Source organism: Cavia porcellus, unplaced genomic scaffold (assembly GCF_034190915.1).
Source record: "Cavia porcellus strain 051 isolate PalLab524CR breed Dunkin Hartley unplaced genomic scaffold, mCavPor4.1 scaffold_5, whole genome shotgun sequence".
In the NCBI taxonomy this organism is placed as follows: Eukaryota; Metazoa; Chordata; class Mammalia; order Rodentia; family Caviidae; genus Cavia; species Cavia porcellus.
The window spans coordinates 31871132-31943220 of record NW_026947488.1 but is presented as its reverse complement, the minus strand read 5'-3'; the positions used below and the strand labels follow the sequence as shown (position 1 = coordinate 31943220).

The following is a 72089-nucleotide window of genomic DNA, read 5'->3' as shown; positions in this document are numbered from 1 at the left end:
ATCATTGGTTAAATCTATTTCCCTATGAACCCTGACTACAGCATAGACATATCAACTAGACAAAAAAGTGAGCAAATAAATATTGGAACTAAACCATGCCTGTGAATAAATGGACTTAGTAGGTGTCAAAGAGTGCTTCACCTGACAACATTAGAATATTCATTCTTCTCAGCAACACATGGGACATTCTCCAAAATAGACCACAGATTACCCATAAAACTTGTTTAAGTAAATGCAGAGGAACTAAAATTACCCCATGCATATTGTCTGACCATAGTGCAATGAAAATAGAAATCAACAGCAAAAGAAATCACAAAACTACACAATCACATGGAAATTAAAAAATACCTTCCTAAGCCACAGATTAAATTAAAGCATAAATTAAACAGTATCTACAATAATGCTGAAATAACAAAGAGGACTTATGAAATGCATTGAAAGCAATCATAAGAAAGAAATCTAGTAAGCACCTGAATGGCAAGAGCAAGGTTGTGAGTTTTATCCCTGGTACAACAATAATAACAAAAAGGAAATTTATAGCAGTGAATTCTCACATCAAAAAAGGACAAGTTCAAATAAACAAGAACAACAAAAAAATAGAACAGTGAAAACATGAAGCTTGTAGAAGCAAAGAAATTATACCAGTAACCAATGATTATCCATCATGCCACTTGCCATGAGCACAGTTAAAATTCTTATGTGTGTACTCAAACTTTCAGCAGTGGTGTGTTGGATACTATCTGACCAATATGTTACTGAATTTTTCATTAAACTTCATTTAATCTACAAACATCTTTATATACTAGAATGGAGGGCCACACATCTACATTTGTTTATGAATAATATAGGTGTGTGTGTGTGTGTGTGTGTGTGTGCATGTAAGTCAGGAAGGAGGGAGGACTTCTTTGGTGACAAGGAAAATGAAACCTCTGTCCAACATCCATTTCAAAAAGACAGAAAAGATTTAGAGGAAATAAGGTAAGAGCATTCTAAATTCTCATTCTCCATCTGTCTCTGTATCTGTCTGTCTGTCTATCTGTGTATGTGTATCTGGCTGTGTGTCTGTCTCTCTCCACTCTCCATTTATATTTACTCATATAGATAATTACATGCACACACATGCCTATGTTATTCATAAACAAATTTAGTTGTGTGGCCTTCTATTCTAGTAGTATGTTCAGCAGGAGTAACTTGCTCATCTACTACAGAGTGGATGAGAAAGATATGGCATTTTTACACAATGAAAAGCTACTGAGCTATCAAGAAAGATAACCTTGAGGTTTTGTAGGTAAATTGATAAAACTTGAGATCATACTCATGGTTGAAATGGTTCAGAGTTACACGTGTGAATATCATGTTTTCCCCTAGTATAAACAAACTAAAGAAGTTAGAGTGATCCAAAATGCACAATACATGTGCACGTGCAAGGAGAGGAGATATCTACAGGGGGATGACAGTGGCCATTTTTAGTCTATTATCATGTTTTGAAACCCTGTGCTGTTTTCATTGTTCTGTTTAGCTTGATTTTGTTCTGTTTGATTTTATTATATTTGATGGCATAAGCAACTATTACAAAGATAATAAAATATAGTGTGATAGCCATTATTGACTTTGTATTATCTCATTTTGAAATCCTGTATTGCTTTCATTGTTTTGTTTGGATTGTTTTATTCTGTTATGTTTTGTTTGATTTTATTATGTCTGATGATATTGGCAGTTATTGTGAAGCTAACAGGAGGCATTATGGTAGTCATTATTGATTTCCTTTCATCTTGTTTTAAAGTCCTCTGTCATGTTCATTGTTTTGTTTTGATTGACTCTATTTTGTTTTATATCACTTGATTTTATTCTCTTCAAAATAAAAAGAAATAGAAAAACCCAAATGGTCTGAGTATATTACAAGGGACAATGACTAGAGACTTGACTGAAGAATTCAACAGACTGAATTTGGTGCTCACATAAATTGAGAATTTAGTTAACAAAAGAGAAACAATGATGAAAGAAAAAAATAAATTTTTTGCTCTGGAAGACAGCAGGTCAGAAAGCAGCAAAATAAAGAGCTTCTCTGAGAGAAACAGCTCAGGTGATAGAATAAAACATCCTAGAAAAGACCAGATGGAAGGACCTAGATCCTCTCTACCCAAGAAGAAACTAAAGGGGAAAAAAAGACAGAAAAAAGAAAAGCAAATTGTGGACAGAAAACTGTAATCAGACACATTCTCACCAGAGCCAATCCCATTGTGTATGAAAAGCCACTTGAATCTGAAGATGTGTGGTTGCAGTGAAGTTGGGGTTTGGCAAACCTGAGGGCCTGGGTTTGGAGGACATGGTGCAGAGGGGAGTAGTGGAATGGAGAGTAGCACTTGGCTTGGAGATTTGTACCAGCTCATAGTGAGTGTGGGGAAATCAGTCCTCCTGTGGGAGTGGGCAACTTGCCAGGTGACATTTTGGAGTCAGGCAGGATAAACCCAGAACCAGAACTGCAGCAGCTTCAGTCAGCTACTCCTAGTGCAGAGTAGATTGGTGAGAATTTCTTGGACTGAGTCCCTCTCCTGTGCAATATCCAATAGCCAAGAACAAGGTCTCCCTGAAGTTATACCTAACTGGCCCCTTCTGTGCTGTATACACTAATGTGGTGAAGACTCTTAGTGCTTGATTAGCTCAGAAGGGAGGGGCCAGCCAGCCCCCCCACTCTGCTTGTACTTTGATCCTCATCAGCAGACTGGGGCAGGCAGCAATCTCTAGCCAGCATGCTTCAGAGTCATCATAACATATAAGAACTGCTGGGGACCCTATTATCCACTTGTCTGGAAGAAACCAAAAACATGGCAAGAGGAAGGAACAAAAGGAAGTCTCCAACCCCCAACCCAAGCAATATTGGCCCAGGAGAGGTAAATACAGAAGAGATTGGAGGTTGCACACCTGTGGAGCCTGAAAAAGTAGCATACGACATAAAGAAATATCTTTATGACATTATAAAATTACTAAAAACAAAAATTCTAATACAATTAAAGGAAGGTATTAAAAAATAGTGAAAGAAATGCTAAGTATCTCTCAAGAAGACACAGATGGAAGAATGGAGGGGCATAGAAAAAGGAGAGAAATCTTTGATGAAGAATATAAAAAAGTCTAGAATACATGAAACAGATTCAAAGAGACTACCAGGAAATTAAAAGCTGACAAAACAGCTTGAATGAAACTAAAGATAGACTATCAAACCTTAGACAGGTTTGCAACATGTGATTGCAAAAGGAAAGATCTCTTAAAAATAACAACTGGGAAGTAACAATACAAAGGCTAGAAGATGACGAGGATCTATAACTTAAGAATAAAATATGTGAGTGAAGAAGCAGGTGTAAACACAAATGAAATACAAAAAACTATTCACAGAAATAATTAAGGAAAATTTCCCAAGCATAGGAAAATAAATGATATCCAGAGATATGAGGCATACAGAACTTCAGCCAGCTATAACCACAATGGCTCTACACCCAGACATATAATAATCAAGATCCCAGAAATCCAACACCAGAACAGAATATTAAAAGATGTAAGAGAAAAGAAATAGACCATCTATAAAGGGAAAACCCATCAGAATCATGACAGATTTCTCAACACAAACCATCAAATCAAGAAGAGCTTGGAGTGAAGTATTCCAAACCTTAAAAAAAAATAGCCTCCAACCCAGATTGATGCATCCTGCAAAACTATCTCTTAAAATTAATGGAGAAACAAGATGTTTCCATGACAAAGAGGAACTGGGGGAGTTTGTGACCACCAATCCAACCTTACAAAAAATACTGAAAGACGAGAGAGAGAGAGAGAGAGAGAGAGAGAGAGAGAGAGAGAGAAACACAATGGTTTTGAACTTTGGGGCTTCCTGCTGCACTAGACCAGCTCGGTGGGTCTTGAGCTGGCCTATGCCAGCCTCCTTGTTTCCTGCTGTGCTTGGTGGACTCTGGAGTTCTGCGCCTGCTGGCAACATTGATTCCAGAGGCTAGCCGGCCTGGGGTGAGTGTCCCTCCACCATCCCCAGAGCCCAGTAAGTTTAGGATCCTTGCTGGGTCCATCCAGGGAACTTCACGGCTTCCTGCTGCACTGAACCAGCTCGGCAGATCTTCAGCTGGCCTGCAATGGCCTCCCCGCTTCCTGTCATGCTTGGGGGACTCTGGAGTTCTGGACTTGCTGGCGTCATCAGTTCCAGAGGCTGAGTGGTCTAGGGTGAGTGTCTCAGCACCATCCTCCGAGCCCAGCAAATTTAGGATCCTTGCTCAGCCCCAGCCAGGGAACTTAGTAGCTTTCTTCTGATTGGACCAGCTCGACAGGTCTTGAGCTGGCCTGCGCCAGCCTCCCTGCTTCCTGCCATGCTTGGTGGAGTCTGGAGTTCTGGGCTTGCCAGCCCTATAGGTTCCAGAGGCTCAGCGGCCTGGGGTGAGTGTGAGTGTCCCTGCAGCATCCCCAGAGCTGAGCAAGTTTAGGATACTCACTTGGCCGTGGCCAGGGAACTTCCTGGCTTCCTGCTGCACTGGACTAGCTCAGTGGGTCTTGAGCCAGCCGGATCAACTTCTCCACTTCCTGCTGAGGTTGGAGGGCTCTGGGGATTTGGACCTGCCTGCGCCCTAAATTCTGGAGACTGGGCTGCCTGAGGTGAGTGTCCCTGCACCATCCTGAACCTGGGTGTTTGGGATAATTTCTACCACCAACCAAGGAACTTCACAGCTTTATGTCAAACTCAACCTGCCCCGCACAGCTTGGGCCTGCCTGTTACACCCCCAAGTGACCCTCTCTCAATCTGGGGAACTGGGGGTCAGAGTCCCAGGAGCTGAGGGTGTAGAAGAGGATTTTCAACAGGCCCTGAGGAAGACTTGGAATAACACTTGAAACAAAGAAATATAGGAAAATGACAAAATGAAAGACCAAAAGACAGTATCAAACCTCCAGCCCATCCCAAGAAATGTTAGGAGCTATGTACACACAAGAAAATATATGCCATACACCCGAAACACCTGACATAATAGCAAATGAATAAAGAAACAACTCCAGGAAGCTTTAAAGGAATTCAAACTAGAAATAATCTCCCAGGTAAAAGAAGAAATGATAAAAGAAATGAAAGAGATGCTAAATGTATCTAAAGAAGACACAGTTAAAAAATTGGAGGAACTAAACAAAAAGGTAGAATCCCTAGATGAGCAATATAAGAAACAAACAGAATACATAAAGCAGATGCAAAGAGATATACAGGAAAACAAAAATTCAATTAAAAGTTGTAAAAACCACTTCAGTGAAAGTGAAGATAGAATTTCAGACCTCAAAGACAAGATTGCAGCTAGTAAACAGGAAAGGAAAGATCTTTTAAAAATAAGGAATCAGGAAATAACAATTCAACAGCTGCAAGGGGATGCAAAGAAAAACAATGTATGCTCACAGAACATATTTAAATAAATGCAAAAGAGTTGAAATCATCTCTTGCAAGTTATTGGATCATAGTGCTTTGGAATTAGAAATTAATGATTCTTTTATACTGGAAAAATCCCACAAACACTTGAAAACTGAATAACAAACTTTTGAGTACTCAGTGGGTAACAGGGGAAATTAAAGAAGAAATTAAACAATACCTACAAGCAAATGAAAATACAAATACAACTTACCAGAATCTGTGGGATGCAATCAAAGCTGTCCTCAGAGGAAAATTTATTGCACTGAGTTCCCACATCAGGAAAACAGAACGAATACAAATAAACAACCTGATGTTACACATCAAACAGCTAGAAAAAGAAGAGCAAGTCAAGCCCGAAGCCAAAAGAAGAGAGGAAATTATAAAAATCATGCAGAAATCAACACAATAGAGACTAAGAAAACAATCCAAAGAATCAACAAATCAAAGAGTTGTTTCTTTGAAAGAATAAATAAAATTGATAAGCCCCTACCAAACCTTAATAAAAAAGGGAAGTAAAAGCTCACATTCATGCAATAAGAAATGAAAAAGGTGAAATCATTACAGACTCTATAGAAATTCAGAAGATGATCAACACCAATTTGGAAAACCTCTACTCTCAAAGGTTTGATAACACAGATGAAATAGACAGATTCCTAGAAACATACAAAATACCAAAGGTAGATCAAGAGGATGTAAAACTGCTGAATAACCCAATCTCTATTAATGAAATTGAAAATGTAATTAAGTCCTTACCTAAAAGAAGAGCCCAGGCCCAGACAGATTCACTACAGAGTTCTACAAGAAATACAAAGAAGACCTAAAGCCAACACTCCTCAAACTATTCAGTGAAGTTGAAAGGGAAGCAATCCTTCCTAAACCATTCCTAGAAGCAAATATTACTGTAGTACCAAAACTTGAGAAAGACCCAACTAAAAAAGAGAACTATAGACCAATCTCCCTAATGAACACAGATGCAAAAATCCTCAATAAAATATTGGCAAATAGGATGCAGCAAATCATCAAGAAGTTCATACACCCCGACCACGTGGGATTCATCCCAGGCATGCAGGGATGGTTCAACATACATAAATAAATAAATGTAATCCACCATATCAATAAATCCAAAAGTAAGAATCACATGATCCTTTCTAGAGATGCAGGAAAAGCTTTTGATAAGGTTCAACATTCATTCATGATAAGAACTCTACAGAAAACTGGAATAGATGGTCTTTACCTCAATATAATAAAGGCCATCTACAACAAACCAACAGCCAGTATCATACTAAATGGCCCAAAATTGAAGACCTTTACTTTAAAATCAGGCACAAGACAAGGATGTCCTTTATTACCACTTCTATGTAATATAGTACTGGAAATACTAGCCAGAGCAATTAGACAAGAGAGAGAAATAAAAGGGGTAAAGTGTCGGTGTCGCTCCCGGCCTGCAGGAAGAACACGCGACAGATTCTGACGGTGTGCAATCTTGCCTTTATTTGTCTCCGCGTGGGCCCCGCGAGGCCTCCGCTCTGCCACCAGCCCTTTCTCGCTGGTGGACTTTCTCTATCTCTCTCTGTGCTTCTTCCTCGTGGCGGGAGAGGCATTCACTTTTATAGGGTAACAGTGGCCAATCAGTTCAAAGCGCGCGATGCGGGCTGACTGGCTAACATCAGTTGTTGCTAGGCAGATTATCTTACAGAGCGGGTTGTTTAAGTCGCCAGGGCAATCAGGGGGCAGGAAGCAGGCGCCAACTTGGCTCACTCGATGGGAGGGGTAATCTAGCTCAGGCTTTGCTCTTACTTACAGGCCTTACGTCCGCCAAGTAAGGCGACCGGTGTCGGCCGCGGCTCCCAACATCTCCCCCTATTTTATTTACTTTGAATGAATGTATGCATCGCAGCCCGCCCTGGATCGAGTGCAGAGGCTTATGCCCTGTGTTGAGGCCCACCGTAGGCCCTTGGCTTGGACCCTGGTCGGCCGTCCCCGGGTCCACCAAGGCCTTGAGACCCTCGTCCTTTTTCCAGGGCCAGGAGTGAACTGGACGGAACCTGGATGCACATAGGCATGCACTCATGCCCCTCCGTGTGATCCCCTCGGAGAGACATCTAGATCTGGGCAGATTCTAGTAATCCAGCGGCTTTCGTGCAGTATGGGGTAGAGCCTGGCTTAGGTCGAGTCGTGCTGGGGAGGCACGCTCTTACCCGTCATTGACTCACCTACCCTGCTGTGTAGTGTCAATAGGGAAGGAGTGCGGAAGACCCGCCACATCTAGACCCGGTCGTAGGCCAGTCGAGCGAGCCATGCGTAAGCCTGGGGGTCATTGTGCCCATCACGGGCTGCTGCCAGGGCTGCATGGGCAACCAGGCGGACCTGACGACGTGCCGCCGCAAGGCGTCCATTAATGAACGATGTGACCCATCGGAGCAAGCATGGTCCTACAAGTAAGAGCAGAAGCAAGGAGCACAGGGGACCTAACAATGGTAAAATATAGGGGAGCAAGCCATTCCAGGCTCTCCAAAAGGGATTGTCTTGTAGTTCTTTTCTTCTCTTTTCTAGGTCTTCTTGCAGTTTCTTTAATCGGTCTCGAACGATTCCGGACTTGTTGGCATAAAAGCAGCATCTTTCCTGTAAGGCAATACAGATACCTCCCCTCTCTACAGTGAGTAGATCTAGGCCCCTTCTATTCTGCAGAACAACCTCTGCAAGGGAATCAATTTGATCTTGTATCTCCTGAAGGGTTCTCTCAACTATAGACATGTCTTCTATCAATTGCTTGGATAACTGAGTATATTTGGTTAATGAAACTCCTAGGCCCGCAGTCCCGGCGGCCAGGGCTCCAGTTATCCCCAGACCAGCCAAGAGAGGTAAAATCAGCACATCTCTCTTATGTCTTTTTATAAAGGTGTCCACAGCTGGGATGGGCATGGGTTGGTCCCCAGGGACAATACCAATGTCAGGCAACAAGTAAGCTAGGCCACATAGGCCGGTCCAATTACTGGGCAGGTAGGTATAAGCATGACCATTGCCGCAAGCAAATACTTTGCCAAAGGGGGCACATAGCGGCGAGCTACTACTTACATTGGTTATGGACTCACACGAGGCGACTGCCAGCGCTCCAACAACAATATCATAACTATTATTTTGTGGGTACTTTTGGAAACAGGATGCATTAAACTGTCCCATAAACTGGACCCGAAACGGAGGCCCATGTGAGCAATTATAGGGTGTGCTATAATTGTAAGGTTCACTTTCATAGTCTCTAAACGGCATGGCCAGCGGCCATGATTCTCCCATTATCATACACAGCCAACAATCGGAGGCCAGCCCTGGGTCAGTAAGATTGAGTGCTTTGTGGGTAGCCTCTAATATGGATTCAGTAGCGGGGTCAAGGTTAATGCCTCGGGATTTTGGGCATAGGAGTGGATGGTAATTGACTTCAGGGAACGGATTTAATTGTTCCCATCGCTCGATGACCTGTTCCTGCCGGTACTGGTCTTGGACCCCTCCACCGTCAGAGATGTGAACGGGAGCGGTCATAGACCAACAGACCGTTTCTCCAACCTCTCCATTACAACCTGACTGCATGAATGGAGAACTGCCTACAGCAGCGGGAATATGGTTAGGGGCAACAGGGCTTTTAGTTGTAGTTAGCGTTGCCATCCAATAGGTTGTACTCTTGAGTTTGCATTGTTTTGTCTCTGTATAGCATGTAACATGCATGGATTCCTCAAACTTAGTGCAGGGACATGTGGCGAGATCACCAGGCCCTGAGGGACTCACCTTAGGCTTAAGTATGCACTGATAGGATGGTTGACTAAATCCTCCTGCAGTGGAGGGGTACACAACTGAGAATGCTGTTTTATCCCCACAATCGGTCCCTGGTCCTTTTTTGGCGCTAGGTGGTATACTGCTTACCGTGCCACCTCCGCAATCGCACGGACTGCCAAGAAGGCTCGTGCGAAGATCTATTCCAGAAGCGGGGCCCCCCAGCCCCGCATGTACCATACTTATCCTGAGGAGTGCTAGGACAACGCCCCCAACGAAAAAAAGCAGCCTTTTTCGGGTTCATCTGGCTGTCAGGCCTGCTGCTGGTCTCCGGCAGGACAGGATTAGTCTTCAGTCGAAGGGCTTGTCACACGCGTCAGTCTTTCTGGGACCCACAATGGTTCTCGTCCCGGTTCCTGCGGGAAAACACAAACCGCACCTCGGTTCCAGCTGACTACCGGATCCGGGCCCATCCATTGTCCTGTCAGGACATCTTTCCATTTTACCCATCCCTTATTGCTAGGAGATGGATTACAATGCTCCATAGCTGGGGGGTGGTTGTTATTGTTCAGGTTTAAAAAATTGTATGTGAATAGTGCCATGGATAGCCGTGCCTTTGGGGGCAGGCCCTGGCCTACTCCCCCTTTTTGTTTATATAAGATTTCTTTGAGGCTTTTGTGAGCTCTTTCAATAATTCCTTGGCCTTGAGGATTATATGGGATCCCATGTTTTAAGTGTACTTCCATAGTCTTACAGAACTCATTGAAGGCTTTTCCTGTATAGGCTGGTCCGTTATCTGTCTTTAATATTTTGGGCTTGCCCCACGCGGCCCAAGCCGCTAAGCAGTGATTGATCACATTAGATACCTTTTCACCTGTCTCTGCAGTTGCGAATATAATATGAGAACAGGTGTCCGTGGAGACATGGACATACTTAAGAGATCCAAATTCTGTTATGTGTGTGACATCCATTTGCCAAATATCGCCAGGGATCAACCCTCTGGGGTTAACCCCCATTGATATGGCAGGCGTGTGTGTGGCGCATGAGCCGCACAGTCGCACGATGTCCCGCGCGTCAGCCCTGGAGATGCGGTACTGGTTGGCTAGCGTCCTGGCATTGACATGGAATTTGTCATGGAACTGACGGGCTTGCTCTATTGGAGATAACATATTGAAAATCCATAACGGGCGAGTGGCCGCGTCAGCAGCCGCATTGCCCTGTACCATGGGCCCTGGTAGGTGTGTATGTGCTCTTATGTGAGTGATGTATATTTTGTTGTGTCTATTTATGAGCAATGTCTGGATAGACAAAAACAAGTTAGTTACTTTAGAAGTTGGTTTAATTGGGCCTGCAGTCTCAAGGACCTGCATGGCGTTGACAACATATTTTGAATCAGAAACAATATTAAGGGCCCCTGGGAACTTCTCGAGGACGGTTTGTACAATTTGTAACTCCACCACCTGTGGTTGATCTGGTTCAAACTGTATGTTAACTGGAGGCATGCCTGAGACCACATAGGCCCCTATCCCGGTTTTTGACCCATCAGTATAGACTGTTGTTGCAGGAGTAAGGGGTGCAGGGGCGGTGATTTTTGGAAATATCACCGGATGTTGAGTAATAAACTGTAGTATAGGGTCCTTAGGGAACTGATTGTCTATCTCCCCAAGAAATACACATCTCAGGATGGCCCAAGTATCTATGCAAGCAGTCAGAATTTTTATTTGAGAAGCGGTATAAGGCACCTGAATAGCGTGAGGCGTGGAGCCAAAATGCTGGATGGCTCTACTATGTGCCTCCAGAGCCAGAGAAGCAACTGCTTCCGGGTAATGTTCAATGATCTTGGCAGGTGAAACTTTAGGGTCACCCACAGAAGTGGTCCTTTCTGCCAAATCACTGCCGTGGGCTGGGAACTGGTCTGCAACAAGCAGACCTCAAAAGGCTGTTCTGGGTCAATTCTCTGTAATGTAGCTTTGCTTAGGGCCTCTTCTATCTTTTTTTAGAGCAACTCTGGCCTCTGGGGTGAACTTTCTAGGGGAGGCAATATCCGGATCCCCTCTTAGGAGATCAAACAGGGGCTTTAAGTCCGAATTAGGGATGTGCAAGTAAGGTCTGATCCAATTTATATCTCCCAGTAACTTTTGCATGTCATTTAGGGTTGTAAGATTATCTGTTCTGATAGTTACCTTCTGTGGAGAAATCGATGTAGGGGAGACTTTGGTACCCAAGTAAGTCACTATGTCTCCTCCTTGAATCTTGTCAGGGGCAATATGTAGATTAGCCTTTCTCAGGGCCTCGACCAACTGGCCGAGCATATTATTCAGCATGTCTGGGTCCCTGCCGCTGAGCAAAAGGTCGTCCATGTAATGCACACATCTTATCTTGGGAAAGGATTTCCGTAGGGGGGCCAGTAGGGAATCAAGGTAAATCTGACACATAGTGGGACTGTTGGCCATACCTTGGGGCAGCGTTATCCACTCGTATCTGAGATCAGGGCTTTCTTGGTTAATGGTGGGTAAGGTAAAGGCGAACCTATGGGTGTCCTCTGGATGCAGGGGGATTGAGAAGAAACAGTCTCTAAGATCTATAACATAAATTGGCCAAGACTGAGGGATGGCTGAGAGAGCTGGCAGCCCCCTCTGGACCGCCCCCAGGGGCTGCATCTGCGCGTTGACCGCCCTTAAATCATGGAGCAGCCTCCACTTGCCTGATTTCTTTCTAATAACAAAAACAGGGGTATTCCAAGGGGAGGTTGATGGCTTTATGTGCCCTGCCTGAAGCTGGGTTTTGACTATCTCGGTTAACGCTAAAAGCTTCTCCTTGGGTAGGGGCCACTGAGGTACCCAAACTGGACTCAGGGACTTCCAAGTGATCTTAATTGGAGTAGGCAGGAGAACTTCCTCAGCGGCCCCTAGGAAAAACCCAGCCCGTGTCTACCTTCCCTTTTCTCTACAGGTACGGGAGATGTCCAGCCCTGCAGGGCAGAGCCCAGGCCCTTGCCGGGAACATATCCCTGATTTTTAAGCATACCCTTGGCTTGAGGAGAGCAGGTGGATGTAAGAGTGACATCCATCTGAGTGAGGATGTCTCTTCCCCACAAAGATACCGGCAGCTGTAGAACAAAAGGTTGAAAATGTCCTTGGTGACCCTCCTCATCACACCAAGGCAGGGTCACGGCACTAACCTGGGGGGCAGCCACCATCCCCAACCCTTGGAGTGTGTTGTCAGCTGTATTGGTGGGCCAGCTAGAAGGCCAGTCCCTCTTGGAGACAATGGAGCGGTCTGCCCCTGTATCCAGGAGTCCTGTTATATTTCTACCATTAACCCTGAGCGAGAGCATGGGTCTTTTATCAAGAGTCATATGAAGTCCTTCAAAAATTTCTCCAGAGGAGCCAAAACCCTGATCCCCTCTAACCCGTTGTCTAGACTGGAATCTCTCATGGAGACTGGGGAGCAATAAAAGTTGTGCTATCTTATCCCCCTCATTAATCACCATGGTCCCTACATGAGATTGGACCATAATCTTAATGTTTCCTGTGTAGTCTGAGTCTATAACCCCAGGGAGCACGGTAAGGCCCCGGAGGGCTGTGGAGGACCGTCCAATCACTAAACCAACTGACTTTTCAGGTGGCGGTCCCTTGAAGGTGGTCCCGACCACCTGAACGCCCATATCGGGCGTTAATAGGAGTCTGGAGGCGACACAGAGGTCCACGCCTGCTGACCCAGGGGTAGCCCTTGTGGAGGGCTGCCACTTTGTGTTGTCCTGTCTAGGGGGCGGGGGCCCGTCCGTAAGGAGGGCTCCCTCTGGCTGTTTTTTGGCTCCTGAATCCCCCTGCCACTAATGCGGTTTCCCTGGGCATCAAAAACTGATCTGCAATCTTTCGCTTTGTGTGTTCCCTTCCTGCATCGTTCGCACACGCCTATTGGCCCTTCCCGTGTATTAACACTGTGCGGACAGTCTCTCCTAATATGCCCTGGTTCCCCGCAGCCAAAACATCCTTTGGGCTTACGATCTCGCTTAGGTCCGGAAGCACCCTTAGCTTGTGCTGTCGCGGCTACAAAGGCCGCCGCAAGCTTTGCTGCAGTCATCTGCCCTCCAATCTCCCTACAAATCCTAATCCAAGCACTGAGATCCTTGTTTTTATGCGGGGCAAGAGCTGCTTTGCACTCCGTTGTGCATTGTTCAAAAATGAGTTGTTTGATCAGGGGCTTTGCCACTTCTTGGTCTGAAAAAACTTTATCAGCCGCGTCCTGCATCCTAGCCACGAAATCAACAAATGGCTCTGTGGCACCCTGTACTATCTTTGAAAGGCATAATGAGGCCGCCCCCGCACCGTTCACCTGTTTCCATGCGCGGAGCCCAATATTAGAGATTTGGTCATACACCTCATTGGGGAACTGAGTTTGGTCATCCCTATATTGACCTGAGCCCTGGAGCATATCTTCGTTCCACCTTGCATGCCCCCTGTTAACATTCTTTTCTGCTTGCTCAATGGCAAACTCGGCATACCAGGCTCGCCAATCAAGATAACTACCCGAAGGAAGGCACGCCTTGGCCAGCTGCATCCAGTCACCCGGTGTAAGAGGCTGAGAGGCAAGATTCTCTAGCATAGCTATGGTATAAGGAGCTGTGGGCCCGAAGGTCATGACAGCGCTTTTTAATTCTCTGATCTGCTTTATTTCAAACGGTTCCCAAACATTGCGCCCTTTGCCTGGGGCCATTTGCACAGGGTATACTCCATAAGGACCGTAATCTAGTCCTTGCATCGGTGGATCCCCTCCGAACCATCGTTCACCCTTCCATAACTGCCCATGAAAATACCGTCCGCCCGGCGGCGCGACGTCATAGGACGGCGGTCGCGACAGAGTGGAACGGGGCGTCACTTCCTGTGCCGGCTGAGAGAAGGGAGGGTTCCCTGTAGCGGCCTCTCGGCGGGGAGCCGCTTCTGGAAAAGAGCTCCAGGGTGGAGCGGATGGCTCTCTATCTCCTCCCCGCCAGAGAGCGCTCGGGGGCCCTTTCTCCTCTCTCTGCTTTTCCCGGGCGGCGCACACACACAATTCGCGGCGCAACTCGGCATAGGGGTTTTTGGCCTCTCGGCTTCCTGCCCCACCTTCTGGTTCCTCCTCGCTATCTAAGTCGGAGGACTCCAGAGCTTGGGTGTCCTCTATCTTTCCCTGGATTTTTTCCCCCTGGACAGATCCCTCCCGAGAGCATTCCGACTTTGCCTGCTCAAAAGCCTTGCGTGCGTCTATGATTTCCGCGTCTCTAACTGCCGACGGGAACCCCTTCCCCTCCCCTTCAAGGCACGCATGTATCATTTCCCACAGGGGGCGAATAGCCGGCGAAATATCCCCTTCCAATTCCGCCGAGGTGAGGTCCCCGCCTAACTTCTCCCATGACGGCAGGTTTAAATGCCCCGTGGGTAAAAACCAGGGAGCCACCCTATCTACCTCTGCTATGAATAGTTCCAGTGTTTTTTGACCTACCCTGAGGTCTCTAGCTTTTAAAAGCTTTCTAAGGGCCTTTACCAAGGGCCGCGCCTCCGCGCTCGGTAAATTACCCATCTCTAACCTCTAAGGGCTGTAACTCACCGCGTGTGACTTAGAGAACCCGTCACCTATGCGTGAGCCTGAGGGGAGTCTAAAAGCCCTGTAGGTGCGCGCCACCCAGAGCCCAGGCTTATCCCCAACTCACCTGTCCGGCAGCACCACGCTGGAGCGTTGCACACCACCGCCGTGTCTCGGGGTTGATCAGTCCCCATACGGGCCACCAAATGTCGGTGTCGCTCCCGGCCTGCAGGAAGAACACGCGACAGATTCTGACGGTGTGCAATCTTGCCTTTATTTGTCTCCGCATGGGCCCCGCGAGGCCTCCGCTCTGCCACCAGCCCTTTCTCGCCGGTGGACTTTCTCTATCTCTCTCTGTGCTTCTTCCTCGTGGCGGGAGAGGCATTCACTTTTATAGGGTAACAGTGGCCAATCAGTTCAAAGCGCGTGATGCGGGCTGACTGGCTAACATCAGTTGTTGCTAGGCAGATTATCTTACAGAGCGGGTTGTTTAAGTCGCCAGGGCAATCAGGGGGCAGGAAGCAGGCGCCAACTTGGCTCACTCGATGGGAGGGGTAATCTAGCTCAGGCTTTGCTCTTACTTACAGGCCTTACGTCCGCCAAGTAAGGCGACCGGTGTCGGCCGCGGCTCCCAACAGTAAAGATAGGAAAAGAAGAATTTAAAGTATCACTGTTTGCAGATGACATGATGCTCTACATAGAAGACCCCCAAAACTCCATTTAAAGACTCCTAGATATAATAAATAAATTCAGTAATATAGCTGGATACAAAATCAATACTCAGAAATCAATAGCAGTCCTCTACACTAACAACAAAACCACAGAGAGAGAAATAGGAGAAGCCACACTCTTCACACTACCAACCAAAAAGTTGAAATATTTAGGAATTACTCTTACAAAAGAAGTGAAAGACCTATACAGGGAAAATTATAATATACTGAAAAATGAAATTGAAGATGATCTCAGAAAATGGAAAGACATCCCTTGCTCATGGATAGGAAGAATAAATAATTTCATTGAAGAGTTTGAGGAGTGTTTGCATTAGGTCATCTTTGTATTTCTTGTAGAATTCTGCAGTGAATCTGTTTGGGTCTGGTCTGTTCTTTGTAGGTAAAGATTTTATTACATTCAGTAGTTTTACATCTTCATGACCTAGCTTTGGTACTTCGTATGCTTCTAGGAATCTGTCTATTTCCTCTGTGTTATCAAACCTTTGAGAGTAGAGGTTTTCGAAATAGGTGTTGATGATCTTCTGTATTTCTATAGGGTCTGTAGTAATTTCGCCTCTTTCACTCCTTATTGCATGAATATGAGCTTTTTCTTCTCTTTTTAAAATAAGGTTGGCTAGGAGCTTGTCAATTTTATTTATTCTTTCAAAGAACCAGCTCTTTGATTCATTGATTTTTTTGGTCTCTATTGCATTGATTTCTGCTTTGATTTTTATAATTTCTTCTCTTCTTTTGGCTTTGGGCTTGACTTGCTCTTCTTTTTATAGATGTTTGAGGTGTAACATCAGGTTATTTATTTGTATTCATTCTGTTTTCCTGATGTGGGAACTCAGTGCAATAAATTTTCCTCTGAGGACAGCTTTCATTGCATCCCACAGACTGTGGTAATTTGTATTTGTGTTTTCATTTGTTTGTAGGTATTGTTTAATTTCTTCTTTAATTTCCTCTGTGACCCACTGATTATTCAAGAGTGTGTTATTCAGTTTCCATGTGTTTGTGGGATTTTTGCAGTATCTTTGGTCATTAATTTCTAATTTCACAGCGCTATGGTCCGATAGCATGCAAGGGATTATTTCAACCCTTTTGCATTTATTTAAATATGTTCTGTGAATTAATATATGGTCTATTTTAGAGAATGATCCATGTACTGCTGAGAAGAATGTGTAGTCTGTTGTTGTTGGGTGATATACTCTGTATATATCTATTAAGTCCATTTGTTCACAGGTGCGATTCAGTTCTTTTATTTCTTTGTTGATTTTCTGTCTGGTTGATCTGTCCCTTGGTGTCAATGGTGTATTAAGATCTCCTGCTAGAATTGTGTTACTGCTAATTTGGTTTTTCGTTTCTGTTAGTACTTGTTTTATATAAGTGGGTGCTCTGGAGTTTGGTGCATATATGTTTAAGATAGTTATCTCTTCCTCTTGAAGTTTTCTCTTAACCAGTATGTAGTGTCCTTCTTTATCCCTTCTGATCATTATTGGTTTGAAATTCAGGTTATCTGCAAACACAATAGCTATCCCCACTTTTTTTGGAGTTCCTGTTGCATGAAATATTGTTTTCCATCCTTTGACTTTGAGTCTGTGAGTATCCTTATGGGTTAGATGGGTTTCTTGTAGACAGCATATGGTTGGATTTTGTTTCTTGATCCATTCTGCCAGTCTGTTTCTTTTAATTGGTGCATTGAGACCTTTTACATTAATGGTTATAACTGCTATATATTGGTTTGTTGTTGATATGTTATCTTTTTGCTGTTGCATCTTTATCTTTCTGCTCTGTTTAATTGTCTGCTTTGTTTAGTGGTTTTTTCCTAAATGTATCTATGCTGTCTTTCAGTATTCTTTGCAGGGTTGGCTTGGTGATCATGAAGTTTTTCAGCTGTTCTTTGTCCTAGAAGTATCTTATTTCTCCATTGATTTTGTTTTGCAGGGTACATCAGCCCAGGTTGAAAATCATTTTGCTTTAGGATCTGGAATACTTCACTCCATGCTCTTCTTGACTTTATTGTTTGTGCTGAGAAGTCTGCTGTGATAGGTTTTCCTTTATAGGTGATCTCTTATAGGTCTCTTTATAGGTGATCTCTTTATAGGTTCCTCTGATAGGTTTTCCTTTATAGGTGATCTGTCTTTTCTCTCTGACAGCTTTTAATATTCTATTTTTTTGTTCAATTTCTGGGATGTTCCTTATTATATGTCTGGGTGTAGATTTATTTTGGTTATGGCTCTTTGGAGTTTTGTATGCTTCATTGATCTTGATATCAGTTTCTCATCTCGTGTTTGGGAAATTTTCAGCTATTACTTCTCTAAATATCCTCTTGACATCCTTTATGGTGTCCGCTTGCTTTTCATTTATCCCTATCAACCTTATGTTGTTCCACTTTGCGTCGTCTTGCAGGTGTTGAATTGTTATTTCCTGATTACTTGTTATTTTTAAAAGATCTTTCCTTTGTTGTTTGCTAGCTTCAATCTTGTCCTCGAGGTCTGAGATTCTATCTTCACATTCATTGAGGCCCTTCTTACCACTTTCAATGGAGTTTTTGATTTCCTGTATATCTCTTTGCATCTGCTTTATGTATTCTGTTTGTTTCTTATATTGTTCATCCAGGGATTCTATATTTTTGTTTAGGTCCCCCAATTTTTAACTGTGTCTTCTTTAGATATATTCAGCATCTCCTTCATTTATTTTATCATTTCTTCTTTTACCTGAGAGATTATTTGTAGTTTGAATTCCTTTAAGGTTTCCCAGAGTTGCTTCTTTATTTCAGTTACTATTATTTCAGGTATTTCAGTTATGTGGAATGTGTTTTCTTCCATGCATGAGGTTCCTAGGCTTTCTTGGAATGGGCTGAATGTTTGATGTTGCATTTTGGTCTTTTGTTTTGTCATCTTCCTATATTTTCAAGCTTCAAGTGTTTTTCAAAGTGAGGGAGAGTGTTCCCCCAAACCATGTCTAGGCCCGACAGGCTTGACCCATAGGAAACCATGGCCTGGCCCCTCAGGCGAGGAAGAGTGTTCCCCGAGACTGGGATGGGATTCCGTGCCTAAGCCTGACTGGCTGGACCCGGCAGGAAACCATGTGCTGGTCTCCAGGCAACAAAGAGAGTTCCCCTAGACTGGGATGGGATTCTGTGCCTAGCTGACTCACTGGTCCTGGCAGGAAACTGCAGGCAGATCCCCAGGCAACAAAGAGAGTTCCCCCATACCAGGGCAGGTTTCCTGGGTCAGGATTCCTTGCCTAAGCCCCACTCGCTGGTACTGGCAGGAAACTATGCGCTGGACCAGAAGTCCAATTGGTTTATCATTTCTTTAATTAATATTTTTATATCTTGCCTCACTTAGATTAGAAGTACAGTTTTAAATTCATCTATGAGGTCATGAAAGTATTTCTTATGTCTGCTGATGCTATATCTAATATTGTATGATTACTGCACTGTTTCTCTTCTGTGTTTATCTCTCCTGGGCTTATTTTCCCAGGGTCAGCAGCTGGAGGTTTGTTTTTTTATTTCTATCTCTTGTATGTTTCTGGTTTCTTTCATACAGATGTGTCCAGGGGGTCTCTGGCCCTCTCTGTATTGCTTAGGGTCTTTCTGAAGCATGCTGACTGGGGTTTTGCTGTCCTTCCCAATTTGCTTTTCCCTGAGATATCTTGAACTCCCTCCTAGGGGCTTGTGATGGTGCGAGGACACTTACCCCAGCCACTCAGTCCAGAGTTCAGGGCACAGGCAGGCAGGACCAATTCCCTGAAGCTGGTTGATCATGGCAGGAAACTGGAAAGTTCTGTTTCTGTATTTTTGATTATTGTCTGAAGAGGTGTTTTCAGAAGCAGCTTCTCTGGGCTCTGTTTGTGGCGGTGGCTTCGTGGGGCTCGTTGCATGGACTTGGTGGCAATGAAGACACACTCACCCCTCCAGTGACATTGGGGATGCTCCGGCAGTGGGAGCCCACTCAGCACTGGTGCCCTGGGCTCAGGTCCTCGCGTGAGTGGCGAGTGTGAAGGTGGGGATGCATCCCAGGAGGTCCAGTTCCATGCTCTTGATGCCACAATGTGCCCTTCTCCTGGCACCCTCTGGGATGGGGCCCATATCTGGCGAGGTGGCTGAGGCAGCAGAGGTGGCAGTGGTGGTGGCTTCGTGGGGCTCTGGTTACGTGGGCCAGGCAGCAGTGAAGACACACTTACCCACCCGGGGACCTCGGGGGCACTCCGGTGGCAGGGCCTGCTCAGTGCTGGTGCTGCGGGCTTGGGTTGTCACGCAAGTGGGGAGTGTGAAGGTGGGGATGCATCCCAGTAGGAGTCGGTCCAGTCCTGCGCCTGTGGCACTGCAACACACCTTCCTCCTTGTACCCTCTGGAACACAGCCTAGATCCTGGAAGGTGGTGGCAGTGGTGGTGGTGGCAGTGGCAGTAGTGGCTCTGTGGGGTTCTGTTCATGTGAGTCTGGTGGTGGGGAAAACACACTCGCCTACCTGGGGACCTCAGGGTCACTCTGGTGGCAAGGGTCTGCTCAGTGCTGATGCCCGCGGGCTCCAGTCCTCGTGTGAGCAGTGTGTGCAAAGGTGGTAATGCGTCCCAGAAGGTCCGGTCCCTCACCCATGTGGCAGCAACCCACCTTCTTCTTCACATCCTTTTGGACACGGCCCAAATCTGGGGAGGCGGTGGTGGGAGTGGGGGTCAGGGTAGCTGGTGGGCACTGAGTTTTTTTACTTCCCCAGCCTCTGGCAGGGCCCTGGCGACAGAGTCAGAGGTGGCAGCTGGAGGCAGTGGCACGGAGATGGCCTGCCTCACTGGTGGCCTGGAGGCACTCAGGGCTGCACGGTGGTGCAGTCAGCCAGGAGTGTATGTTTGATTCATTTTTGTTACCTTAGTTTCTTCTTGGGATGAAAGAATTCCTCTCCCTCTGTTCAGGGCTCCCCATGTTGTATTATGTTGAGTTCTAAGTTGACTATCTCATGGAGTCACTGTAGCCTTCTGTTATCTATCCGCCATCTTAGCTCCAGCCCCTATCATCTTGTTTTGAAGTCCCACCAAACTGTTGTTCTTCTGTCTCCATTGGTTTTTATCATGTTGTATCTTATTGGATTTTATTATACGTTATAGTGTAAACCAATTTTTTTTATAGGCAAAGAGATAATATAGAAACCATTGTTCATTTTCTGTTAACTGGTTCTAAATACCCTGTAATACTTTTGTCCTCTTGAATGGTTTCACACTGTCTTGATATGTTTGATGCTATAGTATGTCAAGTTTTATGCAAATATTTCAAGGAAAGAGACACTATGGTAACTACTATTAAGTCGAGTTATCTTGTGAAACACTATGTTGCTTAAATTGTTCTGTTTTGACCTGTATTGTTATGTTGTTATGTCCTCTTTTATCTCAATCTTCCCCCTTTTTAAAAATTTATTTTTTAATTAAGGGAAAAACTAAAGAAAAATTAGCAGGATATATTATAGTAACCCACTTTGATTTCCTATTAACTTGATTTGAAGTCCTGTATTGCTCTCACCATCTTGTTTTGACTGATTTTACTCTATTCTGTTCTGTTTGATAGTATCAAGTTTGAGGGTATAGGCAACTACTTTGAAGGCAATAAGATTCCCTATGATGCCCACTCTGGTGTGCCTATTATTTTGTTTTGAAGTCCTGTAATGTTTCCAATGTTTATGTTTTATTGGTTTTGTTCTGTACTGTTTTGTTCAATTTTATTATACCTGATGATATAGGCAATTCTTTTTAAGGTAGCAAGAGACATTATGGTAACCATTGTTGATTACTTTGTATTCTGTTTTTATATCATGTACTATGTCCATCCCTTGTTTTGACTGACTCTGCTTTGTTTTGTCACATTTGGTTTTATTCTCTTTCAAAAAAATGTAATAAGAATTGTGGGAGTAATAAAACCCAAAATGTGTAAATGTTATTGTAAAAAAGAGAGGAAAAGACAGTGCTCTAAAGGATACAACTGCAAGTATGTTTAGGTGTGTAAGACAGATGACCATATTACTAAGTTTTTCTTGGATCATTGAACATAACTGTTTGTGGTCTCACTGTTTGAATGTCCACTTTGTATGCTTTAATTTTTTAACTTGAACAACAATTTCTAAGTTGACAATATGTAATCTATTAACTAGTGATTTCTTAATGTTTATTTTTTGAAATTTGATATTACTTGTACTCTTTTACTGTTTTTTTTCTTTAAATAAGATTTAAAAAAAGAAAACTATTTCTTCAAGGGAAAACATAAAGAATAAGAATTTGGCAGTCTGGGAACCAGTGCCATGCATGGACCATCACCAGACTGAAACAGCCATGCCCAAGCCTCTCCCCATGAGTTCATGGACTTGGGGAAGAGAGAACAAGGCCACAGCAGGAAGCAAGCCCAGTCTGGGAACCAGTGCCATGTCTGAGCTGCTGCAGGACTGGAAATAACCAGACCCAAGCCACTTCTAGTTACTTCAATAAGAAGTAACTATTTTTCCCCCATCCCCATTATGTGATAGGTTTATCCAGAGAAACACAGGCTGTGATGATAGCTGTTGAAGTGAAATGCAATTAGATGCCTGTGGTGCTTTGGTGTTTTACTAACATTGCAGGTCTAGGGCCAGTGGGCTGATCATCTGTTCAGAGGATAGCAGTATGCAGTGTAGCATCTAGGGGGGATCTCTATCTGAGGGTTGCAGCCATTGTTGAGTCCCTATGATCTTGTTTTGAAGCCCTATATAATTTCCATTGTTTAGCTGAGTTGGGTTTTACTCTCTTTTATTTAGTTTGATTATGTTAAATCAATGGCAGGAGCAACTATTTCTTTTTTCTTAATTTTATTTAAGGAGAAAAAGAAAAAAGAAAAGAAAAAGGGTACAAGTTATACAGAATTTCAGAAAAAAACAGTAGGAAATCACTAGTTAATGGATTACATATTGTCATCTTAGAAATATTTGTTCAAGTTATAAAATTAAAGCATATAAAGTGGACATTCAAACAGTGAGACTGCAAACAGTTCTGTTCAGTGATCCAACAAAACTCAATAATAACATTGTCTACCTTATACACTTAAATATACATGCAGTTATATCATTTAGAGCACTTTCTTTTCCTCTCTTTTGTACAATGATTATTACACTTTTTGGGTTTTATTACTCCCACAGTTCTTATTACTTTTTTGGAAGAAAGTAAAACCAAATGTGACATAACAGAACAGAGTTGGTCAAATCAAAAGGGTGAACATAATAGATAATGTAAAAACATAATACAAGGTGATCAACAATGGTTACCATAATGCCTCCCGCTATCTCCAATAGAATTGCTTATATCATCAGTTATAATAAAATTGAACAAAACAGTAAAGAATGAAACCAACAGAACCAAAACATTGGAGACATTACAGGTCTTCAAAAGTAGATAATAGTCAACCAGAATGGGCGTCATAATGAATCCCACTATATTCACAGCTGTTGCCTAAACTTTCAAACCTGGTACTATCAAGCAAAACAGAATAGAGGAACATCAGTCAAAACAAGATGGTGAGAGCAATACAGGGCTTCAAATCAAGTTAATAGAAAATCAACGTGGGTTACTATAATATATCCTGCTATTATTTATTTATTTTTCCCTTAATTAAAAGGATAAAAATAAAAAAGTAAATGATAAAATGGAGATTGAGATAAAAGAGGGCATAACAACAAAACAGCACAGATCAAAACATAACCATTTAAGCAAAATAGTGTTTCACCACAAGATAATCCCAACATAAAAGTAGTTACCATAGTGTCTCTTTCCTTGAAATCTTTGAGTATAACTTTGTATACTATAGCATCAAATATATCAAAACAATGTAAAACCATTCAAGAGAATGACAGTATTACAGGGTATTTAGAATCAACTAACAGAAAATGAACAATGGTTTCTGTATAATCTCCTTGTCTATAAAAGTTTTTGTTTATACTATCACATATAATAAAATTCAGTAAGATGCAACATGTTAAGACCTATGGAGACAGAAGAACAAAAGCTTGATGGGACTTCAAAGCAAGATGATATTAAATCAGCATTACCTATTATGACGTTGTTTTCTCCAAAATAGCTGTTCCTATCATCCAATCTTCTCTGCCTCATTTCTGTTGAGCTCTTTTTCTGTCGTTAGTTGTCAGTTTGTCTTCTTCATTTTGTTTTCTGCTCCATTCATTGTGGCCTCTCTGCCACTATTTCTGGATTATTCCTATTTTTCTTTTTTAGAATATCCTGCAGTATTCTCTGTAGGGTTGAATTGGTGGTTGCATATTTCCCTAGTTCCTCTTTATCCTGGAAGCACCTTGTGTTTCCATCAATTTCCAGGGATAGTTGTGCACGATATATCAATCTTGGATGGAGGTTATTATCTTTCAAAGCTTGAATTATTTCCCCCCACACTCTTCGTGATTTGATGGTTTGTGCCGAGAAGTCTGCTGTAATTCTGATGGGTGTTCCATTGTAAGTGATCTGTTTCTTGTCTCTGACAGCTTTTAATATTCTGTTCTTATATTGAATTTCTGGTAGTTTGATTATTATATGCCTGGGTGTAGCTCTGTTTGGGTTGTAAATGGCTGGGGTCCTGTGAGCTTCATACATCTGAGTATCTTTAGCTTTTGCTAAATTAGGAAAATTCTCCTGGATTATTTCTTTGAGTAGCTTTTGTAGTTCATTTGTTTGTGTCCCTACCTCTTCTTTTATGTTCTTTATTCTTAAGTTATAGATCCTCTTATCATCTTCTAGTCTTTTTATTATTGCTGTTTGTTTCTTTGTTATTTTTTAAGAAGTTTTTCATTTCATGCTCCCACGTTACAAATCTGCCCTCCAGTTCAGATAATCTATCCTTAGTTTCTTTCAAGCTGTTATGCCAGTTTTTGATAGAGCTTTTAGTTTCTTGGTAATCTCTTTGAACCTGCTTCATGTATTCTATATTTTCTCTATTTTCTCCATCAAACAATTCTGCCCTTTTTTTCTGTTCATCCATTGCACCATCTGTTTTTTCTTGGGTAGTGCTTAGCATTTCTCTAACTATTCTGCTTATGTCTTGCTTCAGATCATTAATAACTTCATTCCTGAACTTGTCTATGAGGCGCTGGAGATAGCGCTTTATGTCTATTGGTGCTGTGTCTGCTATTGCCTGTTTCTCAGGATTGGGGGCCAAGGAACCTTTCTTGTTGCTCCCTCTTCCCATATTCTTTGTTCCTTAAATACAAGCATATATAGGAGGCCCAGTTCCTTGCCTGTCAGCCACAGTCTGTTTGAATTGTGCTGGCTAGGTGTTCCCGCCCACTGCAGCACACCAGGGAGTTGTGGACTGGGCAGCCTATGCGGGGCCTGCCCCTCCAGGTCAACCTACCAAAGGCTTCACTGCTAGGGTGCACCTCCAGGCACTGGGACCTGGGTTGTGCTAGCCTATTGGTTCTCATCCAGCAGCGTCAGGTAGGCTAGGCCCTGTTCACCACTCCTGCTTGAGAGGGGGATATGTGACTAAGGTCACTACAGTGCCCTGTTCTGGCAAGTTTGCCTGGTCCCAGAATGTCCTCTGTTGGAGCCTCCTAGACCGTGGAAGAGTTCCAGTTTCCCTCACTCACCGCAGGTCGATGCACAGCTCCCTGCCTGTCCCACTCTCAACTCTGTTCACCGATTCCTGTTCTCGGAGCTTTTGCGCGTCTCTCTCCCTACTGAGCGAATTCAGATGCAGCAGTGACGGCAGGAAACCCAAATCACATCTTCCAATGGCACAGGCTCCAGCTTCCATGCTGAGGCTTAATCTGTTCCTGTTATAGCTCCAGGATTGCATTCCCAGTTGGTTTTTCTCAGCCCCAGTTCATTCTTGGGTCAGCAGGGTATATCTCTTCTTGCTTAGGATTCCTCACTCTGCACCATTCCTGGATTCTAAGCTGGGTCTCTCAAAGAGCCTCGGTAGCTGCTGCTATCTGTCCACCATGTTATCCCGGAAGTCAGGAGCAACTATTTCAAAGATAAGTATATCATGGTAGCAATTTTGGATTTACTATTGGCTTGTTTTGAAGTACTCTATTCATTGTCTTGTTTTTATTGTTCCTATTCTTTCTGTTCTGTTTGATTTTTACTACATCCAAAGTTATCTGCACTATTTTGAAGGCATAAAAATGCATTATGATAACTATTGCTGATTTCATAGTGTTTTGAAGTCATGTCACATACTGGTTTATTTCAATTGGTTTTATTCTTTTTTATCCTCTTTAAAATAAAATTGAAAAAGAATCTGCTGGTTTCCTGTTATTTTTCATTTGGGTTTTCTCAGCAGCTGCAGGGACAGATTTGAGACTGTCCTGTTGTAAGTTCAGAACTAGTAATGGCCAGGTGTCATGACAACAGTCATTGATGTTATTTACTAAGCACCTACTATTTAATAGGTACTGTGTTCTGCATCCCTCATGCATCTTCCCAGGTGGTGTTATTATTCACTTGTTAAATAAGGAGACAATGAGGATCAGAACAAACAGGACAAATGCTGTTAAGCAGCCTGTGCAGGAGGAGATGAGTTCTGTCCTTTACCTTTACACTGTCTTATTTTGATTGGCTTTTTAAAAAATCATTTTGTTCATAGATAAAAAGAAAGAAAAGAATAATAAAGAAACTATAACAAAATTGCAAAGTACATCAATCGTGGCAACAATGGTACATACATATTATACTTTACTTGGTTTTATTTTCTCAAAAATAAAACTTAAGCTAAATGTCATGGTACACACCTGTAATCCCAGCACTCAGAAACTTGAGACAGGAGGACTGTTGTTGCCTAGGCTTCAAAGTGAGCTCAAATCCAACCTGAATGGCATGGCAAGAGCCTGTCTTCATAAGATCTTAAAAACATTTTTAAAAATGTTAAATTGTTTGAAAAAATTAAATGTTAAATATTTTCAAATTCCAGAAGTTATTTGAATTCATGGATATGGAGGACTAGCTGTCTGGGGTTTCAGCATCACAGTATGAAATAAGCCTAGAAGTGTATTGTACAACAATGTAAATATCCTTAATACTTCTGAACTGTAGGCTTACCATTGGTTGAGATGATAAACTTAGTAATACTTTTTCCACAATAAAGAAAAGAGATCTCACAAGTGAAAAAAATTGAATGAAAGAAGTCAGATATCAATTGTTGTGTGACTCCCACTCCGTCTGGCTTCCTGACTCACCATGTTGTATCTTTCACTGGGATATGTCCCTGCCATTGTTATGTCACCTATCATAACACATGACTAGCATGGTTCTCATCAGAACCAGTGGTATGCTTTGGACTTTCAGCCTCAAAAACTATGAGCAAAATACTCTGTTTTTAAGTACACAGCCTCACTTAGTAGATGGGTACCAAGTGTTCCACCTGACAACATCAGGACACACATTTTTCTCAGCTGCATGTGGGTCATTCTCTAAAATAGATCATATATTAGCCCACAGAATATGCTTAATCAAATGCAAAGCAATTGAAGTAATCCCACTGATATTATTATTTTTTTTTTAATTTTTTAAATCTTTTTTTTATTTAAGGAGAAAAGAAAAAAACAACAGTGAAGGGGTACAAGTTATACAGATTTACAGAAGAAAAAAATGCGCAGTTGGAAATCACTAGTTAATGGATTACATATTGCCATCTTAGAAATAATTGTTCAAGTCACAAAATTAAAGCTTGTAGAGTGGACATTCCAACAATGATACTGCAAACAGTTCTGTTCAATGATCCAATAAAACTCTGTGATATCATTTTCTATCTTATACACTTAAATATACATGCAGTTATATAGTTTAGAGCACTTCTTTTCCTCTCTTTTGTACAATGACTATTACACATTTTGGGTTTCATTGCTCCCACGGTTCTTATTGCTTTTTTGGAAGAGAGTAAAACCAAATGTGACATAACAGAACAGAATCGGTCAAGTCAAAAGGGTGGACATAATAGATAATATAAAAACATAATACAAGGTGATCAACAATGGTTACCATAATGCCTCCTGCTATCTCTAATAGAATTGCCTATATCATTAGTTGTAATACAATTGAACAAAACAGTAAAGAACAAAACCGACAAAACCAAAACATTGGAGACATTGTAGGTCTTAAAAAGTAGATAAAAGTCAACGAGAATGGGCGTTATAATGAATCTCATTATCTTCTCAGCTGATGCCTAAACTTTCGAACCTGATACTATCCAGTAAAACAGAATAGAGGAACCTCAGTCAAAAACAAGATGGTGAGAGTAATACAGGGCTTCAAATCAAGATAATAGAAAGTCAAAGTGGGTTACTATATTATATCCTGCTATTTTTTTCCCTTTAATTAAACGGATATAAATGAAAAAGTAAATAATGGAGTGGAGATTGAGAAAAAAAGAGGGCCTAACAGTGAAACAGGGAAGATCAAAACATAACCATTTAAGCAGAATAGTGTTTCACCACCAGATAATTCCGACCCAAAAGTAGTTACCATATTGACTCTTTCCTTGAAGTCCTTGAGTACAACTTCGTATACTGTAGCATTAAGTATATCAAAACAATGTAAAACCATTTAAGAGAATGACAGCATTATAGAGTATTTAGAATCGACTAACAGAAAATGAACAATGGTTTCTGTATAATCTCCTTGTCTTTAAAAGGTTTTTGCTTATACTATCGAACATAATAAAATCCAATAAGATACAACCTGTTTAGACCATTGGAGACAGAAGAACAAAAGCTAGATGAGACTTCAAAACAAGATGGTACTAAATCAGTATTACCTATTAAGATGTCATTTTCTCCAAAATAGCTGTTCCTATCATCCAATCTTCTCTGTCTCATTTCTGTTGAGCTCTTTTTCTGTCAGTAGCTGTCAGTTTGTCTTCTTCATTTTGTTCTCTGCTCCATTCGTTGTGGCCTCCCCGCCACTATTTCTGGGTTCTTTGTATTTTTCTTTTTTTAGAATATCCTGCAATACTTTCTGTAGGGTTGAATTGGTGGTTGCAAATTCCCCCAGTTCCTCTTTATCCTGGAAGCACCTCGTTTTTCCATCAATTTCCAGGGACAGTTGTGCAGGATATCTCAATCTTGGCTGGGGATTATTATCTTTCAAAGCTTGAATTATTTCCCCCCATGCATTTCGTGATTTGATGGTTTGTGCAGAGAAATCTGCTGTAATTCTGATGGGTGTTCCCTTGTAAGTGGTCTGTTTCTTGTCTCTGACAGCTTTTAATATTCTGTTCTTGTATTGAATTTCTGGAATTTTTATTATTATATGCCTGGGTGTTTCTCTGTTAGGGTTGTAGGTAGCTGGGGTCCTGTATGCCTCGTACATCTGAGTATCTTTACCTTTTGCTAAATTAGGAAAATTCTCCTGGATTATTTCTGTGAGTAGCTTTTGTAGTTCACTTGTTTGTGTCCCTACTTCTTCTTTTATGTTCTTAATCCTTAAGTTATGGCTCCTCTTATCATCTTCTTGTCTTTGTATTATTGCTGTTTGTTTCTTTGTTATTTTTAAGAAGTTTTTCATTTCATTCTCCCATATTACAAGTCTGCCCTCCAGTTCAGATAGTCTGTCCTTAGTTTCTTTCAAGCTGTTATGCCAGTCTTGGATAGACTTCTTAATTTCTTGATAGTCCCTTTGAACCTGCTTCACATACTCAATTCTTTCTCTGTTTTCTCCATCAAGCAATTCTCTCCTCTTTTTCTGTTCTTCCATTCCACCATCTGTTTTTTCCTGGGTGGTGCTTAGCATTTCTCTAACTATTCTGCATACTTCTCGCTTCAGGTCATTGATAACTTCATTCCTGAATTGGTCTATGAGGCTCTCTATATGGCGCTTAATGTATATTGGTGCGGTGTCCACTATTGCCTGTTTCTCAGAATTGGGGGCCGAGGAGCCTTTCTTGTTGCTTCCCTTCCCCATATTTTCTGTTCCTTATAAAATGCAAGCTTACATAGGAGGCCCGGCTTCCCTGCCTGTCAGCCACAGCCTGATCAAATTGCGCTGGCTAGTTGTTCCCGCCCACCGCTGAGCACCAGGGAGTTGCGGAGGAGGCAGCCTACACAGGAGTCAGTCGCTCCTCCGGGCCACCGTCAAGCTCTGGGATCTGGGTTAGGCCAGTCTACCGAGTCCGCCAGCAGCGTCACCCAGGCCAGGCACTTTTCACCAATCCCGTCTGAGAGGGGAATGTGTGGCTGGAGTCGCCACGGCGCCCTGCTCTTACAGGACTGCCCAAGCCCAGAAAGTCCTCCGCTGGAGTCAAACTGTGGTAGGGGGTCAGTTTCTCTCACTCACCTCGCCACCAGTCAGTTTTCGTGTATGCCTCCTTGTCTGTCCTGTTTTCGACTCCGTTCGCAGACTCCCGTTCCCAGAGCTCTGCGCGTCTCTCCTTGCCGAGCCGCTGTGGAGGCAGCCAGCCGCCGGGCGGCAGGAAACCCAAATCGCGGTTTCCAATGGCGCGGGGTTGAGTCTCCACACCGAGTCTTTTCTGTTCCTATTTTAGCACCAGGACTGTATTCTAAGTTGGTTTCTCTCAGCCCAGTTCGTTCCTGAGTCAGCAGAGCATATCTCTACCGGTTCATGTCTTCTTAGTCCGCATCATTCCTGGCCTCTGAGCTGAGCCTTTCAGAGAGCCTCTGGTAGTTGCTGTTGTCTGTCCGCCATGTTTTCCCGGAAGTCTCCCACTGATATTATTTGACCATAGTGAAATAAAATTGGAAATTAATGACCACCCCCCCTACAAAACCCCATAAAAACAAAGAAATTAAGTAATGCTTTCCTAAACAACCACTGAGTCTCAAAAGAAATTGAAGAAGAAATTAAACAATATCTACAATGCAACAAAATTCAAATACAATTTACTTGAAACAGTGAAAGCATCCCTCACAAGGTAATTTATAGCAGTAAACCCTGACCTTAGGGAAATTGAATGAACAGATATAAACATAATGCTGCATCTCAAATTTTTAGAAAAGCAAGAGTAACTCAAGCCAAAAGCCCAAAGAAGAGAGGACATTATAAGGATTAGAGTAGAAAGTAATGAAATTGAAGCTAATGAAACAATACAAAGAATTAATGAATAAAAAGTTAGTTCTTGAAAGAATAAATAAAATTGATAAACCCATATCTGACCTTACCAGAAAAACTCAAATCCATGAAATAATGAGTGAAAAGGATGAAATCACTACAGACCCTGTGGACATACAGAAAATCATCAATGCTGACTTTGAAGCCTTTAGTCTCATAGGCTCAATAAAGAAATAGACAGATTCTAGAAACATATGAATTTCCAAAGCTGGATCAAGAAGATGTAGACCTGCTGAATAACTCAATTTCAGTTAGTGAAGTTGAAGATATAATTAGCCTCTTACCAACAAAGAAGAGTCCAGATCCTGATGGATTCACTGCTGCATACTACAAGAAATTTAGGGAAGACTTAATGTAAACACTCCTCCCACTCTTCAATGAAACGAAGGGAAGCAAGTCTCCCTGACTCATTCCTGGAAGCAAGTGTTACCCTAATACCAAAACCAGTGAAAGACTCAGCCAGAAAAGAAAACTACAGGTCAATCTCCCTAACGGACATAAATGCAAAAATCCTCAGTAAAATACTGGCAAATAGAACGCAACAATTCATCAACAAGATTGTGCATCATGATCAAGTGGGATTGATTCCAGAAATGCAGATGGCTCAGATTATGCAAATCAATAGAGAATACACCGTATTAATAGAGCCAAAAACAAGAATCACATGATCATGTCATTAGTTGCAGAAAAAATCTTTCGATGAAATCCAACTCTCATTCATGAGAAAAATTTGCTGAAAGTCACTATAGATGGTCTTTACCTAAACCTCATAAAAGTCATATGTGATAAACCAACAGCCAATATCTTATGAAATGGACAAAAACTGAAAACTTTCAACTTAAAATCAGGAACAAGACAAGGATGTCCACTCCTACTCAATATGGTGCTGTAAACATTAGCCAGGGCAATTAAATAAGAGAGAAAAATAAAGGTAATAAGGACAGCAAAGGAAGAAGTTAAATTATTATTATTTTCAGACAACATGACACTCTACATAGAAGACTCCCAAAACTACACTGAAAGACTTCTAGATGTGATCAGTAATGTAGCTGGAAACAAGTTCAACACTCAAAAATTAATAGCATTCTTATACACAAGCAATAAACTTGCTGAGAGAAAAATGAGGGAAATCACAGCCTTCACTATAGCATCACCAAAGGTGAAATAGTTAGGAATTATCCTAACAAAGGAAGTAAAGGATCTATACATTGAAAATTATAGTACTCTGAAAAAGGAAATTGAAAAGGTTTTTAGAAATTGGAAAGACATCCCCATTCATGAATAGAAAGAACAAACAGTGTGAAAACGGCCATTCTCAGGCCATGGCAGGAATGGATTTTTTAAAAAAGTGATATTGCTATGCAATGGAGTATTACTCAGCCATAAAGAAGGATAAACATGAGACTTTCATAGGTTAATGGATACAGCTTGAGACCATACTCATAAGTGAAATAAATCAGACCCGTGTGTGCGAGAAATTGAAAGATTAAGTTCTAAGAAATACAGTAGATATGGTGAAATGGGAAGAAATTTTTCAATAGGAAAACAATTAGAAAGAATGAAAGGGAAAAGGACAGTAGGGAAAAGGGAAAAATGCAAGTCACTTGTATTATTCCTGTATCTTAGGTCATTAAAAAGGAAGATTTGTGCTAATATTGGCTGGCAAAATTTTATGCCCATATCTTGTACCCTGAGCAACTACTTTAAAAATAACAGGTGATGTACTATTGTTATTCTCCTATTATTCTGCTATGAAACTTTGTTGTGCTTATTTCCTGTAAAATAAAATATTAAATAATCGAAAAAGAATGGAAGTGAATCATGTAGTCATCTAGGGGAAGAGGCTTCCTGACAGAATAGTGAGTATGAACATTCTGAGACTAGATTTTTCTTCTGCATTTCTGGATTGTGAATTCCACTCTGAATAAAAGTGGAAGCACTAAAAGGAACAGTAACAGAGAGCTGACCGGTGCTGCCATGTATTTCACATGATTTTTCTGGGAACTGATTGAATACAGACCAAAACAAGACAGAAGCAACAAAAGCATGAAAGAAGTTACAGCAGCCACTAAACAAAGAGGGCTTTTACAGGACTGTAACAGACTGGGAAGGGAGGAAGTTCAGATATTTGATATCTGATAAGGTGGAGCCCACAGAATTTCCTGATAGGTAGGGTTGGGGTGGGAGGGAAAGATTCCAACTTTGATGGTTTGATCACTGCATGTCTAAGTCTTGTAACCTGATCAACTACTTTTAAGATAACAATATGCAATATATTAACTAGTGCTAATTTCCCACTTTTTTGAAATTCTGTATTGTTTCTATCCCTTTGTTTTTTTTGTTTTTTAAAATTACCAAAAAAAAAAAAAGGATTTGGAAGCCAAGCAACTGGAAGAATAAAAGTGCCTCACATAAAATGTGAGGGATTGTTGGGAAAACTCAGTTCATTTCCAGAAATGTTAATTGTGAAAGATTTATTTTTATCCAAGGAACTTCTCTTGTGGGAATTTAGATAGATAAGCTAGAGTCAGGGAAAAAGACTGAGCCAAAAGTGTAAACATAGAAACTATAAATATATAACTCGAAAAGCTCTGCCAGTCTCTGCCACCATTTGATGCACTTACCCGAGCTTTTTATTCTTTCCTTCACTTATCTCATTATTTGTTTCAAACCTCATTCATATTTTAGGAGCTCAGTCTCTTCCTCTCAATCTGTTTCAGACATAAAAACAGGCTTAATGATTATGGTCCATCAGAGTCCATGCCCTGTATGCATGTACCTTTCTTGGGAGGAGGCAAATTTGGAAATAAACTGTGAAATCTTATGTTCCTACACCATGCAAACCATGAACCAAGAACACACATTTTTCCTTAAGTAATAGCTAGCTGAGTACTAGAAAGAAATACAGAATTTATTTATGGCACCACAAAAGCCCCATTTGTCTGCTAACATGTCAGATATGGATCCTTGCTACTGGAACACAAGCCTACAGTATAGGAGACACTAAACAATGAAGCAATGAAATAAAACTAGAAATTTTACCCATGCAATTAAATGATTGGCCAAAACATGAGCTCTGTATTTTCAATTCATTCAGTTGTGGTCGGTCAGAAGAGGTAGGTAACTTGGAGTATGACCTGGAAGGGTATATCTCACTCCCCAGATTTCTCCTTTACTCTACTGTCTGGCTGCCATGATTAAGCAGGTCCTCCATTCCACTCTGCCATGCTGTCTCTTCTTCGGAGTTGTCGACAATGAGCCCCAACATACAGCTCATCCTTTAAAATGCAAGTGTCAGCTACTGAGTCCCAATAACAGGAAAGTAACTAAAACAAATTTGTGGTTGTTACTGTGACTGTTCCCTGATCATGTAGTTAAGAAGAGTTTGGAGTTCGTGTATGGGAAGAATTTGAAAATTTTTGGAGATGCCAGCTAGAGAGGCCCTAGAATGCTGTGAGCCAAGATAGATGGGACATTCTGATTGAGGCTCAGAAAATCAGAATGCAATAGAAGTTCAGAGTATAAAGTCTACCATTTGGAGGTTTTAGTTGGGAATAAGGAATCCACTAGTAGTTGGATCCCAGGCATGTGTGTTAAACTCTGGCTTAAAAATTATCTACATTTTGCTCTTGTCCCAACATTTTGCAGGAGACTAAGATCAAGGGAAATGGATTAATTATCTGAGAGAGAAAATTTAAAAGATTACATATAGATAAGAATACCCTAATTCTTTTTTAAATGACAGTTATAAAGTCAGTTATTTCCTTGCTTTTTTACCACTCTATTGCTTTTTCCACACTGAAGCTACTTTTGAATGACACATTTTGTCTTTTTACTTGAGCAATTTAATCATGCTAAAGATTTTGTTTGGTCATTACTGTTATTGCCAATGGAATTGTTTGCTTAATTTTTACTTTGAATCTTTTGCTATAAATATATAGCCATAAAACTGAAATTTGTGTGCTGGTTTTGTGAGTGGCAATTTTGTTGGTTCATTTTGTTATTGCTAACAGGAATTTGCAGAGAGGCTTGATGCTTTCTGCGTATCAAGCTACGTTATCAACAAACATAAATATATCTCTTGCTTTCTAGTTCAAATGCCCTTCATTTCTTTTTCTTGAGTATTCACTCTGTCTAGAACTTTGAGAATTATGTTTAAGAGAAATGGTGAAAGTTGGAGTCTTTGAGCTGTTTCTATGTCACAGAAAGTCTTCAGTCTTTCATCACAGCATAGCTGCAAATTTTTTACATATGAACTTTTTCACATTAAGGAACTTGCTGTGTACTCTCATGTTATTATGGAAAAAATATTGAATTTTGTCAAATGCTGCATCAAATGGGTTTTGTTCCCTTCCAATAGCAATGTGGTATACTAGATTGTTCGACTTTTCCATATTGAATCATTCCAGGAATAAACACCAGTATCTCATCTCACAGTCCAGGTATGCAATGGTGTAAGGAGTGGAGGAAGCTGCCAGGGTTACCAGTCAGATGAGAATTCCTTTGCTCTATTCAGATGGAATCATAAACCTGTGTAAAGCCTAGCTCTGTCATCTCTGTCTTGATGTCAGAAAATAACAGTGTATAACGCTGAATACCAATTTTTTTTATCCCTATCAACCTTATGTTTTTTTCTTTGCCTCATCTTGCAGTTGTTGAATTGTTATTTCCTGATTTCTTGTTATTTTTAAAAGATCTTTCCTTTCCTGTTCACTGGCTGCAATCTTGTCTTAGAGGTCTGAAATTCTAACTTCACATTCATTGAGGCGGTTTTTACAACTTTCAATGGAACTTTTGATTTCCTGTATATTTCTTTGCATCTGCTTTATGTATTCTGTTTGTTTCTTATATTGTTCATCCAGGGATTCTATCTTTTTGTTTAGGTCCTCCAATTTTTTAACTGTTGTCTTCTTTAGATATGTTCAGCATCTCCTTCATTTATGATTTCTTCTTTTATCTTGGAGATTATTTCTAGTTTGAATTCCTTTAAAGCTTCCTGGAGTTGCCGCTTTATTTCGGTTACTATTATTTCAGGTATTTCAGGCATATGGCTAGTATTTCTTCTATGTACATGGCTCCTAGGCTTTCTTGGGATGGGCTGGATGTTTGAGATTGCATGTTAGTCTTTTGTTTTGTCATTTTCCTATATTTCCGTGTTTCAAGTGTTGTTTTAATGCTTCCCCTGGGCATGTTGGAAATTGTCTCTTGGGCTCCTGGGACTCCTCTGGTAACATAGTGCCTTCCTTGGGCAGCGAGGCCCCCAGATTAAAAGAGGGTTTCCAGGCTCCTCTCATGTAGAACTAAAGCCTCTTCAAGCTACACAGCTCCCCCCTCTGGCAGCAAAGCTCCCCTGGTGCAAAGAAGGCCATCTGGTGTGGTCCAGGCAGGCCCAAATCCCGCTAAGCCAAATCTAGTGTGGCAGCAAGCCCAACAGGTGCCCAACCCCCTAGAGCAAGGATCTCATACTCTCCCGGGGATTGGAAGGTCCCCCTGTGGCCTAGGCCTCAAACCTCCTCAGCAGGGCTGTTCCCTCCTCCAGGCGATGGCAGTAGTGTTGATGCTCTCCAGGCTGAAAGAAGGTCTCAGGCAAGGCAGGAGCAGTTTCCCGTGGCTAGGCCCAGCTCCCTCCTCCAGGTGTAGTAGCTGAAGTGTGCCCTCCAGATGAGAGAAGGTGGTCAGCAAGGTTGGAACAGGTTCCCACGGCTTGGCCCAGCTCCCTCCTCCAGGCGGGGCACCTGCAGTGTGCCCTCTGGGTGAGGGAAGGCCCTGAATGCCAACTTTTGACACAGCTGGCTGCTGGTCATTGTCAGCATAAGCCACTTCTGGTCAACACCAGCTTGTGCCAGATGCTGTAGGTTGACTCCGCTATGTGCTGGTCTCTGCTACTGGCTGGCTGTCACTGGCCGCCACCAGCTTATGCTGGATCCCATAGGTCAGCGCTGCTGGTTGCTGGTTTGTGCTGCTGATTTTTGTTGGTTGCTGGTCCCTGATCTCATTAATCTAATAGCAGCTTGTATTTAGTTCCCAGTCTTCATCTTGAAACGCTACCTACCCTACTCAGGATAAAAATGCTGAGTAGATTAACTGGACCTTTGGAGTCCACACTATCTGAGATGCTTATAGGACCACTGGAAAAATTTTCATTTTAACCAGATCTGTGCTGCATCACAAGTCAGTACAGAGGAGGGCACTGTAGTGGTTGATTTTCTCAACTTGAGTTGTTTAGCAGCTTAACTAAATTGGTTTAGCAATTCTATACACTAGGGTACAGAAGACCTACCATAAGATGGCTCATCAAGTAGATAGTATAAAAGAGAAGTGAGAAAGACACATTCTAGAGGAGCTCCAGTTTTTGCCTTCTACTTAGACACTGTCTCTTGGCTTCCACCGCAGACTCTTCAGCTTCTGCCTTGGATCCTGCAACCTGTCGGCATAGACTCTGGCCTTTTGTTGTCAATTAGCGCAGGACACTACAGTGAACTCTAGACCTTGGATTGAATCTTTTGGCATTCAATGTGCACACATTCTGTGCATGTTTCCTCATCTGACATTATGACTGACCATGGTAAACCAATCGTAGAATTTCTTATAGATTTGTGTATTTTGTGTTATATGTGTTCCTCTAGTAAAGTTCTGACTCTAACAGGTACCCTCTTATACTAACTGGAAAGGAATGTAGGAAGTACTACTCACATTATGCAATAGCTGTAAGCCTGTGATTGTTCCAAGTGAAGGACTGCAATTGGTTCAAATTTGAGCCTACTAATGATCCAAACACAGGTTTGTAATGGACCCATCAGGTGAAGCTGTCATGGCAGTGATTAGGGATGGGCAGAGCAATGCAAGCTATTTGACTGAAAGTTATTGCATCTCTACAGAAAAATGGTAGGGCTCAAGTCTGGGAATCTTCAGGAAGACTAGATGTGTACATCACAGTTAATTGGGGCTCAAGGGAAGTTGGGAATATTAACAATGAACTCTTATCAATTGTGTACTAATCTGGACCACTCTAACCTGGCCCCCACTTCTTCAAACAGACAGCAACAGCACATGAAGTAGCAGGAATTGGACTGGGCCATTATGTCTGACAGTCAAACTGTACTCCTGTCAGAGAGGTGTAGAAGAGAGTAATCACTAAATAGCCAGGGATGACATCAAAGAGTGTGTGCCCATACACTGGGGAGAGAAGTGAGGGAAAAGAGCTTCAAGGCCACTGGACATATCATATCAACTCCAGCCAATAGGAGGGCCAAATGGAAGATCAGGAGCCTCTTCTCTGTCTCATCAGGAAGATGAACAGATGGAGATCATGTATTATCAATAGACTTATTAAAGTATCAACAGGAAAGGATAGGGTTAGTTGAGAATTACTAGCAGAAAAGGATAAACTCCACTGGTGGCCACATGGGCAGGAAAGCCACCATACCATAGTGGGACTGTTCAATGGCCACAGGCCAGACAGGAAATCGAAAAACTGTCTAGTGGCAATGGATCAAACAGAGAAATCACTGGAGTAAACTCAGTGTCCAGTGGTAGCCAACTAGACTACACTACTCACTACTCCATAGTGCTCTGTTCCATATCCAGCTATTGAGGGAAGGAGGTTTTATAGAATAAACTACATTGAAATGATATCATTAGCTTTCCTTACCTCATAGTATTCCCCACATTCCTAGGAAGGGATAATCTATCATATGGGCAGGAAGTCATTTTCTATAGATAATACTACTTTGCCCAATCCCCAGTGTCCCTCTTGTGATTGCATCCAGATATTCTGGTCACTGTTTAAAATGTACAATTGAGTTGGCAGGCATGTTAGAAACACAGAAGAGGTCCTTTAGGGACATAATACCAAATATTGTAGGTTTTCTTAGGATGATGTAACCACATAGTCATGGTCTATAATCCTTTCAAAATACTATTGAATTCTATTTTGGTAATATATGATTGTTGATTACATGGTTTGGTTTGGGATTGGAAGGTAATGAAAGCCCACGGAGCTTCATGGTGTGCAATAATCAACTGTGTCATTCCAACAGGCCCTAAATTCCCATTATTGTTGGCATAGTTAATGTTTAGAGGATCTTAAGAGTCCTGGAGGAGATTAAACACCTCTGAAACCCTGGCATTATGCAAGAGACTTTAAATGGGCAACCATCTCTTTCTGCAAAAGGAACATCTTAGAAGATATAAATTTGACTCCATCCTGTCTTAATGAGGCCCCGGTAGTCAGTACCTGAGCTTGTGGAGTAAATCAGGGTGAATCTCTAGTTTAAGAATTTGAAACACATACTTTTTAGCTTGTGGCTCTCACATGGGGAATCAACAACATTTCAAGAATGCAGGAAAGTTCAAGTGGAACCAGAGTAGCTGCAAAATTTTACCCTGAAGAACTTCCTGTCTTACAGTGGTATGATTTCAATTTTGCAATCTTGAAGCAGGTTGGTATCTCGTTACAACAGAGCCACTTCTTCTTTCAGAGAGTGGGCAGGATGACTCTAACTTCCAAGAGCGTAGAATGGCATCTTCCTGACATAGACACTTGCACAGAGAACCCTTCTTGGGCCTCCATGATGCCTGTCTCTGCTTCCCAGGTCCAGCCTTCTTGTCTTGTCCTGCTACTGACCTTTCTGCTCAGACTCACAGGTGAGTATGGCCCTGGGGTAGAATCCTCTCTCCTTGATCCTGGACCACCCTTACCACTGAACCTCAGAGGTTCCAAATTAACTTAGGCATGGCCACAGAAGATAAGGACAATATATTGTCTGAGGAAGCAGAAACAGGGACCTGACTGTGATCTCTGCAGATTCTTCAGGTTCAGCAGGTGAGCAGAGGCATCAATTCAAAGGATGCATCAAGCAATTCTTACTCACATTTTACAATATTTAGGTGATAAAATCGTATCATTATTTAAATCTCTAACTTTTTGGTGCTTGAAGAGGTGAAGCAAATGTTCCTAAGGTAACTAGTTGAGCCTTAGCATGGCTAATAGACAAGCCTGGTCATAATCCCAGTTATTTCTGCTCACCACTCAAAACTGAGAAGTCTGACATGGAGTCCATTTGGGGTAGGCAGGGGAAAAGTGTTCAAGGAGATTCTCACCCATCATCTGTCCTCAGTAGGATTTCTGTGTCCACTCTGTTCACTCCTTATCTATGATCTATGTCTTGTGCATCCTTACATACACTTTCCCCTTAATTAGTTCCACATTTTCTTCCTAAGGGAATCTGTTTTCTTCTTCTGGGGCTGCCATAGGACAGTACCACAGGCTTGGTGGCTAAAACAATAGACATTCATTTCCTCCCACATCTGGAAGCTAGAAGTCTAAGTAAGATCAAGGTGTTGGCAGGATTGGTTTTATCTCACAGTTTATCACTTTATCTTGAAGTTGACTGAATGGTGAGTTTGTACTCAATCTAGAGCAGTGCATAATGTTAAAAGAGAGAAGGCAACTGGTAAGAAGGTTTAATGGGTGGGGGCATGGAGAGACTTGCCAAAAAGGAGGATGTGGTGGCTCTCTGAAGACAAAGGGCTGGTTCTGCCTGATAGACTCTGATGGGGGAAGGGCTTTGGCTACTGATGTGAGCTGATTTATTTCATCAGGGTATGGGGACTGGGTAAACCTTGCATGCCTGAGCTTTACCACAGACTTTTGGGAGGAAGAAGCCTTAGTGGCTTCTGGGAAGGAGGTATGCCTTTTCAAGGCACAGTTCTGAACCCTTGTCATGATGATTGTGCTCTCTCTTAGAAAGGAGGATCTAACAGAAGTCAGCATCTTCTCCATGTCACCTTTCTCTGTTTTTTTGGTATCATTTCCTCCTCTTGTAACAGCACAAGTCATGTCAAATTGGGGTCTATTCCATGTCTTTATTTAACCACTTTTTAAACTATTCATATTCTGTACTACTGGGATTTCACCTTCCACACAGAGGGAAAACAGTTCATCCCTCAGCAGATTTCCACATCATCCCCTGGTTCCCTCACCTTTCCTGTATAGATTTTATTTCTCTCTTTCCTAGGATAGGCAGCTTTGGAGGTTTCACGTCCCAGCCTGGGAGAGCTCCTGCTCATGTCTCTTCAACTGTCTGTCTGTCCTCATCTTCATTGGCAATAAAGCTGAGCCCTCAGCCACAGGACTGAGCACATCAATCTCCCTGGATCCCACTTTAGTTCCCTTGTAAAGCAGTTTCTTAGATTGTGGAGAGAGAATATTAAAGCTTGTTTCTAGATGTTTCCCTCCCCTCTGCCTCTTCAACTTATAGGTGAGGCTTTTAGCTTTTTCCATCTTAAAGGGAGTAAAATAGAACAGTAACATGAAACAAAACAGAACAGTGATAGGACAATAGAAAACTCACTATTGTTACTATATTGCATGGTCTTATCCTCTAATTAGTTGCTCAGGCTACTGGCCAGGAGCTTGCAATGCCAATCAAACAACTTAAATGTTGAGCTTCTTCCTTTATTCCGTTATTATCATCTCAGCCTGTGTCTCATCTGGTTGCTCACCTGGGGGTAGGGAAAGGTGGGAGGTGGGAATTGGTAGATGGAGGTGGTTTCCTTGCTGCTTCTCTCTAGGCAGCACCCAAGGAGGCTGCATGGCTTCCTTGCTGCTTCTCCCCAGCCAGTAGGGCCTCCTCCAGCACACGGAGAGTGCTTCCTTGTTGTTTCTCCGTGTCTAGCAAGGGTGCCATCCCTGGTTTTCATATTTTAGCTGGATTCCTAAATTGTCTTTCTCCATCTCAGTTCGGATCTTTCCTGTATACAGGGGACCCATGACTCTCCTTCTCTTCCTTTTGATGTTGTATTCCAGGATCTGGACACCAGAGGAGAGGGTCTTTCTCTGCTCGTCACTCCACCATTTTCCTGAGGTTAGCTGGATCTAGCTTATGTGATACTGGGATTAAGAATGTGTGATACTAAATTAGTGCTCTGATTGGAATTAGCATTGATCTGGGTGAGGTGGCACCAATCAATAGGAATATAAAGGAAGAGAAGGAAGGCAGGCTTACTACTGGAGTTGCTGCTGCTGGTGCTGCTGATGCTTGCTGAGCTCCTACCTGCCTTGCTGTGGATTTGTCTTCTGCTGTGCTACCTTACATTGGAGATAGCTGACTATGAAGTGAAACCTCTACAAATTGTGAGCTGAAATAAACTTTCCTCCATTAATGTAACTTTGAGTGCTGAATATTTTGTCCCAGAAAAAAGTAAATTGACTAGGACAGCTGGAATCTAACTTTTAAATTATTCCCAAAGACTAATGGTATTTCAATAAGTATGGCAGGCAGAGTTCTCAGCATTGTGTACAATTAGCTTGCTGAATCCTTGACATGCTATATCCTTGGGATATTCTTATGTGGTAGCTAGTCCCTTTATTTCCTACTTTCAGATGAGGAATGAGGAAACAGGTACAGGGCCAAATTCTCCCAGTCACCTACATACAGATTGGAGTAGAGAGAATTATTCAAATCTAGGCAGGCCAGCTCCCAACCCTGCCCACTGTCTCTGTCACCTTTTATCTTTCTTTCTTTCTTATTTTGGAGATGATGTTTCTATCCAAGTGCTCCTTCATAAAAATCACATGATCTACCACTAATCTAGATCTGAGCCTCCCAAATTTCTTATTCTTAACCATACAGTGTTACTCAGCCTCTCAATAGACGCTAATTGCACACACACAAACACAACAACAACAACAACAACAACAAAACAGGAGATACACAGAAGTTGAGAGAATATTACACATTACCACTACCCCACTATGAGATAATCAGAGTTGAAGTGCATATAATCAAAGTGTTGCAGTGGTATGTTCAATGCGATCTGTAAATATTTTTGGGGAGCTTTTCAATTGCATTGTAATTTCACTTATTCCTCAAAATAACCTTATGGCAGCCACAATTCAATAAATGCTTTTGGACATACAGGTACACACACATATACAAACCTAGGGTAAATTTCAGTATATATGCTCACATACTCACACAAAGGCTATTAAAAAGGCCTGTCCACACTGATGCTTTCAAATCATTTCTCAGTCTGTGAGAAAAGCGTATCAAACAAAACTTTCATTTTCTCTGCAGCCAGCCACATTCCTTGTTTTTCTACTTCTCTTTCTGACCCTGTAGCTTCGCCCAAGCCCTTGTAGTATGCAAATTTCTCTTATGGTAAAGTGAATTTCCCCTCAGAGCCGAACATGTGTGCAATGCTGTCTTGGAGCTCCTTCTTCCCTGCAGGATAGTGATGAGGTGGAAGGAGAGGAATGAAAAATGCAGAGACTTCTGACTTAAGCTCACACATCCATGCTATAGTTTGGATCTGTAATGTCCTCTAAAAGCCCATGTTAATGCCTTTGTCCCTAGTAGCACTACTGGAATTTTGTAGGCCCTTTAAAAAGAAGGGCCAAGTAAGACCTCTTAGATCATTGTGTGTGCCATGAGGCCAACAAGTTGTCTTGACCATGCATTCTCCAACAGGATTTCTAGTCTCCTGTAGGCCAGGATTCAATGGAGACAACCAATACCAGACTGAAACCTCTAAAACTGTCATAACAGTTCTTGTCTCTCCACAAATTGACTTATCTCAAGTGTTTATTATAGAAACAAAACTCTGCCTAACACAATCTGTAATTGTGTGCAGATCCATCTTCATATCAATATGTATATGCTATATAATGTTGATGGAAGCCTCTACACTTTAAGAAATCTACTGAGAAAGAAGTCTACTGGGAAGATGGCAGATTGATAGGTAACAGTGTAGAGAGCCTGTCTGAGAAAAACAACTCAGATGCTAGAATTTTCTTTTTTATTGGTACCAGGGATCGAACTCATGACTGCATGCTTGCAAGGAAGGTCCTTATGCTGCTGAGCTAAATCCCCTGGCCCTCAGATGCTAGAATTTAACATCATAGAGAAGACCAGCTGAAAGGAGAGGGAGACTCATGACCCAGGAAGAAACTGAGGTTAAAAAAAAGAAAGAAAGGAAAAATGTGGATGAAAGGCTGGAACCAGAAATGCTCTCACTAGAGCTGGTCCTGTGCTGTGTTGGGCACACCTTGGAGTCAGAAGACTCACTGTCCTTCTGGACAGTGGAGAGCAGTGTTAACTTGTGGTGAGTGCTAGGAATTGGGTCCCACAGAGGGGGTGACTAGCTTGATGACATATTGGAGTTCGCCAGGATGGACCTGAACCTGGAACCACACTGGCATCAGTCAACAGCTCCTGGCTCAAAGAGGACTGGTGGAATCTGCTTGGGCTGGGCCACACCCCTGGTTGGGACCAAACAGCCAGGGACACAACTGTCCTAAAACTATGATGTCCACATGGCACAGACTAACATGGTGAAGGTACTTGCTAGTTGACTGGCTCAGAGGAGAGGGGCCAGCCCACATCATCCCTGCATGTACCTCACAGATTAACAGTAAACTGGAGAGGGCAGCAAGCTCCTAGCCAGCATGCTTCAGAAAAACCATAAGCAATACAGAAAGGGCCTGAGACCTTTACCATATACCTATCTGAAAGAAACCAGAAACATGACAAGAGAAAGAAACAAGAAAAAGCCTCCAGCCACTGACCCAGGGAAAATAAGTCCAGGAGAGGTAAATACATAAGAGATCAGGGGCAGCAGCCATGCAATATTGGGCACAGCATCAGTGGACATAAAGAAATATCTTCATGACCTTACAGATGAACTTAAAACTGAAATTCTAATTCAAGTGAAGCAAGATATAAAAACATCAATAAAAGAAATGCTAAGCATTCCTCAAGAAGACACAGATGGAAGAATGGAAGAATCCAGAAAAAAGAGAGAAACCTTTGATGAAGAACATAAACAAAATCTAGAATACATGAAACAGATCCAAAGAGATTACCAGGAAACTAAAAACTCCATTGAAAGCTGACAAAATTCCTTGACAGAAACTAGTTAGACTTTCAAAATTCAAAGAAAGATTTGCAATGTGTGATCATGAAGGGAAAGATCTCTTAAAAATAATAAGAAACCAGGAAGTAACAGTATAAAGGCTAGAAGATGACAAGAGAATCTATAACTTAAGAATAAAATATGTGAGCGAAGAAGCAAGAGTAAACACAAATGAAACACAAAGGCTATTCACAGAAATAATTAAGGAAAAATTCCCAAGCATAGGAAAAGAAAATGATATTCAGATGTATGAGACATACAGAACTCCAGCCAGCTACAAGCAAAACAGATCTACACCCAGTCATATAATAAAGATCCCAAAAATTGTTCTCAAGAACAGATATTAAAAACAGAGAAAAGAAACAGATCACCTATAAAGGAAAACCCATCAAAATCATAACAGACTTCTCGACACCAACTATCAAATCAAGAAGAGCTTGGAGCAAAGTATTCCAAACCCTAAAAGAAAATAACCTCCAACACAGATTGATGTACCCCACAAAACTCTCTCAAAGTTAATGGAGAAACAAGATGTTTCCATAACAAAGAGGAACTGTGGGAGTTTGTGACCACAAATCTAACCCTACAAAAATACTGAAGGACAGTCTAGAGAGAGGAAAAAAACATCAGGATTACAGCAAAAGTGTCAGAGAAGCCTCAATAAATGAGGCAGATGTGGAATGAAAGAGAAAAGTAGACAACTAAAAGTAGAAACATAGCATATTAGAGATGAGGCAGAGAAGACTAGCTATAATCTCTAACACAGATGGGCTTGATATACTTCAAGGTCTGAAATTTTATTCACTTTTGTTGCAGTGGTTTTCCCAGCTTTTGAAGGAATTTTTAATTTCCTGTATATCTCTTTGAGTCTGCTTTATGCCTTGTGTTTGTTTCTTATCTTTTTCATTCAGGGTTTCCATCATTTTGCATTGTTCCTCTAATTTTTAAACTATGCCTTGTTTAGATGTGTTCTGTATTTCTTTCATTACATTTACCATTTCTTCTTTTATCTGGGAGATTATTTCTGATCTGAATTGTTTTATAGCTTCCTGGAGTTGATTCTTTGCTTCAGTTGTTATCATTTCAGGCATTTTAGGTATAAGGCTTACATTTCTACTATGTCCATGTCTCCTAGGCTTGCTAGGTTTGGGCTGGAAGTTTTGAGATTGCATTTTTCTCTTTTGTTTTGTCATTTTCCTATATTTCTGGGTTTCAAGTAATGTTCCAAATGTTCCCCTGTGTGTTGGGAATCACTTGGAACACTTTTGGCTCCCAGGACTGAATGGAGGACCTCTTGTTTGCTCTCCAGTTATTTGGGATGCTTGATGTGGTTTTACAAGCTGAGAGCCATATTCCAAACCTTCCTTCATACTCTGGGAATCAGCTCATGCAACTTTGGCTCCTGGGACTGGATTCAGGTCCCTACTAGATGCTTGAAGGTCTTTGGGCATGACCCAGTTAAGCCTGAAGGACTTCCTGTGCATCCTAAAGTGATTTGGGATGCTTGCTGTGGTCTTACCTGATTGTAGTTATGTTCCAAATCCCCCCCCCCCGCCCACCATGCACTGGGAATCAACTCTCGCACCTCCAGCTCCCAGGACTAGATTCAGGACCCTGTTAGCCATTTGGAGGTACTGGGACTGATTTTAAAAACCATTCTCCAAGAAACTTTGCACAATTTATTATGGTTTTTTTTTTTTTTTGGCTTTCTGAGACTAGGTCTCCCTGAAGTTCAGGCTGGACTTGTGCTCACATTGTAGCCCAGGTTAGTCTCAAATTCACAATGATCCTCCCTCCTCAGCCTCCTGAGTGCTGGGATTACAGGCGTATACCACTATGCCAGACTATAATTTATCTTAGTAAAGACAACAGAAGAGAAGCAAATCAGTGGAAACCACAAATTGTCCTGTCAAGCAAAACCAAAATATTTTAATTGAAGCACATTTCCTTCAAGAAGCATCTGTTCAATCTTCACATTTTATATTCCATTCTTTGTTTTATGGAGTCTGATTTTTCCAAATTGCTTATGTATTATAGGTATTAATGCTCTATCAGAATTGAGGATTTTCAAACAATTTATCCCATTTGCTTGTTCATTCTGGTAGTTATTTCTTTGCCAAGCACAATCTTTTAATTTGGTATAATGCCATTTAAAATTTTTTTTGATATTATTTTCTGTGCTTTGGAAATAGGAAGTCTTTGCCCTTAACTATGGATTACAGTATTTCCTTTGTATTTCTTCTACCCAGTGTTGTTGTTTTTAGCTTTATAGTCTCACTTTGCTCCATACTGATTGATTTTAGTGCAGGATGAGATACGTGAATATTATTACTATTTTTTGCTTGTAATTCTCCAGTTTTTATAGAACTGCTTCTTAAAGAGACTGTACTTTCTCCAGTATATATTTGGTTTCTGTGTAAAAATCACATGGTTCTGTGTGTTTGCATTTGTTCCTCTGGGTTATATTAGCCATTCTACATCTTTTTTGATTCTGAATAAAATTTAGTATTGCTTTTTCTACATTCTTGAATATTCTTGTGTTTTAGCATATATGTGTTATTCAGTGGCACTAAAATGGAATTTTGAATGTTCTGACCCATGGGATCAGATAATTTTGTCATTTTAAGGAAATATATTTTCAGTAACTTTTCACAGTAGCATGCTTGACAAAATCAGTATAATGTGATTTAACTGTCAGTATAATGTGAGCAAAGGTCCTAGAGGCTTAAAGCAATGTATCACTTCTTACTAAGTTACATGTTATTGTGCATTGGGAGTTCTGGGTACCACTATCTCAAGATGACAGAACAAACCCCATCATGAGCATATTTGTGAAAAAAGGAAATTGATACATAGATTCCCTCAGTTGAATGCATGCCCATTGATGACACCCCCAGCTCTCCTCAGAACTCAGTAGTCTAAAGAAATCTCATGAAGCTACTCTATTCCATGACTAGTGCACTATGTGAACAGAATGTGAAGAGTAACAAATATTTGGTATAGCATGAAATTATCATAAGACTTTCAAGGAAGCTGGTGGCACTCAAATTCACACTATTATATTTTTCAACCCCTGTGGGCCTCAGTTTCTCCATAAAAGAAAGTTCATGTGAGAGTTAAATGTGATAACAAATGCAATGAGCTGAGCTCCAGTATGCACTCATAGCATGCACTCATTCACTACAATTCTGTACTGATTAATTTTCAAAAACACACAGGAACTCTCAGAATTAGTGATACTGCTCTGTGTTTCCCTCCCAACAGCCACAGAGGATATTCTGAAGATGATTCAGCCTGAGAAGCTAGTGTTGGTCACCTCAGGAGAGACTGCCACTCTGCACTGTACTGTGACTACCCTGTTGCCTGTGGGACCCATCCTGTGGTTTAGGGGTCAAGGACAAGACAGAGAGTTAATCTACAATTTCAAAGGAGGCCACTTTGCCCGAGTCACAGATGTGTCAGACACCACAAAGAGAGACAACAAGGACTTTTCAATCCACATCAGTAATGTTACCCCTGCAGATGCAGGCACCTACTACTGTGTCAAGTTCCAGAAAACAGACTCTGAGGACAAGGAGATTCAGTGTGGAAGAGGCACCAAGATGTTTGTCGGCGGTGAGTACAGTTTGGGCATCCCTAGTTTCTCCATGTATGACAGTAGGTCAGGAATTGCACCTTGCATTCTGTGACACCAGCGAAGAAGTAGGTAGGATGGTGGATGCTCATGTTCATGATTTAATGTCACCCATTTATCAGTGCAGCCAAGGCCTGCAGTCTGTAATTGGCTCAAGTCTCCACACCAAGTAAATAGGGAGCATCTGCAGCTGATGTCTGACTACTGCACAACCTTCTATTTTTCCACTCTATCCCTACCTTTGTTTCCACGTAGGAGGGCCATGCAAGTTTGAGTGAACAGCCCAGACCAGGGCTAGATCTCACCTACTTCACCAACATTGAGCTTCCTTTCTGAGTGTGAGCCTTTTCTTATGTCACAGAACTGAATGTCTACTGTGTCCCAGGATCCTTTTTGCAAGCTAGGGAAACAGAATGGAGCCTTCTAGACTGAGCTCATCTCCTACCAAGTTGGCATTTCTCTGAGGGGGGAGGGAAGGTGCACTTATATTCATTTCCTCTAAAGAAAAGTATTGAGGGAGTGCCAGTGCTGGCCTGGGGAGAGTTTAATACCATTGCTCCCAGTGGTTAAGTTCCTGCCCTGCTTTCTGAAACACTGGACTAGGCTTGGGAGGTTTAGCGGGACTGACTAGACCACACTCAGCAAACTTCATTTGATCTGGGGCGCTGAGGGCACATGATGTGAGTTCCATGCATAGGCAATAGCTCAGGAAGAGCTTTGGACCATAATCGCCAGCAGCTAGAAGCCTACCCAGCTCCCTGGAACACCGGAGGTGGCATAGGAGGTCCTGTGGGTCTGACTGGGTCATGCTCAGCAACTTCCATTCAGTCCCAGGAGCCAAAGGTGCAGGAGGGGATTTCCAACGTGCCCAGGGGAAGCTTTGGAACATGGCTTGAAACACAGAAATATAGGAAAATGACAAGATGAAAGACCAAAATGCAATCTCAAACCTACAGCCCATTGCAAGAGCTAAGGAGCCATGTACATAGAAGAAAACATAACCCATACACTTGAAGTGCCTGAAATGATATTAACTGAAATAAAGAAGCAACTCTAGGAAGCTGTAAAGGATCTCAAATCAGAAATAATCTCCCAGATAAAAGAAGAAATGATAGAAGAAATGCTGAACAGAGCTAAAGAAGACACAGTTAAAAAATTAGAGGAACAATGCAAAAAGATAGAATCCCTGAATGCATAGTATAAGAAACAAACAGAATGCATGAAGAAGATTCAAAGAGATATACAGGAAATCAAAAATTCCATTGAAAGGTGCCAAAACTGCCTCAACGAAAGTGAAGATAGAAATTCAGACCTCAAAGACAAGATTGCAGCTAGTGAACGGAAAGGAAAGATCTTTTAAAAATAACAAGGAATCAGGAAATAATTCAACAGCTGGAAGATGATGCAAAGGAAAAACATCATAAGAATAATAGAGATAAATGAAAAAGACAGGGACAACACAAATGATATCAAGAGGCTATCTATAGAAGAAAATTTCCCAAGCATGTAAATGGAAACTGACATTAGTGAAACATAAGGAACTCCAAATAACCATAAACAAAATAAAACTATACCTAGACATATAATAATCACCCTCCCATAAATCCAACATATGAACACAATATTAAAAGCTGTTACAGAAAAAAGACAGATCACCTATAAAGGAAAACATATCAGAACATATACAGCAGACTTCTCAACACAAACAATGAAGTCAAGAGGAGCATGGAGTGAGGCATTTCAGATCCTAAAGGAAAAGGACTTCCAACCCAGATGAATGTATCCTGAAAAACAATCCTTCGAAATGGATGGAGAAATGAGATACTTCTATGACGAAGAGCAGCTGAAGAACTTCATGACCACCAAATCAAACCTGAAAAGAATACTGAAAGACATTCTAGATACACATAAGAAAAAACCAGTAATCAAGGCAGACAATTAAACAGAATGGAAAGGTAAAGATACAACAGCAAAAAAATAACATTTCAACAATAAACCAATATGTAACACTTATAACTATTAATGTACATGTCCTCAATTCACCAATTAAAAGAAACAGACTATCAGAATGGGTCAAGAAACAACATCCAATCATATGCTGTATAAGAAACCCATCTAACCTAAAAAGAAACTCATAGACTGAGAGTCAAAGGATGGAAAACAATACTTCAAGCAACAGGAACCCCCAAAAAGTGGGGGTAGCTATTCTGATTGCAGAAAATGTGAACTTCACATCACAAATGATCCAAAGAGATAAAGAAGATCACTACATAGTATTTAGGGGAAAACTTCAAAAGCAAGACATAACAATCTTATATATGCACCAAAATTTGGAAGCACTCAGATATACAAAGCAAATATTAACAAACATGAAAAATCAAATAAGCAATAACAGAATTATAAAAGGACACCTTAACATGGCATTGACATAAAGGGACAGAACAATCAGACAGAAAATCAGCAAAGAAATAGCAGAACTGAATCACACCTGTGAATAAATGGACTTGATAGATGTATACAGAGTGTTCCATACAACAACATCATAATATACAATCTTCTCAGCATTACATGGGACATTCTCTAAAATAGACCACATATTAGCCCACAGAACATATTTAAGTAAATGCAAAAGAATTGAAATTATTTTATCCATGTTTTGGATCATAGCATCATGAAGTTAGAAATTTATGATAAAAGAAACTGCAAAAACCCCACAAACACATGGAAATTGAAAAATACACTCCTGAGTAATCAGTGGGTCACAGAGGAAATTAAAGAAGAAAATTAAACAATATCTACAAGCAAATGAAAATACAAATACAACTTACCAGAATCTGTGGAATGCAATGAAAGTGGTCATCAGAGGAAAATTTATTGCACTGAATTGCCACATAAGGAAAACAGAATTAACACAAATTAACAACCTGAAGATACACCTCAAACATCTAGAAAAAGAAGAGCAAGTCAAGCACAAAGCCAAAAGTAGGCAGGAAATTATAAAGATCAGAGCAGTAATTAATGCAAAAGAGACTAAGAAAACAGTACAAGGAATCAATGAATCAAAGAGTTGGTTCTTTGAAAGATTAAATAAAATTGATAAGCCCATAGCCAACTTTATTTAAAAAAGGAAAAAAAAGCTCAAATTCATGCAATAAGGAATGAAACAGCTGAGTTTACTACAGACTCTGTGGAAATACAGAAGATCATCAACACCTATTTCAAAAATCTCTACTCTCATCAGTTCAATAACACTGAAGAAATGGACAGATTCCTAGAAACATATGAAGTACCAAAGCTGGATCAAGAAGATGTAAAACTTCTGAATAACTCAATTTTTATTAATGAAACTGAAAATGTAATTAGGTCCTTACTAACAAAGAAGAGCCCACGATCAGATGGATTCACTACAGAATTCTACAAGAAATACATAGAAGACTTAATGCCAACACTCCTAAAATGTTTCAATGAAATTGAAATGGAAGAAATTCTTTCTAAGTCATTCCTGGAAGCAAATATTACTTTAGCACCAAAACCTGAGAAAGACCTAATTAAGAAAGAGAACTACAGGGCAATCTTCTTGATGAACATAGATGCAAAAATTCTCAATAAAATATTGACAAACAGGATGCAGCAAATCATCAAGAAGATTCTACACCACGACCAAGTGGGATTCATTCCAGGCATGCAGGGATGATTCAACATACATAAATCAATGAATGCAATCCACCATATCAATAAAGCCAAAAGTAAGAATCACATGATCATTTCTATAGATGCAGAAAAATCTTTTGGTAAGGTCCAGCATTCATTCATGATAAGAACCTTACAGAAAATTGGAATAGATGGTCTTTACCTCAGTATGATAAAGGCCATCTATGACAAACCAACAGCCAGCATCATGTTAAAAGGCCAAACACTGAAAGCCTTTACCTTAAAATCAGGTGTAAGACAAGGATGTCCCTTATCACTGCTCCTATTCAACATAGTACTGGAAATACTAGCCAGAGCAATTAGACGAGAGAGAGAGAAAAATAAAAGAAGTAAATATAGGGAAAGAAGAAGTTAAATTATCATTATTTGCAGATGATGTGATACTCTACATAGAAGACCCAAAACTACATGGAAACACTCCTAGGTATAATAAGTAAAATTCAGTAATGTAGCTGGATACAAAGTCAGTACTCAAAAATCAATAGCATACCTATACACTGACAACAAAATAACTGAGAGGGAAATAAGAGAAACCACACCTTTCACACTAGCATCCAAAAAAGTGAAATACTTAAGAATTAATCTAAGGTAAGAAAAAAAATGGCGGCTTGCTAGGGGATCGAGTGAAGAGTCTCTCTGGAGAAATTATACTAGAAGCTAGAATATGACAACATGGAGAGGGCCAGACAAATCCATAGTGATTCTTATTAACCAAGACAGTGCAGCTGGAGGATTTAAAGTCGTGCTGAGACCGTGAACACTGATAATGGGAGGCTGCAAATCCCACGCCTTTAAATCAACAAACTGACCCGTGGACCCAGCAGGAAAAGCTGTGTTGCTTTTGGTGACTGCGGGAAACTGAGACCCAGGACTCTGAGTAGCAGCGAGGACTGCACCGCTGCACCAGAAGAGATGTACAAGGCTCTGGAGTTTCAAATCTAAACGGTGCGCAGATATCTGACCGTTCCATGCTGTGCCGGGAGTGCGGGAAAGGTGGGCAGCTTGGTGTGCAGTGGTCCCGGAATGAGGACCTGCGCCGGACTCTGGTGAGTGCTGGGAACCCCGCGGCTGCTGGGGTTGGCCAGAGAACAGCTGGCCCGCCACCACGGGGAAATCAATAACACAGAATCTGGCAGCAGACATTTTAGTCTGGCGGCAGAACCTACAGCTCGGTGACATCACCAGGTCCCCCTGTAGGGAGGGCTGGTGAAAGACATCTTGAAATCTGGCAGAGCCTGATTACGTGCTGGCTTCAGCTCCACACAGAGAACTTAGTGGGAGACATCTTGGTTTTGGGCAGATCTGCTATTCTGGTGCTCCTGTCACAGAGAGGTTTGGAAGAGAATGGCTGGGATTTGGGCAGAACCCTGTGCCATAGTGACATTACTCAGCTGCTTCTGGTACAAAGAGAACTGGCAGGAACTACTGGGGCTAAACCAAGCCTCTGCTTGGGGCCCAATAAGCAGATACAAAATAGTCACAACTCAGTGACAACCAGAAAGTACAGCCTAATTTATGAATTAACTGGCACAGAGGCTAGAGACTAGCCTGTACCGCCCCTGCATCCCAACCTTCCCCAGATAACAGTAAATTGGGGAGGACAGCAAAAACTCAAGCCAGCACGCTTCTGAAAGACCCTAAGCAATTCGGAGAGGGCCAGAGAACCCCAGGACAGTCTGAAAGAAACCAGAAACATGACAAGAGATAAAAAAAAAAACTCCAGCTGCCCAACAGGAGAAAATAAGCCCAGGAGAACTAAACACTGAAGAGAACAAGCACAGTAACCATCCATTACTCCACACAGCATCAGCCGAAATTAAAAAGTACCTACATGACCTCATAGAGGAATTTAAAGCTGTACTCCTGATCCAAGTGAGGCAAGATATAAAGAGATTAATTAAAGAAATGACAAGCCCCGCCCAAGAGAACACAGATGGAAGAACTGAGGAAATCAGAAAAGAAAGAGAAACTTCTGAAGAAGAATTTAAACATAACTTAGAATACATGAAACGGATCCAAAGAGAATATCAGGAAACTAAAAACTCCATTGAACACTGGCAAAATGCCTTGACAGAAACTAAAGACAGCCTTCTGAATCTTGAAGAGAGATTTAGGGAATATGATCATGAAAGAAAAAGCCTCTTAAAAATAACAAGGAACCAGAAAGAAGCAATTCAAAAACTGGAGGATGACAAAAAGATACATAACCTAAGAATAAAGAATGTGAGTGAGGAAGCAGGAGCAACCAAAAATGAAATACAAAAAATATTCACAGATATATTAAAGCAAAATTTCCCATGTATAGCAAAAAAGAAATGATATCCAGATAAAAGAGGCATACAGAACACCAGCTACCTACAACCAAAACAGATCTACGCCTAGACATATAATAATCAAGATCCCAGAAATCCACCAAAAGAACAGAATATTAAAAGCAGCCAGAGAAAAGATGCAGATTACCTATAACGGGAAAACTATCAAAATAACAGCAGACTTATCAACACAAACTCTTAAGTCAAGAAGGGAGTGGGGAGAAATATTCCAAATCCTGAAAGAAAAAAATATGCAACCAAAGTTCATATACCCATCAAAACTCTCTCTAAAAATTAATGAAGAAATAAGATACTTTCAAGACAAGGAGGAACTGTGGGAGTTCGTGGCCACCAATCCAACCCTACAGAGAGTGCTGAAGGACATTACAGAGAAAGAGAGGAAGAGATACCAGGATTCCAGCAACAGTGGCAGAGAGGCCTCAGTGAACGGGTCAGACAAGGGAATGAGGGAATAAGGTGGACAAATTATAGCAGAAAAGTGGAGTAGCAGACATGAGACAGAGATGGTAAGCTATAGTCTTTAGTATAGACAGCTCTGAAACTATATTTAAAAAAAAGCAGAGGTCATTGTTAATGGTGTATAACGATTTAAAAGACACAGTAGTCCTAGTGCCATATTTAGATTGAATTTAATTTGTTCTGGTCTGTCCACTCATGTCAGATTTGAGGGCACAGACCTCTAGAACCAAAAATAGCAGGTTATACCATGGTAACTATCCTTACTTTCCTATTAACTTAAACTGAAATCCTGTATTACTTACATTGTCTTACTATGACTGATCTTAATTGAATCTGAATCATAAGACTATTGGTTGGCCTTGGCTGATTCTATCTGAAATTGGTATGCTTGTTAGCATCAACCCTAAAAGTAGAGGCAACTACTCTGAGCATGACAAGATGTAAAGGATATCCATACTGGTATTAATTAGTAACAGCTCTCAAATCCTACAATGCTGTCAAAGTTAAGTTTTTATAAAAATAGGTGATACTATGTTTAACTGTAATAAGCCAATGTTGTGGACAAATCTATTGAAAATAACAAGAGAAAACATAGTAGCTATGGAAGATCATTTATATTGTGGTCTTATATGTCTTATCCATTGCATGTTTTTCTAGGAAATTGTTTTGCTGTCTTGATATGACTTGGTTTTCCCTATAATACAGAGAGGATAGATATATAGGTAGAAATTCACACATGGTTTTTAAAAAATTATTTATGGGAACAGATTGTATAATGTAAGATGTAAGGAACAGATACTCTGAGGAAGAGACGCTGAGAAACCCGAGGCTTATTTTGTAGCATTATAATATAAATTCTAGCAATCTATTGTTCGTTGATTAGAATGACATTGGACTGGTTTCTTGAGTTCAACTTCAGCATATGTAGAGATGGGGACGGCTATCACAAAGAGAATGAGAGATGCGATGGTAGTTACTATTGTCTTCCCTAATTTGGAACTTGAGGACCTAAAAAGACTTCATCATCCCGTAATGATTTGATTAGTTCTATACTATGCAATAAGTATATAAAGTGGGTGAAGATGGGGACAACTATCTGTAAGAAACTAGAGACAGTTAGATAATGAAGATCTCCAGTGGACTTGCTTTGAAATCTGTATTTCTTTAAATTGTTTTTTTTAAATGTTCTGTTCTGTTTTGATATGTTTAATCTTACCCTCTTTGAGATGTAAAACAAATGTGTAGGACTGATAATCATATTACTGAGCTTTTGTTCGATCATAGAGCAGAATGGTTTGTAGGGTCACTTTTTGAATGTCATTCTAAATACTTTAATTCTATAACCTGAACAGCTATTTCTAAGATGACAATGTGTAACTTATCAACTGGCAATTTCTTACCTTTTGTTTGTCTGTAATTTTGTATTATTTCTACCCTTTTTTTAAATCTCCATGTATTTTTTTTGTTTCCTTTTCCTTAAATAAAAAAAGAATTAATCTAATGAAAGAAGTAAAAGATCTATATAAGAAAAATTAGAATGCCCTGGAAAAGAAATCAAAGACCTCAGAAAATGGACAAACATCCCTTATTCATGGATAGGAAGAATAAATATTGTGAAAATGACCATTCTTCCAAAATTGTTATACAGATTCAATGCAATCCCAATCAAAATACCACTAACCTACCTTGTAGATCTAGAGAAAACACTCTTAAAATTCATCTGGAACCAGAAGAGACCTAGAATAGCAAAGGTACTTCTAAGCAGCAAAGGCAAGGCAGGAGGCATCACAATCCTTTACTTAAAGTTATACTACAAAGCTACTGTAATAAAATCAAATGCTACTAGAATAAAAACAGATCTGAAGATCAATGGAACAGATTAGAAGATTCAAACACAATTACAAACACACTCAACCACCTGTCTTTGATAAAGAGGCCAAATGTGTTCACTGGAAGAGTGATATTCTCTTTAGTAAATGGTGCTGGAAAAACTGGCTCTCCATATGCCAAAAACTAAAACTAGACCCGTGCCTATCACCATGTACTAAACTAAAATCTAAATGGATCAAATATGTAAATATTAAAACAAAAACACTAAATTTGTTGGAATACAAAGTAGGTAAAAATCTTGAAGATATAAGAGTAAGTAGAGAATTCATGAACAAGAAGCAAATAGCACTGGAAATACTTTCAAGAATCATTAACTGGGATTAAATCTTATTAAAAATTTTCTGCATGTTGAAAGAAATCTCCAGCATGAAAAGAAAACCCACAAACTAGGAAAAAAATTAGTAAAATGTCCTCTGACACAGGACCTCTGTCCAGAACAAATGAATTAAAAAAAATTAGACTCCCGAAATTCAAAGACCCAATCCAAAAATAGGCATCCAAAATGAATGCACAGTTCTCAGTTGATGAAATACTAACAGCAAATAAATACATGAAAAAATGTTCGTTCTCATTAGTCATTAGAGAAGTACAAAATAAAACAACACTGAGAGTCCATCTCACTCCTATAAGAATCGCCAGGATCAAGAAAACTATCAACAACAAATTATGGAGAGACTCTGGGGAAAAAGGAACTCTTCTGCATTGTTGGTGGGAGTATATACTGGTACAACCTTTGTGGAGGTCAGTCCGGAGATTCCTCAAAAAGCTGGGATTGGAAGTCCCATTTAACCCAGCTATTCCACTTCTAGGCATATTCATAGAAGAACTGAAAGCATCATACCATGGTGATATATGTGTACCCATATTTATAGCAGCATAGTTTGTAATAGTCAGATCTTGGAAACAACCTAAGTGCCCATCAACTGACGAATGAATAAAAAAGTGTGGTATTTTTATACAATGGAGTACTACTCAGCTATAAAGAATGATCACTTTGAGATATTTATAAATAAATGGACACAACTTTAGACCATTCTCATAATCAAAATATATCAATCTCACATGTATAAATATTGTATAGTCTCCCCAGTGTAAGAAATGATAAGAATACATAAGATTTTATGGCAAGGCAATCGTGACTCCCCATTAGATTGCTTTGACAACTTATGATGTTTTCATTCATTAGTTGAAATGGTTTTATTCTGTTCTGTTTTATGAAGAGCTATTTTGAAGAAAACAAGACATTATGGCAGCCATTTCTGATTTAATATCATCTTGCTTTGAAGTCCTACCAAGCTTTTGCTCGTCTGTTTCCATTGGTTCTATCATGTTGTACCTTACAGGACTTTAATATGTGTGATAGTTTAAACAAATTTTTATGGAAAATGAGATACTATAGTAGCCATTGTTCATTTTCTGTTATTTGGTGTTTGATATTATTATGTGAAGGTATGCTCAACTATTTCAAAGAAAGAGACATTATGGGAGCTACTGTTAATATCTGGTTGTCTATGAAGTGCTATGTTTCTTACATTGTTCTGTTCTGATCTGCTTTTTTTGTACTCTTTTGTTTTTTCTCTTTAAAATAAACATTTTTTAAAAAAGAAAGCAAAGTACTGGATATTCCTTACAGTCTTAGCCTCCTTTTTGGTTCCAGTGCCATTGCTTGAGAAATGTCAAGATGTTGAACCTTTCACTAGTCTATCTACCAAACCTTGTTGTATCAGCAACAGTCTCACTCAGGCACTGAGGATTTTGAGACTATTTGGGTGTTCTTTTCAGGAAGAATATCCCATGAGAGACATAATAAATCTTCACTGAGACAGCCAAGATTCTCAGTTTGTGTTTCCTGACCATGGCCAACATCTCCTTTGTAATGTCTAACTCTCGAACAAGCATGACCTTCAGACCATCCAGCCTGATATGCTTTCAAATATGAGTGTGAGGACCAGAAACATCCAATTGGTACCAGCATGACAGCACAGTACACATCTGAGTCCAGCTATGATAAAAGCAGCCACAACATAGACACTGTGTCCATGAAGTGATCAGGAGGTAAACAATTGAGACTCAGAACCACAGATCAGAGACCCAGCATTCTGCATTTCATCTATTTCCCAGGAGTTCAGAATATCCCTTACATTCATACCTACAGGCTGTTTGTGATTGGAAAACCTCTGACAAATGTCAGCCACACCATACTTTCATATTAGAGTTCCATACAAAAATGTAGAGTGCTGCTCCACCATTTTAACAGCTGCAAGTTATTTCTTCAAGTAAAATTTCAAAAAACATTTCAATAATCTGTAGATGAATGTTTGTACTGTAACAGTGCTGCAGAGGATGAACTTGTACATCCACTAGCCCATAAAGAAGAGCAATTTCTAGTGGAAGAGGTGGAAGAGCATAAATGTATTGTAATTTATGTGGATGCTGCTAACTTTCCCTCCTAAATATGATAGAAATCAGTTGTCCCCACAACCCCTGGACATAGGCAGGGATATGGCTTCATCCTATCTTCTCTGGAAAAGAAAGACTTAGGAGTTCCAGCATGGGGTCTCCTTTGCCTAGGTAATCACAGTCAGCAGGTGTCTTTGGCTGACTTCAAGACACACTTTGGTGTCTTCAGACTTCTAGTCAGGCACTTGTTCCTTTGTGTGATGCCATTGCTACAACTTAGACCACATGAGAAAGGAGGAAGACTGGATAAACAGAGTGTTAGTATGACATATGCTCCTATTTAGTCATATCAGTTTCTGCTTGAAGCAAGAGTTTTGTTGCATCATCAAAGACTAGGACTCCTTGGTGATAGGGAGCCCTGACTTGTGACTGGGTGAGGGAGACAAGGTGTGTTCCTCATAGCATCAAGCACACCCTTAATATCTAGAGTACCGCTGTGCTCAACCCAGTGAACAGAATTGCTCCAGCCCTCTCCAAATACCTTGTGACTTTTCTGTGCTCCAGCAACAGGCATTAAAACCACAATAGACCCCCAAAAAATTTGTGTCGGGAGAGACAAAACTTGCTTGATATCCCTAGATGAGGAAGGTCCTCTTTTAGTCTTACAATGTGTCCCTCCTTAGGGACACATCTCAGTGCCTGTGAGGAATCCAGGATGTTCCTCTCACTGAGATGTGGCTCCTCCGCTGAACAGCGGACATAAAGCAGGAGAAGCAGCAGCCAGAGGAAATGTGGGAAGTCTTCTGGAAGCAGAGTTTCTGTTATTTCCTTAGATTGTAGAACTTCATGAGGGGTGTTTACCTCAGAATTCTTGAAGAAAAATGTAAGAAGTGAAGTGGTAGTAAGTGCTTGCAGCATTCAAAATAGAACTAGGATGTCAGTTCTAGTAAAAGGAATACAAAGCGTGAAACTATTTTAGGCATAAGAAATACTCACTAAAACATAGTGAATGGTGGACAAAGATATGATACATTTGTTTCTCTTAGCCTCAGTTTTGTTATCTATGAAATGGTGGAAATCAAGGATTTCTTCTAAAAAGGGAAAAGGCTTTGAAGAACTCTGCAAATATCCTGGCCCTGAGCAGGCACCAACAGGTCAAAATAGTATCACAAAGTTATGCAGTCTTGAGTAACCTAGTACCCCTCAATGAGTCTCAGTTTCCTCATCTGTAGAATGAGGATAACTTAACAACATTTCAGGGTGTTAGGAGACTAAGGGGTGACTGTTGAAAAACAAACCTGAATACCTAATAGGATTGTCCTATGAGCCGTGCAGTCTTGGGTGAGATTTGGCTTCCCTAGAATCAATTTCTCTGTATCTATACTCATAGTCATAGTCCTGATTCAGGATTGTGTGAAGAGTAGAGAGATTGTGCAGAAAGTCTTGGATTTGGAGTAGCCAGCATTGATGCTCTTCTGTATGAAACACACTATACTAAGGAATCAGGGTCTAGGACGCTACTGCTTGAGCCCACATCCCAGCTCATGGCTCACATTCCACACCCTTCACATGCCCTGTGCACAGTAAACCTTGGTTTCGTCACCTATCCTTCAAAAAGTATGGCCAAGATAGAAGTGGAATCACATGAAGTGCTTAGAATAACTGTTTCGCAGAAAACATTTCATTAATGTAAGCTGTGTCAGGCTTAAGCACGGTCATATTGAAGTAAGATTTAAAAAGAAAAATTTGAGTTTCTCTAAGCTTTTTCCTCTGTTCAGCTGTTGTTCTTTATTCTAATACAGATAAAAGCAGTTTCGTTATAAATAAAGTTTTATAACCTCCAGTTCTCAAAAATTCCCGTTTTTACCCAACCGAGGTGACTGTGCACAGCTTCACCAACTGCCTTTTTTTCTGTTTTCCCACCCCCAAGTTTCATGCACTAGAGTAACACTCATGGCAAAATACACAAAACTAGAGCACTTCCATTGTTCAGGGCTCAGTCTCTTTGACTCAAGTCTACTGAGTCAAATGTACACCTGATAAATCCTTCAGTTCCTGCTACCGTCTCTCAAGACTTTTGAGTTCTACAGCAATATAAAGTGCTTGTTGCATTAGTGTGAGCTTTGGCCCTCAGAAATTACTTTCCCTCTTCAATCCTGGAGTGTTGTGAGGTTGGGTGTAGGTGGTTGTTCTTAACCTGACAGCTCATTCGAATCCTGTGAGACTGTCTGAAAAGCTCCCAACCCAGGCCTGACCATAAAATTTATGGTATACTTTTTATTACCTGTGTTTTGACACCTGAAGTTCCAGACTACTCCAGAAGATTCTAATTCAAACCCATGGCTTGCATCCTTGAGTTTGCTATTCTGAGGTTAAAAAACTTTATTTATAACATAACTGCTTTTATCCACCTTTTTTACACAAGTAAACACTTTTTATCCACCTTTTTTACTTGTAAAAAAGGTGGATAAAAAGTGTTACTTTCAAATTCAGGGCTTGGTACAGGTTATACCCACTGCCATATGTGTGTGAAAAAAGTATCAAGTATCTACCTAAGATAGATGTTAGTGTTATTGAGAAATCTTTCCTGTGTATAATCCATCAAAAATGCTCATTGAGTTCTTATTTAATCTTCACTGTGGTCTTGGGAAGAGAAATGAAGCCCCTGATTTATAGATAGAGTGATCGGATGTGATGTCATGTCTCAGGATGGCCACCCAAGTTACAGCTTCCTCTTACTGTTCCAATATTATTTCCCCCTGTATTTACTTCCATAAATAATTTTCCCAGGTAGGCAAGATTTTCACCATAAGCCAATAGGGCACAGGTAACACATGGAATGAGACCTGTCTGTAACTTCTGTCCTGTGCTCAGCCTGGTGGAGACTGCCTGGTTCAGAAAGAATGACTTTGTCCTCAGTTCTAGATTCCACTTGTGTGTCCCATTCCTCATTATCTAGCTTGGCAGTGTATGTTCAACTGCAGAACACAAGTGGTTATGGATACCACCTTCCCAGAGGTGATAGGAAGAGGAAAACACTTTCTTTTTTTTAATAAGACATACAGAATCTTCATGATCACATCCACTAATGACTTAAATAAGCACATACAGGGCAAATAGATAGAGTCCACAGTGGACGTTCAGATGATAAAGGACATTTTTTTCTACAATATTATGACCATTAGTAAAATTAGTAATCATCTAATATGAAATATATACTCAAATATTTCAAAAATTCCTTTCATATATTCCAGCTTTATACATCAAAAGTGATTTCAATTCTTTTTTAAATGTGTCATAGAATTTTCCTGTGAAAATATCTGAACCTCCAAAACACTTTTAAGCTGTTTTAAAGTTGCTAATTCAACTTCATTCATAGCTGAGAATTGTGTCTATCATTCAATTTATATGAAGAATATCATAGTAGGCTCTATTTCTGAAGAATTTTTGTTCACTTTGTCTAAACTGTCAAATTTTTGGGTGTAGAGGTGCTCATACTACCCACTTATTATCTTACTGATATCTGCAACGACTATGGTTAATAACTGCTGTTTCAATGTTAATAGTGTTTAATTTTTAAAATTTTATTTAAAGGAAAAAACAAAACAGAAAAAAGGGTAGAAATAATACATAATTTCAAAAAAAATAAACAGTTGGAAATCACGAGCTTATAAATTACATATTGTCCTCTTAGAAATAGTTGAATAGTGTTTTCTTCATCAATCTTGCCAGAGTATTTTCAATTTTAGTGCTCTTTTTGAAAGATCAATACTTTGTTTCAAAGGTTCGTTTCTCCTTTATTCTACTTGCTTTGGATGTATATAGCTTTTACTTTTGTAGTTTTTTGAAGTGTGAGGTTGAGATAATTGCAGACTTTCCTATTCCTCTGTCCACCAACATGAAAATGAAAGCCCAGCCCATGAAATATGTAGCATGGTGCACCTCAGATCCTCATCTGTAAAGTGGGACCACAGGAATTTCTTCTTTCCAAGATTGCACTGGGGATTAAATGATGCAACTGAAATAATTTTGTTTTTGTTGAAACTTCCATGACTTGGGTATTTTTGAACCATAGCTCCTTGAAGTTATGTTGCTTGAATTGTCCTTAACACCTCAGAATTCAACCAAAGGTATTTGAATGCTTTGAATCATCTGTCCCTATCCCTTTTTTCAGGGTCTTACCACCTCCCTCAGGGCCACACCCCAGAATAGCAGGCTCTTGAAGTTGAGAGTCCAATCTCTTCTTCATGTAAAAGACTACTGCTTTGGTAATTGAGTGTAGCATTCCAACCTTTCTTTTGGGTTCCTTCTGACTTCAGGAGAAAATCATCTATAGTACTATCAAGTCTTTTGGCTTTCACACTTAGCCTTTAATTTGCTTTAATCCCTCTTAGTTTTTAATTGTCTTTGCTCCAAAAAAGATCACCCAGTGCCAGAATGTTTTTAGCTGTTATTTCTCAAATCATTTCAAATAGCTGATACCAAGGAAATCTCCAGTGATTTATCATCCCAGTTCACTGCCAGTGAAAGATTTTGCAGTAATACCTTGTATCAGATACCTTTACAGAGCTGTGACAAAATACCTGATAAGAAAAATATAAAAGAGGAAAAGTTTATTTTGGTTTTCAGTTTCACAAGTTTCAGACCATGATTAACTGTCTTCATTACTCTTTGGCCTATGCCAACACAGAAACATCATGGTGGAAGGGTGCAACAGAGAAAACCTACTCAACTCATAGCAGCCAAGAAGCACAGAGAGGAAAGACTGAGAAAAGATACACAAGCACAAGCTAGAGTTCCAAGCTAGAGAACACAACCTTGGGACTTCTAACTAGGCCTGAATATCTACTATTTCCATCATTACTCAATTATGCCTCAAATAATGACTACATCAATGAGGAAATTGACTTAAAAAAATTAAAAGTTTCCAAAAGGGTGCGTTAATTTCCAAAGACATCAGCACATTATGTGGCAACAAATTCTTCCACATATTGAGACTTTTGGGAGTTGTTCTAGCTACCAGTCATATCACACCTTCACCTGAAGACACTGGATGCCCCAGTGCCATTTGCCACCAGAGCCAGAGTTCCCATCATTAGGAGACTAATGAGTGATTAGGTTCAAAGTTTATATTTTAGGGCCTGCTTTCCATATGTCTCTTCAAGATTAGTTTCTCCAAGAAGCACACTTTGAGTTGGATATAGAAGTGCAGAAACATTTTGGAAACCTATTAGAGTTCAGATGTATGAATGAGTGAAAGAAACAGTTGGACAAAGGGAACTGTTGACCTACACTTCAGGCACAACCAAGTCTCCACTGCTCCTGCAGAGACCAAGAGGACTGGAATTATTTTCAAAGTCATTTAAAATAGAAGTTAGGCATCTGGGCATTCATACTCATTCTTCTCAGTCTTCCACATGAGCTGCCCTGGAAAACGAGTGGATCCAGCAGTGCAGCTCTTCTATTCAGAGAAAATCCCAGAAGGTCACTGAGCTGAAAACTGACAGCCTCCAGTATTCTAACAGTCAAACCCGCTGAAGGCTCCACTTCTACTTATACACCTGGCAACATTATTTCATGTATGAAACATAATTCTATCTGTTTTGCTTACTTTTAAAAACCAAAATAACTTTTGTAAAAATACACATAATCCAAATAGTCACTCCCCGAGTTCTGGCTTTCCCTTTACAACAGAAATATTTCAAACACATCTACACTTAATTTGTGATAGATTACTTAAAGTTTGAGGCCCTTCCCAAGCATCAAACCCATTTCCATCACTCACCAGGATACTTTCTGTGAGCATTTCATTAGGTTAGCTTGTCCATTCCACATGTCAATTCCAGTTTGTTAATCAGTTTTCCTTTGCTGTATCAATATACCTGAGAAAATCAACCTACAATAAGAGATATTTATTCTGACTCATCATTTCAGATTGTTCAGTGCATTGTGGGGTGGCTCCAGTGTTTCTGGGCTTGTGGTGAAGTAGCAGATCATGAAAGAGAGTGTGTCAGGCCAATACAACTCACCTCATAGCGGCCAGAAGCAGAAGAAAGAAGGTTGGAAAAAATATTCACTTCAAGGTCTTGCAACCAGTGTCATACAGCTCTAATTAGGTCCCATCTCCTAAAGTTTCCATCATCCCCAAATAGTACCATCATCTGGGAACCAAGCCCTTAGCTCAGATGCTTCTGGGAATATTTCACATCCAAACTCACTTCCTAAGAACACAGGATTATTAAGGTCACCTCTAACATTAAACAAGGCTCTCTTACAACTACCTCATCATGAAATCATGCTCATCTTATGGGCATGACAGTGGTATGTATTCCTATGGCCCTTAAGTTCAAACTATCTTGGTTTAAAAAACATAATCTTGGAGTGTATACTAAATAAAAGCGATGAGCTTCTCTGTGTTTGGATTCCAATAACCTAATGGCCCAATTTAAATTCCCTAGGCCTCAATTTTCTCATCAGAATCGAAATAAAATTTCCTTACCACAGGATTGGGTGGATCAAGTATGTAAGCAGGTGCCACACTGGGGCACTGTGTTTATAGGCACACATTCTTCATTCTTTCACTGCAGCAGCACAACCTAGTGGTATGAGGCTGGGGTGACTGTGAATGAGACACCTCATTATCCTTTCTTAAATCTTAGGCAGAAGCCAGTACAGGTAACACATGATGCGGTTTCAAAGTTTCAGAGCTTTATGGGTTCAGATATCCTTATACAGTGCAGGTGAATGCTCCTAAGAATTAATTACTCTCTAATGGTTCCATTCTTTTTGACTTCTAGAAATGGAGCAGTCTTCTACTTTTACACTCCTCACAGTTCTGCTGCTCAGCACAAAGGTGCTACTGGCCATCATTGTCTCTGCTATCTACATCCTCCGGAAACTGAAGGCCTAACTGTAAGTTGAGGGGTGAAAGGGGAAGACAAAGACTCACAGAGAAAGGAAGGGTGATCCAGGGGCCCTGATTACCTGGCACACAGGATCAGGATCAAGGCAGTCTAGAGCAAATGGGCCTCAGCACCCCAGGGTTCTCAAAGACCCATCTGAGAAGTGCCAGCTCCTGGAAGTATGTAGGGTGTTGTAGGAAAAGGATAAGGGAAGGATGTGCAAAAGTGGGGGACAGAGTCTTAAAGACCCTGCTGTGTAAGTGGACTTGAGGAACACCAGAGTAAGTAGTTTCCTTGGAGGTCATCTCTGTATTAGTTAAACACTGCTCCAAGGCACAAGAACCACCCACAGTTTGAAGCAATATTGTGAAACTCCACACAGAGAGTCTACTCTGAAGGTTGTTCCCACTCTGACACTGGGTGACTCAGCAGAAAGAACAGAGAAGAGGTGTCAGAACTCAGTGTGGAGGCTGAGGTAGAAATTCTTTCTCAGGTGCTGCCTGTCAACTTACAACAGATGTCCCCGTGAGAAGACCAGCTCCAGTGTTATAACAGCAGGAGGAGGCCTTTCTTGAATGGAGAGCATATATCCCAAAGTGACAATTTTCCCCACCACCTCAACTTCTTCCCTCAACTTCTCTCCTGTGGAAGACCCTCAGTCTCTGCTGCTTTTTTCCTGTTGTGGGAGCACTGATATGGAAGAAAATGTGATAAGAAGCTATCATAGACTCTGTTACAAACATTTCTCCACCTCAGATACCTGTTGGCCCACAAATCCCTGGTGTTTCTTTACTCAGTCACTGATGCCCTCAGGATTGATCTGCACCTAAGATCCTGAACAGGAAGCATTGGAGCTGGCTGTGGGATCTAACAGATATTTCCCTGGAATATGTGCAGTAAGTCAATTGTGTTTCAGATATAGATCACATGTTGCCCTAAAATCACATATGAATATTATTCAAAGACAGTATTTTAGAAAGTGATTGAGTCATTAGGACATGATTTTTATGAGTGGATTAAATCATTAGTGAAATCATTGCTGAATGTGCTGTTAAAATGTGAAACCATTTCAGTGTTGGGTTACTAGAGGCATCACCTGATAGGGTATATATATATATATATATATATATATATATATATATATATATGTATATATTCCAGATTCTCCATCTTTCTTTGTTTTATGGACACTGGATTCTTTCACTATGATTTTTCTGTCTTACATTCAACCAACAGTGGACTAAACTGTGAGCCATTGTAAGCATTTATTGTTCTTTCCCAGGAACAGTAAATGTCTAATACAGAAAATTGACACCAGGGGTGGAGTTGTTACTGTGGGTATAACTAACCCCATTGTTTACAAGGCTTTGGAACTGATTTGCTGAGACAGTTTAGAAAATTGTGAAGATGCCAATTAGAAAAATCTTAGAATGTTGAAAGTCAGTTTTCATAGTGAATCTGGCTGGAACTCAGGATATGAGAATGCTGCCAGAAATATTAATGGTGAAGGGCTAGTTTAGGAGATTCCAGTTGGGGACCAGAACTCCACTGACAATTGGACTAGAAGCCACGTGGGTTACACTCTGGTGAAGACTGTGTGTTTGCTTTGCCTATCTTCAATCAGGAGGTTGAAATTAAGAGCAGTGCACTATTTATCTGATTGAAGAAGTTTCAATGGAGCCTAATATTTAGACTGTGGCAAGGATGATGCTGGCTGCTTTTAGCCAGATTTCCAAGGAAAAAGAGTAAAGAGCAAAGACGAAGGATTTAAAAAATTTGCATCTTGTCTAGGAAACAAATATGTGTAAATTTGGAGCCAAAGAAGGTATTAAAAGAAGCCAAGTATTTTGCATCCAGACAGTAAGAATAGATAGGTCCTCTTAAGGAATTTCAGGAAATGGCCAAATACCACTCATCATCATTTCAAGGGTATAAAAACTGGAATCTCCTTTGAAAGTCTTTGTTTTAATAAAAGATCATCATAGCGTTCTACTCATTTTCAGCAGCACAGAGAAGTATTTCCCCAAGTTCAATCATACAGTTTGGCCATTCAGTCACTCAGAGGTAATACAGCCACTGTCCCTGGTCTCCCAGCTATTACTTTAGCTGGCAGAAGACTTTTACACTGTCCACATGGTGTTATGTAGAGTGCAAGATTTGTGGAGTTCTGGAAGCTCCCATCAAGATTTCAGGAGAAATCCTGGAAGGCCAAAATAGTGCAGAAAGTTGTGAGAGTCAAACCTAAGTTGTAGTGGAAACCCAGGAAGTTGATGCCAGAAATGTGGAATGCTTGCTGAGATAAGTCACAGGCAGTGAGCAGAGCTTGCCTAAGAGAAAAGTCATGTGGGCTCAACCAGCAAGGCCAGAGAGTGCTAGACTTCCCAAGCCCTTTGGAACACATAGTTCACCACAACCTGACCTGGTTGTTCAACTCAGATCTGCAGTATTGAATGTTTTAGTTTTAGTTTGTACAGTGCCTTCCTATTTCACTATTTTTGTGTTTTAGAAAGAGAGCATTTACCTTGTTGCTTTATGTGTTGGGAATGTTAGACTTTCTTTTTGACTTTAATGGGAGTTCACAGATAAAGAGTGTGTTTCAGAGGAGACTTTGGAGTTGGGACTTTTTAGCAATGCTAGAACCACTAAAAATTTGGCAATTATGGGCCTGGGGTTTAGCTCAGTGGTGTAAGTGTCTGCTTACAGGCCAACAGGAGATCATGAGTTTGATCCCGGTACCAATAATAAATAAATAAATAAAATAAAAATTAATATAGAAAAAGAAAGAAGAAAAAATTGGCCAACTCTTAGGGAACAAATGTATTTTGTGTCATGAAATGGACATGAACATGATTGGGGATGAGGGACAGAATGTCATTGTTTATATCTAAAATATTCCCCACAATATCCATTGGAAGTCTCAGGTGTCCAGAAGTATAGCTTTCTGTATTTGGTTGGATCTTGAGGATACTACGCTTATCAGCAGATTAATCTGCTGATGTGTTCACAGTTGAATGTACTGGAGGTGTGGCCTTGTTGGAGGTGTGTCAAAGGAGGCATGTTCTAATAGGATGTATTCTTGTCTCTAGCTCCTCCCTTCTCTCTGTTTCCTGCCTGCCATGGAATAAGCAGCTTTCAATAACCATACCATTTTGCTATATCATTTCTGCCTTGAATCTAACCAACCATGGACTGAATCCTCTGAAATCATGAACCAAATAAGCTTCCTGTCCTTTACATTCCAAGTGTTGGGTATTGAGTTCCAGCAAAGGGAAAATAATTAATACATGAACCCATTAGGATAAGTTATGTCTATTGCTATGGAGGTGGTCATTTCATCAAGACACAACACGTTTCAGGAATTATTCAGTTTTCTGCATTACCATCCAACCCAGTTCCCCAGAACAATTGTGGTCTTCACTGTGGGGATGCTTATAGTTCTCTTTAGGGTAACCCAGGTCTTTGTCTTCAGCTTTGATTCCAGACTCCTTTGCAGATTGCTCAGCTTTGAAGTACGGATCCCCAACCCACCAGCAAAGCCTTTCTGGCTTCCAGCAATGAATGTTGGGCCTTCCCACTACAGCTCTTTGGTATGGACTTGCATGAGATGTGGCCATAGGCATTAGGCCTTTGGTTGGACTCATGCTGGACATTGTTGTGGGATCCATGGACTTGGCTGGATTCCTTAGGTTTTTTAGCCCACAATCTTGTACTCTTCTGTATTTAACTTTTTGGGTTAATATTGTAAAGTAATCTTATAAATTACATGTCTTCTATTAAACATATTCCCTTCTAAACTCTGACTACAGGATATATTTTGAAAATGAGTGTTGATTGAATCACTCCTATGTATCCTTTGAATATATCAGCATACTCACACTCTTTCATTCCTGTTTCTATTTAATGTCTTTTAAAAAAGATACTATATTCAAATTTTTAAATAAAATTAACTTAAAATTATCCTTAAATTATCCTTCTTGGCATGGTATCATTTCATCTCACTATCATGAGTAAATTTTTTCCATATCACTAATTGTCATCTGTGTTACATTTGGTCCAGGCAGTGGTTTTTCTTCATAACAGGAGAATCACTGCAGTACTGTAAAAATCAGTGTGAAAACTGAACCTGTTGGAAGCAGTCTCCAAAATCATTGACAAAAATCATGATTTTTTGCATGTCCTTACTTATTTCTTTGTCAAAAATTTCACTTTGTAGAATATAAAATTCTATTGTCAAGTTTGAAGTGATATTATCTGTCTTACTTCATCCAAATCATTTAATATATCTTGAACATAGAGACCATCGAATCTATTTGGGTGTGTATTGTTAGAGAGAAAAGTCACGAATCTCCATAAGATTTTCAACTTCAGTGAAGAAAATAAAATTTTGCTATCAAGTGATCACGAAAATCTGCACTTGAGTACCTTTGAATGTGGAGATGACCAGGTTTTTTTTCCCAACATGCTAAGTTTTAAATGACTTTTCAATATCTAAATGGAGATATTAAGTAAATATAAATCTGAAGTTTGTAGAATAGCTCTGGGTTAGAGTCAAAGGAGATTCTCCGCTGTGTCACATTCACTAACAGCATTCATGAGCATTTCTTTGAAAAATGTAACTAACTTGATTAGGTCCAACAAATGTGGGGCAAGCAGGAATATCCCTGAACAGAACTGGAGAGATGGGCTAAATATTCGCTGAATGATAAATCTGTATCTTCAGAAATAATCGCAATAAATTTCAAAATTACAAAATAAGATAAGCTGAATGCTTTGGTTAATTATTTTCAGGATTTTAAAGTAAAATATGGTATTCTCATTTTAAAAATATCAACTGTCATTATTAAACAATCTTATTGAATTACATGGTAGTTTTTCAAACCTCAAGCAGTTCTAAAAGTTGATTCATAGTGAGAAACATCAAGAGGATACATTCAAGATGGAGCAGAAAGAAATTTGAAACTACTCCCCAAGCGAAGACCATCTAAAGTTCTTGGCAAAAAATATATACAATAAACAAAAGAACCTGCTTTAGTTTGTTTAATCTAAACATAAATGAAGATATGGATAACGGCATGTATGTTTAAGTGTATAGGATTGAGAACCATGTTACTAAGTTTTTGTTGGACAGTTGAACAGAACTGTTTTCAGTCTCACTGTTTGAATTCCCACTTTACATATTCTACTCTTTTACTTTGAACAACTATTTGTAAAATGACAATATGTAAACATCAACCAGAGATTTATTACTGTTTATTTTTCTTTGAATGTTTGTATTATTTCTACCTGTTTTCTGTTTTGCTTAGTCTTTTTTAAAATAAAATTTTAAAAAACGGACGGAGAAATAGATACTTCCATGACAAAGAACCACTGAAGAACTTTATGATCACCAAGCCAATCCTACAAAGAATACTGAAAGACAGTTTAGATACACTTAGGAAAAAACTACTAAGCAAAGCAGACAATTAAATGGAACAGGAAGACAAAGATGCAACAGTAGAAAGATAATGTGTCTACAATAAACCAACACATAATAGTTATAACCATTAACGTAAATGGTCTCAATGCACCAATTAAAAGAAACAGACTGGCAGAATGGATCAAGCAACAAAATCCAACCATATGTTGTGTATAAGAAACCCATCTAACCCAAAAGGATACTCACAGACTTAAAGTCAAAGGATGGAAAACAATACTTCATGCAACAGGAACCCAAAGAAAAGTGGGGGTAGCTATTCTGTTTGCAGACAATGTGAACTTCAAACCAGGAATGATTAGAAGAGATAAAAAAGGTCATTACATACTCATTAGGGGAAAACTTCAAGAGAAAGAGATAATGATCTTAAACATATATGCACCAAATTCCAGAGCACCCAGTTATATAAAGCAAGTATTAATAGAAATGAAAAACCAAATTAACAACAACACAATTATAACAGGAGACCTTAACACATCACTGACACCAAGGGACTGATCAACCAGACAGAAAATGAGCAAAGAAATAACAGAACTAAATCACACAGGTGAACAAATGCACTTGATAGACGTATATAGAATGTTGTATCCAGCAACATGGTAACACACATTTTTTCTCACAGTACATGGAACATTTTCTAAAATAGACAATATACTAGTTCACAGAACATATTTAATGCAAAAGTTTTGAAATTATCCCATGCATGTTATCAGATCATAGCAACATGAAATTAGAAATTAATGATAAAAGATGCTGCAAAAATCCCACAAACACATGGAAATTGAATAACACACTCTTGAGTAATTAGGCGGT

General features: G+C 40.4%; 1 protein-coding gene across 1 annotated transcript; it reads left to right on the top strand.

The window, feature by feature from the left end:
• Positions 1–39049: 39049 nt before the first annotated feature.
• LOC100719070 (signal-regulatory protein gamma-like) lies at positions 39050–69672 on the top strand. Its single transcript, XM_063249471.1, has 4 exons — positions 39050–39203; positions 47739–48089; positions 65699–65813; positions 66297–69672. Exons 1-3 carry the CDS (start codon positions 39050–39052, stop codon positions 65809–65811), a joined length of 618 nt encoding a protein of 205 aa, XP_063105541.1. The 3' UTR covers positions 65812–65813; positions 66297–69672.
• Positions 69673–72089: the final 2417 nt, after the last annotated feature.

Bases quoted from the DNA above. Each gene is read 5' to 3' on its own strand.
- LOC100719070 (XM_063249471.1), top strand. From the start codon at position 39,050: ATGACTCTAACTTCCAAGAGCGTAGAATGGCATCTTCCTGACATAGAC. The intron at 39,204-47,738 runs GTGAGTATGGCC...CCCTCCCAACAG, and splicing joins CTTTCTGCTCAGACTCACAG to CCACAGAGGATATTCTGAAG. The intron at 48,090-65,698 runs GTGAGTACAGTT...TTTGACTTCTAG, and splicing joins CACCAAGATGTTTGTCGGCG to AAATGGAGCAGTCTTCTACT.